The 72,089-nt window shown below is 46.3% G+C and overlaps 1 protein-coding gene and 1 long non-coding RNA gene across 5 annotated transcripts; both read left to right on the forward strand.

Moving 5' to 3' along the window:
* The first annotated feature begins 11,194 nt into the window (after positions 1 to 11,194).
* On the forward strand, positions 11,195 to 41,388 carry LOC138750255 (endophilin-B1-like). Of its 3 annotated transcripts, XM_069912372.1 has the most exons (3): positions 11,195 to 11,418; positions 34,097 to 34,237; positions 41,284 to 41,388. In XM_069912372.1, the coding sequence occupies exons 1-3, from the start codon at positions 11,395 to 11,397 to the stop codon at positions 41,371 to 41,373; spliced, it is 255 nt and encodes an 84-aa protein (XP_069768473.1). In that variant the 5' UTR covers positions 11,195 to 11,394; the 3' UTR covers positions 41,374 to 41,388. The 3 variants fall into 3 exon arrangements, 1 of the variants encoding a protein (XP_069768473.1); XR_011349202.1 differs by lacking the exon at positions 41,284 to 41,388 and having other exon boundaries at positions 11,195 to 11,574; positions 34,097 to 36,233; XR_011349203.1 differs by lacking the exons at positions 11,195 to 11,418; positions 41,284 to 41,388 and adding an exon at positions 31,326 to 31,567 and having other exon boundaries at positions 34,097 to 36,233.
* A 7,533-nt stretch (positions 41,389 to 48,921) lies between these two features.
* LOC138750257 (uncharacterized) lies at positions 48,922 to 54,764 on the forward strand. 2 transcript variants are annotated; one of them, XR_011349204.1, is made up of 3 exons: positions 48,922 to 49,058; positions 50,183 to 50,372; positions 51,056 to 53,408. It is a non-coding gene; the product is annotated as an uncharacterized lncRNA (long non-coding RNA). The 2 variants fall into 2 exon arrangements; XR_011349205.1 differs by lacking the exon at positions 48,922 to 49,058 and adding an exon at positions 54,277 to 54,764 and having other exon boundaries at positions 49,430 to 50,372; positions 51,056 to 51,136.
* Positions 54,765 to 72,089: the final 17,325 nt, after the last annotated feature.

The following is a 72,089-nucleotide window of genomic DNA, read 5'->3' on the forward strand; positions in this document are numbered from 1 at the left end:
CGCCCCTTCCCGCTGCAAGTAACCTCGCGGCCTCCAGCCTCGCCCTGTCGGCGGCATCAAGCCTCGTATCGACGCCTCGCCTCCACCCAAACACCCCGCCGGTACCGGCCGCTCCCGGGTGGGGCCCGGTGGGCTGCGGGTCGCCCGCTTACCCTGGACCGCGCGGCTGTGGAAGGTTCCGGCGCCTCCGCCAACTTACTCCCATTCGCGCCCGAGGCGACACGACAGACCCCGAGCAGACGACGCTGCCGCAAACGTCCCGCCTCCTCACAGCAAGAGCCAATCAACCCGCGAACCCGCCCATCAATCCAACCCGACTTCAGCGTCCAATCAAATAACGGCCTCACCGAATCAACCCGTTGCCTCGCGTAACTGAAGCAACCAATCAGCGAGCGAGCGAGCGAATACACAGGTGAACCCAATCAGCATCAGAAGACAAATCAAGCAGTCGAAGGATCAGAAGACCCTTCGGCCCTTCCACTTTTTACTAATCCAACAACAATCAAATCCTTGGGAAACACAGGATCACTTTTGCCTGGCTCCAGGATTCCTCTGATCTCAAGAAATACATTGTACCCCAACTGCAAGGGAGACTTTATTCTCAATCTTTCCTTCATATTTATTACCGCTTCCAATTTAATGTCTGCTACTTTTTTCAAAGTATCTACATCTAAGTTCAATGCATATGATCCCTCTACGAGTGGGTACGGCAATAAACTCATCACAAGTCCATGGATCCCAATTTCAAATGCACCTTCAAAAGCGGAGAGAATTCCAAGGATATTACATTTTCATTGAAGACATTTCTTAAAGTCTAAGCAGCTGATCGGTTATTGGGAAATTGTGACACTTGGTGTTCGGCTCCTTTGCATTATCCTCTCTCGATCCGTGCTGCTGTGTCCTCTCATAATGTTGTAAGGTCCTCTCCCTTTTTACCAACGACCAAGAGATCCACATTCAAACTTTCCTTCTATCACCTGCTTAAAACACCCCAGAAACAAATCTGACGATCTTTGTGCACTTCTCATGCTTCAGGTAAGGAAACTGTACACGTGACTCCCGATGTAAGATGAGCAAGACCATTCGATGTGAAATTGGAACGTGCGCGCTACTGTGATGGGTGGAAAGGCGGACACACGCCCAAAAAATCAAAGTCAAAGACTCCTTTATTACACTCGCAGCTCTGCTTCTATTCTCTCCCTGCTGCTGTCGACTGGAGTGATGTCACATCCATGCCGGCCTCCAATTGTTCGGTGTTCCGTTCTTTGTTGATTCCTGCCGTGCGAGTTGTCCCCTGGTATGAAAGTTGTTGGTCCTCGTGGACTCTGAACAGTTGCCACATTCGTCGGCCATCTTGTGTACAGGGTGGCATCCCAGTTAGCATGATGCCCCATCTCCCTAGAACCAGCACTGTTCGCTGCTTTCGGTCGCCTATATCTGGGTCGTGGGTGCTGAATTTGCTAATGTCCAGATGTGCTGGTTTGAGGTGGTCAATGGTGAAAGTCTCTTCCTTCGCACTGATATCCAGCACACTCACCATGATGTGTGGAATGAATGATACACACCCGTGAAGTCGAAGTCGAAGACTGGTTCGTTGAACTGGCAGCTCTGCTTATATACTCTCCCGCTACTGATGACAGGTCTTTCGAGACGGCAAAGCCAGCCTCGGATTGGTGGGTGTTCTCGCCATTGCTCATTGCTTCCCACTGTGCGGGATTTCACTTGGGACGAAGATGATTGGTTGCCGCAGGATCTGTGTAGTCACCGCGTTCGTCATGCATCTTGTGTACTGGCTTTCGTCCTGGTGAGCAGGCCGCCTCAACCATATATTTTGGAAGAATATGGGCCCATATTTACAAAGGGTGGCTCTAACATTCCCTTTCTGCTTAAGGCCTCAGTTTTTGAAAAGGAACGTTAAAGTAATTGGTTCTCCTGTTGGGGGTCCCTTGTCCTCATTTTTCTTCTTTTTCTTTTAGCAAGGGGATGGAGGGGAGATGGGGTGGTTTAATGGGGGGGGATTTCTTTATTCTTTCTTTTAACTATGACAAGTGTATTTATATTTTATTTGTGTTATTATTAATTGTGTGAATTCTTTGTGGATTTTATTTATAAATAATATTTTTTAAAAATGATCAGAGGTCAATCCACAGGACGTAAAGTGGCCTAGAGCAACACTGGGGACACCCTCCTGCCCCCCACCACCCCAAATATCAATGTGATCCACTATGATCATTGACAAAATCATCGAGGACCCCTTCACCCGGCCAACAGCATCATCCATCTATTCCCGTCGGGAAAGAGATCCAGGAATTTCAGAGCCAGTACCTCCAGGCCCAGGAACAGCCTCTTCCTCCAGGCAGGGAGAACGTGGAACGATTGATGAGCTGCTCATACAAATACTCCTCCACTCTGCTATTTATTCAACAATATGGAGTTATTTTTCTGGACGTGCTGGACATGTATCATTTGTCTGTTGTGTGAGGGCTTGGTTGTGTGTTTGCGTATGTTTACCCCAAGAACTCTGTTTTATCAGGTCGTACTTGTGCTATCCAAGGGTAATAAATTTGATCTTGTACTCTGGAGCGGGTGCAGAATAGATTTCCTGGATCGGAGAATGTATCTCATGAAGCAAAGGTGACTGAGTAGGGCTTTTCTCTTCCCCTCGCCCCAACCCCACAAACTTGACTTTATTTACAAATTATTTCCAAAGAGGAAGACCATTCCAAGTCTTTTCTCCTCCTCCTGTTGTATCCAGATATTCCCTTCACTGCACATTGCTGCATACGTCTCTGTTTACCTTCATTGCCACCACTTTGATACCGTGTGGTTACTGCCCCCCTCTGCTGTTGGAGGAGTTCCCCTTGGTCTCAGCCTCTCAATGCCCGGTTATGGAAGGATTATGATCCATCCCCATAGTGCCTTCGTGTTGGCTATGCCAAGCCTCCGTGCATCCCTCAGCATGTACCCCTGCAGCCTGGAATCTTCCAGTTGGCAGCGGTCCCTCCCCGACATATCCGCTTGCTGAAAGACTGGCAGGACACGTTTAACATAGAACATGAGAGCACAGTACAAGCACTTCAGCCCGCGATGTTGTGCCGACCGATGTATTCATACCAAAATAAAAATAACTAACCCCTTCCTCCCTCATAATCCTCCATTTTTCTTTCATCCATGTGACTCAGAGCCTCTTAAATGCCCCTAAGGTTTCAGCCTTCACCACCACCCCAGTTCTAGGGCTCGTCCCATGTCCATGACCTGGTACACATACACTGCATTCCCTCCCCTTGTCACCCTCCTGCTCCCCCCACCCCGAGCCAGTAGTGAAGGTGGTTTCTGTCCCAACAGGTGTTGCGGACCTCATCCAGGGAGCAGATCCGGGAGATGAACCCAAACTACAACGAATTCAGCTTGCCGCAGATCAAAGCACGTCCGTGGGCCAAGGTGAGTGACCCGAGGTGAACCATAGCTCCAGGGGTGGTTTTGTCCTCTGGGTCCTTCCCTAATACTGTCCCCTGTCACCCACCTGGCCCTTCCCCAAAGCCCTCATCTCCCACCAGGCCTGTCCCCAAACCCCTCCCTCTGCTGAGATCATCCCCAAAATACTGTCAGGCCTGTCAACAAAGCCCCTATTCCCCACTGGGCCCATCCCCAATGCTCCACCCATTGCTTGGACCATCTCCAGAGCTCCTGTCTCCCACCAGGGCTTTCAACAAGCCCCTGTCCCACAACATGCCCAGCCAAAAGTCCCTGTCCCCGTCCCCCACGCCAATTCGCCTGTATCCAAAGGCCCAACATCAGGTCTGTCCTCCCACCAGACCAGTACCCTCACTGGGACCCTCTCCAATCGATTACCCATCACAACTACCCCACCAAAGTTCTTTAAACTTCCCCTTCCCCCACCCACAGGCCTTGGTATCTGAGCTGCTTCTAGGACTCCTAGACAGTGGAGATGTGGGGAGGGCAGTGGTACATCTCCTTCCCGTTGACAGTGTCCCATACCTTCACAAAGCTGGGGAATCCCCTGACCCTTGGCACACAGATATCTATCCCATCTGAGCCAGTCCTCTCTCTCTCTCTCTCTCCCCCCACCATCCTGGAGAATGTGGCCCAGTTCAGCTAGCTGCTAAAGTACACACTGCCCTTCACCTCTTCCCCAGGACTCCTGCTCCCACTTGTCCTTCAACGAGCTGTGTGCCCACAGCCAGGAGCTTCCCCCTCCGAGTTAACCTTGGCCCTGTGGGTGAGTGGGTGGGACATGACAAGGGTTTGTAGGTGGTGGAATTGGGGTAAGAAAGTTTGGGTGAGACCTGGGAAAGAGAACGGTGATCATCCGGCCGGTGTGAGGCATTGAAGACGGAGTCAATGCCGGGTCCATCCCCCAGCATGTCTATCTCCAAAACTGACCCCGCCAAGTCCATCCTAAATATCATCCCCTGCCGGGTCCATCCACAATCCCGTCCCCTGCTGGGTCCAACCCCAAAACCGTCCCCCGCTGAATCTGTCCCCAATACCGTCCCCGGCCGGGTCCATCCCCAATTCTGTGCACGCCGGGTCCATCCAAAATCCCATCTCACTCCGAGTCCATCCCCAATCCCACCCCCCGCTGGGTCCATCCCCAATCTTGTCCCCCACTGGGTCCAAACCCAATACCGTCCCCCACCTGATCCATCCCAATACCATCCCCCACTGGATCCATTCCCAAACGCATCCCCGCCGGGTCCATCAACATCCCATCTCCTGCTGAGTCCAATCCCAATGCCATTCCCAACTTGGTCTGTCACTAATTCTTTTGCCCGACAGGTCCTCCCACAAACCCACTGGTCTCTCCCCAAAGCCCCTGACCCCCACAAGGTCCATTTCCAAAGCCATTGTCCCCCACCGGCTGGTCCCCAAAGCTCCTGCCTCCCCACGGGATCTGTCCTGTAGCCCCATCCCTCATGTCTGTCATGTCTGTCCTCCCACTGGACCGATCCTCTCGATCACCATTCAGAACTACCCCTCCCCAATTCCCGAAACTCCCCCTTCGACCACTGACAGGTCTTGGAACCTGAGCTGCTCCTGGGACCCCCAGATGGTGGAGATGTGGGGAGGGCAGTGTCCCAGACCTTCACCGAGCTGGGGAATTCCCTGACCCTTGGCACCAGGACATCTGTCCCATCTGAGCCAGTTCTCTCTCTCCCCCCACCCTGGAGGCTGTGACCCTGTGTAGCTGGCTGCTACAGTACACACTGCCCTTCACCTCTTGCCCCAAGACTCCTGCTCTCACTTGTCCTTCGACAAGCTTTGTGACTACAGGCTGGACCTTCCCCCACCTTGCTACCCTTGGCCCTGTGGGCGAGTGGGTGGGCCATGACGAGGGGGTTGTAGGTGGTGGAATTGGGTAAGAAAATTTGGGTGAGAGCCAGGAGAGACTGGTGATCATCTGGCCAGGGAGAGGCATTAGGGACAGAGTCACTGGGCAGGGGTCAGAGTCTCAGGGAAACAAGAGCACTGGAATTGGAAGCAATCACAGCTCATGGAAAGTAGGAGGAAGAACCCTGGGAATAATTGAGAGTGGCGAGGTTAGTGCCGCGGTTAGAAAAACGCTGATAAGGTGCCAGCGAGCCGGGTTCAAATTTGACACTGTCTCTGGGGAGTTGTACATTCTTCCTGTGTCTGCGTGCATTTCCACAAGTTGCTCCTGGTCCTTCCACCATTTAAAACGTACCGGGGTTTGTAGGTCATTGGTGTAATTGAGTGGTTGTGGCTCAGAGGCTGAAAGGGCCTGTTCCCGGGCTGCATGTGTCAATCTAAAATCTCCATCTAAAATGATAGTCCTGCCTGTCATGAATTATTTAAGGATTCAACTCAAAAGTGTGGACAAGATAGACAACTCCGAAACCATCCTTTTGGCCCTTCTTTTCTGATGGCCAAGCTGCTTGCAAACAGTCCATATCCCTCTCATCCTTTTCATTCCACGGACCCATTCAACTCGCATTGCATTGTCAATCTCACGGCCTGTTGGAAGAAGTTATTTCCCTGTCTGGCAGCCTGATTTTGTTCCTCCATATCTCCTTCCTGATGGTAGTGGGTCAAAGATGCTGTGTGCTGGATGTCTGCGGGTCTATTTACAGGCCCCATCCCTGGACAATCAGAGGCCCCTTGTCTCAAAGTCCCATCCATGTGGCCCCTCACTCATCAATCCCTCGTCGGAACACAACTACCCCCTCCTTACCTACCTCTACCAGCCCTTAGTATCCTCATGACAGTTCCAGGCACCTGTTATGTCGACCCTTGATGACCTGTGCCAGCTCTAATTTGGACCCTGGCCTCACCTAAACCATTGGAATAACCTGCGCCTTCTACCCTCGAGAGCCCGAGGGAATCTGCACCCTAAACAGTGTCCTGCTGGTGCACCATCGAATGCCCTCCATCCCCTTCCACGGGTTCCCTGCTGTTATCATGCTCCTGCATGGACCCCACCCTGGCAAAACTACCCATATTTTCACTGATCCTTCTGTACCTCTACATTCTGTCCAGGGGTCAGGATTGTGCTGTGGGACTGGTGGAGAATAAAACAACAATATCAGGAGACAGGGAGCAGTGTAGAGACCCCCAGATCTGCAAGATGGGGACAGTGCAGAGAACCCCAGCTCCAGGAGACAGGGAGCAGCACAGAGACCCCCTAGTTCTGGGAGACCGGCTGAGTTGTACACAAGTCTCGAAGTGGCTGGAGCAGGAAGTATACAAATCTATGTTCCAGGGTAAACTGGAACAAAAGCGAGGAATGCACTTTGGTAAATCAGTCCGCTGTCCTCTTCACAGTCAGATCTGACTACCTGAAGGTGTCGGGGATCTGGCTTGGAGAGGCCGAGTCATGCAACAAAAAAATGGTCAGAGCCGATTGTAAAGGTTCACCAGAAATTGGGTCTGTGGGAATGACATTCCCTCTCAGTAATGGGGAAGAACCTGGTCATCAGGTGCAAGGTGCTCTCGGTACTGCTGCGTGTGATGCAGGCGTGGCCCATCCCACACACCTCTGCCCTGGCTATTACCAGAGCAGTTTCCCTCTTCATGTGGGGGTCCAAAATGGATGGAGTGGGAAGGAGGTCCATGTACGTCACCAGACTGTGGTGTTGTGAGCCCAAAGGATCCCAAAACCCAGCAGCAATAGACATTCACCAGGACGAGTAGTTATATAAAGATAAGTTGTTTTTAATTATCTTTAAACATGAAAACAGAATCAAACTTTAACTTATCTCTATTAACTTAACTAACCTTAATCCCCTTCTAAGTCTAAGTGCACGTGTATGATGTGTGTGTAAATGTAAGAAAAGTTATTTGGTTCACAGTTCAATCTCACTTCTCATTCTTCTAAGTTCAATGGTTGTAGGCAATTCTAATACTGTGCATGGAATTGAACATGTATAAAGTTCATCAGGCTTTGCCACTCAGGAAAGTTCTGTAAGGTTTGCAGAGAGAGATTTGTTGTTCCAGGATTTTCACAACTGAGCTACCACCATTAGTCAGCTCAATGTGTCGCTGATAAAACTTGGCCCATCAGGGTTCTCCAGATGATAACTTCTTTCTTTCAGGCTAGCACTGTGTTCCTTCCTGTTTCATTTATTCCGAGAGTAACATCAGGCAGCTAGCACTTCCAGCGAGCACCTAGAATTAGGTGGAGGTTAAACATGTGGCTCAAGGGGTGGAGTCAGAGACTGGGTTTTAATTCTTGGACAACTGGGACCTTTTTTGGGGAAGCTGGGACCTATACCATAATGATGGGTGACATCTTAATCCCAGAGGGACCAGTCTCCTGGCGGGGGCATTTGCTAGGGCTGTCACGAGGGGTTTAAACTAGTATGGTTAGGGACAGGGTTTCAGGTTAGCCAGGACAGTAGGGTGAGGGTTAGTAGGGTAAGGAAAGAGACAAGTTTAAATAATTTGAGGGAGGAAAAGCAGGAAGTAGTAAACAGATACTGCAGTGAAAATTGTGAGAATGGTAGATAGGAAGATATGCAGAAGGTAGGATGTTGGAGATCCCTGAGTTGTATTTATTTTAAAGCGAGAATTAATGTGGATTGACATGTGGCATTATGATGTGTGGCCATTAGCGAGACATGGTTGAAAGAAGGTTGTGATTGGCAGTTGAATGTTCCACGATTTTGCTGCTTCAGATGTGACAGAGTTGGTGGATTAAGAGGGGGAGGTGGGCATTACATGTCAGGGAGGATATTACAGCAGTGCTGAGGCAAGATAGACTGGAGGGCTCGTCAAGAGAGGCAGTGTGGCTAGAGCTGAAAAATAAGAAGGGTGAGGTTATTATTATAGGTATTATTTAAGGCCTCCAAATGGGGAAAGGGAACCAGGAGAGCAAATGTGCAAGGAAATAGGTGGGATATGCAGGTAAAATAGGGTGGTGTTGGTTGGGGATTTCAATTTTCCAAATATTGATTGGGAAATGCAGTCAGTAAAAGGGCAGGATGGCTTAGTATTTATGCATTGTGTTCAGGATTGCTTTTTGCAGCAATATGTTGAGACGCCAACTAGAGTGGGAGCAGTGTTCGATCTGTTGTTTGGGAATGTAATGGGGCAGGTGACGGAGGTGAGCGTTAGGGAGAACTTCGGATCCAGTGATCATTTTGACATACTCTTAAGAACTTGAAGAGGGAAATTAGAAAGACAAAAAGAAGGGATGAGGTGTCCATCGCTAATAAGGCAAAGGTGAATCCTCAGGCTTTTTTCAGATATGTAAACAGTAAAAGGAGGGTTAAACATAGAATAGGTCGACTGGATGATGGGACCAGTGAACTGTGTCAGGAACCGTATGAGATGGAGAAATATTGAACAAATTTTTCTCGTCTGTATTCACGAGGGAAACGGACATTGGGCTATACAAGATAAGAGAGGCAAAGGGGTTAGTTATGGAAAGGATTAGATAAGGATTAGTAAAGTGAGAGGTTTGGAGCTTCTTGGGTCAATTCAAGTGGATAAGTCTCCTGGTCCTGATGGGATTTTTCCCAGGACTTTAAGGGAGGTCAGGGAACAAATAGCGGGGGCACTGACAGCGATTGTTCAAAGATCACTGGAGGAGGGTGTGGTGCCGTGGGATTGGAGGGTTGCAAATATAGTTCTGTTGTTCAAAAAAGGCAGTAGGTGGAGTCCAAGTAATTATCGGCCAGTAAGTTTGAATTCTGAGTGGGGAAGATTATGGATGGTATACTTCGAGATAGTATGTACAAATATCTGGATAGGCAGGGATAGATCAGGGGCACCCAGCATGGGTTTGTGAAAGGAAAGTCATGTTTGATGAATCTTGTTGAATTTTTTTGAAGAATTGACAAGAAAAGTGGATGAAGGTCGGATGGTTGATGAGATCTATTTGAATTTTAGTAAGGCTTTTGATAAGGTTCTGCATGTAAGGTTATTTAGGAAGGTTCAGTCATTAGGGATTAATAGATAGTGGGATGGGTTCAGAAGTGGCTGGGAGATAGACAGCAGAGAGTCATGGTGGACAACTATATGTCATGTTGGAAGCCTGTGACAAGTGAAGTGCCTCAGGGATCGATGCTGGGTCCCTTGTTGTTTATCATTAATATTAATGATTTAGAGGAGAGTGTGGTTAACTGGGTAAGCAAATATGCAGACTATACAAAAATAGGGGGAGTGGTGGACAGTGAGGTAGATTTTCTTGGAATAAAGGATTTGGTTTGTTTGGAAAAGATGGCAGATGGAATTTAATATTGACAAGTGTGAGGTGCTGCATTCTGGAAAAAAAAATACAAATAGAACATATGCAGTTAAGGGGAGGGGGTAGAGGAATGAAGAGGAACAGAGGGATCTTGGAGTTATGGTACAGAGTTCACTGAACGTGGGTTCCCAGGTAGACAGGGTGGTTAAGAAGGCATATGACATGCTGGCCTTCATAAATCATAGCATAGGCTAGAGTGCAGCTGTTTAAGGCACTGCTGAGGCCATGTTTGGAGAATTGTGTTCCGTTCTGGTCTCCAAATTATAGGAAGAATATAGAAAAGGTAGAGAAGGTGCAGAGATTTATAAGAATGTTGCCTGGCTTACAGTATCTGGATTACAGGGAGAGATTAAGGAGACTGGGACTTTATTCATTGGGACGTAGACGAATGAGAGGGGACAATATAGCTATTTAAAAGTATGAAAGGAATATATAGACGAGACATAGACAGACACTTTCCCGTGAGGGAAGGGAAGGTTGGAACAAGAGGCCATGAGTTAATGGTAAGGAGGCAAAACTTCTGGAGAAATTTTAGAGGATGCTTCTTCACTCAGAGAGTGGAGGCAGAATGGAATGATCTTCCGAATGAGATAGTTGCGGCAGGGTCCCTTCTGTCAATTAAGAGAAGGTTGGATGTGTACATGGAGGTGAGGGGGTTGGAGGGATATTGGCGGAAATCGGGAGGATTGAGCTAGTGGAGTTGTTCTAGTGAACCAGTGCGGTCTCAAAAGGCCGACATGGCCTCTTTCTGCTCTGTAAATGGTTATATGGTTACATGGTGACACAGTTTTCATTTCAATGTCACATCTCTCGTTACACAACTCTCTGCTCTCCACGTTCATGCTGCACATTTCTTCACTGCTGTTATGGCTGGACTCAGAAAATGTTTTTGATATTTATTCAACTTCAGTTTTGTATCTGCTTCATATCTCTGACCAAGCACAAATATTCTCACATCCTTTTGTATTTTAATCTTCATAATTTGCCTAATAATAGACTGAAATCCTTCCACTTTTACACAGGTCCAAACCGAATGGAAAGAAAAGTCTCAATCACCTGATTACATTGAAAACATTTCTTGGAATAATTGGAGATAAGTCCATTTAATTTATATGTAGTATAGCAGAATTGATGTGGAGATTTTTATTTTTATATCTGGCATTAATCATATTTGTAACACTCTTGACACAATCCTGACCCTATTTCTTCTTGAATTTGTATATTTCAATCTTCACACCACTCTGAACAGCTTCTTTCTGAAATCGTCACATCCAAGCCCGACTCCCATCTTTCTCCTGACCTCTGCTATCCTGGTTTTGGATTTTCTCTCTGGAGAGCATCGTACATTTCATTGATAACTTTGGGTGTATTTCCCATCCAACTCTTTGTTCCATTTCACTAATTTTAGGTGGAGTCAATGTTGGTCCCTATCTTTCTCTTAAGAATGATCTAAGTGGGAGAAAACAGAAGAAGGTCCCACTTGCCTCTCCGTATTTGTGTTTAATTGTTTGAAGAATTTCTTCCATGTAGCGTCTTCAAAATATCTTATACTCTGTCATAACATAAATTTAATATTCTATTGCCTCTGTTCATAGGCAATAACACATTTTGACATACTTTGCTTCCCCTCCTCCATTGTTGTCAGATTCGTGTGGGTCCCACAGATGAAGAACCAGACCAAAGCGGAGGTACAAAGCACACATTTATTTCGGGGATGGAAACAGGACAACAGGGTTGATATGTTAGGCAAGCCTCTACACTTCTAATTAGGAGGGAGAAACCGACAGAGACGGGGAAATTACATGAACTTACACATTCAACATTCAGGATCAAGGTGATAAAAGGTGAGGAGGAATGCAGTGGTCATTGGGGACTCCATTGTCAGAGGTACAGACAAGAGATTCTGTGAGCCAGATAGGTATACCCGCATGGCATGCTGCCTCCCTGGTGCAAGGGTACGGGAATATCTCAAATCGGGTCCAGAGTATTCTGAAAGGAGACTGTGAGCAGCCTGATGTCTTGGTATATGCCTCATTGGGTACCAATGACATAGATAAAAAGAGGGAGGAGGTACTAAAAAAGGATTACAGCGAGCTGGGACAGAAGCTAAGAAAAAGGACCGCCAGGGTGGTGATCTCTGGATTGCTACCTGTGCCAAGTGCAACTGAGGACAAAAATGGAAGGTTAAGACAAATGAATGTGTGGCTGAGGGGCTGGTGTAAAAGACAGGGTTTTGGCTTCTTGGATCATTGGGATCTCTTTTGGGGAAGTCATGACCTTTACAAGAAGGATGGGTTACACCTAGACCAAAAAGGGGTCAATATATTGGCAGCTAGGTTTGGTACAGCCGTCGGATGCGGTTTAAACTAATTTGATAGTGCAAAGGACAGGAAAGATAAAATAGGAAAAGTTAGGTTGGGCAGCGAAAGTAAAAAAATCAGATAGAGCAGGGAAGGTAAAAAAAGCACATTTGAAGGCTTTATATCTTAATGCAAGAAGCATTCGGAACAAGGTAGATAAATTGGCTGTGGAAATTGAGACAAACAAATATGATTTGATTGGGATTACAGAAACATGGCTGCAAGGTGGGCAAGCCTGGAAACTCAACATCCCAGGGTATACGATATTTAGGAGGGATCGGCAAGAAAGAAAAGGGGGTGGGGTAGCATTGATGGTGAGAGAAGGGACCGACACGATTGACAGAAAGGATATTAACTCGGAAGATACTGAATCTATATGGGTAGAACTGAGGAATAGCAAGGGGCGGAAAACGTTAGTGGGGGTGGTATATAGGCCTCCAAATAGTAATGTAGAGGTGAGGGAAGGCATAAAAAGAGAAATTAGATAAGGGAACAGCTGTCGGAGACTTTAATTTACATATTGATTGGACTAGCCAAATCTGTAAAAATACTGAGGAGGAGGAGTTCCTTGAATGTTTACGGGACAGTTATCTAGACCAATATGTCGAGGAACCAGCTCGGGAGCAGGCCATTTTAGACTGGGTATTACGCAATGAAAAGGGGCTAATCAGCAATCTTGTTGTACGAGGTCCTTTGGGTAGGAGCGATCACAATATGATCGAATTCACACTCGACATGGAGAGTGAAGAAATTAAAACCGAGACTAAGGTCCTGAATTTAAATAAAGGGGATTATGATGGTATGTGATGGGAGTTGAGTAAGATTGATTGGGTGGTGTTTATGGGGGGGGGGGGGTTGACGGTGGATAGACAATGGAAAGCATTCACAGATCTAATGGAAGAATTGCAGAAATCGTTTATACCAGTTTGGCATAAAAATATACCAAAAAAGGTGACTCAACCGTGTATAACAAGGGAAATTAGAGACAGCATTATGTCCAAAGAGAGAGCATATCAATTGGCCAAATAAGTACCAAATCCGAAGACTGGGAACAGTTCAAGATGCAGCAAAGGGGGACAAAGGGATTAATCAAGAGGGCAAAAATAAATTACGAGAGTAAGCTTGCGGCAAACATAAAAACCAACTGCAAAAGCTTTTATAGATATGTCAAGAGGAAAAGATTGGTGAAATCCAGAGTAGGTCCTGTTAGAAATAGAAGTACCTTTAAAGAAATTGCTCGAGACAAATATTGAGAACAAAGAACATTTATTCCAACAACAATGCAAAGTTGGGTGCTTCCCCTTACCCTGGGAATACACACATACACTGGGGCTCACCCAACTTTTATACAGTAAATTTCAGTATCAGAATACCCTCCCCCTTACATTCTTCTGCCCCCTGGATGGGTTTGGCAGAGGCAATCCTTCCTGCCTACGTGCAGTTTCAGTAGACTTGGAGGACCGGGGGTATCCTGTCGGTGTCTTCTTATGCCATTATTCCCATTGTCCTTATTCACATCCTAGCCCTTGTCCCCATTCACACCTTCCCGACTCTCAGGGCTACAGTCCCTTCATCTGCAGGGTTCGTTAATCTTGTCTAGGGTTTACTAGTTAAATATGCATACTTGAAAAATCTGTTGTATGGCTTACTAATTATAGATGTATAACTTGCTAATACTGTCTAAGGTCTTCTAATTATTTATGCAAGCCTTGCTAATTCTATCTGGGGCTTGGCGACCCTTATCTCGTTCAGACTAACTCTACTTCTATTCTCAGTTGTCTGTCCTTCTCTCCTTCATTCAGTGAACTTGCTGGTGTAGGAGATTCTTATCTTACTCAGACAGTGTCAGCTTCCTGCCTTCTAATATCCATGTCTCATGTTGTTTGCACTGGCTTCATTCATTTACTTATGTATCAATTTTATTTTCTTCATTTCTTCATGTTCATATTACAATGTCAGTTTTTCTCATCTCTCACAATCCTCACTTTTCTTTTAGATCAGTAATAGTGATCTCACACAATGATCAGTGTTACTGATCTCAGTGTTACTGGACTCTCACAATCCTCCGTTTTCTTTTAGATCTGTATTACTGATGCGGTAAAGTGGAACTTGTTGGTTTTCCCAGCTGGTCAATAAACGGATAGCAGTTTCCATGTCCTCAGAAAGATGTTGAGAATCGTACATCCTTTGGGTGTAAGTGTTCTGACGAAAGGGTTGATGAGTTAAACGATGTGTACAAGTCCGTATTTCAGCATGATGCTGAACCAAGCCATGAAAGACCCCAACAATGAAGACGCTGTTTACATCCGGTACCGCACGGATGGCAGTCTCTTCAATCTTAGGCGCCTGCAAGCTCACACCAAGACACAAGAGAAACTTGTCTGTGAACTACTCTTTGCAGACAATGCCGCTTTAGTTGCCCATTCAGAGCCAGCTCTTCAGCGCTTGACGTCCTGCTTTGCGGAAACTGCCAAAATGTTTGGCCTGGAAGTCAGCCTGAAGAAAACTGAGGTCCTCCATCAGCCAGCTCCCCACCATGACTACCAGCCCCCCCACATCTCCATCGGGCACACAAAACTCAAAACGGTCAACCAGTTTACCTATCTCGGCTGCACCATTTCATCAGATGCAAGGATCGACAATGAGATAGACAACAGACTCGCCAAGGCAAATAGCGCCTTTGGAAGACTACACAAAAGAGTCTGGAAAAACAACCAACTGAAAAACCTCACAAAGATAAGCGTATACAGAGCCGTTGTCATACCCACACTCCTGTTCGGCTCCGAATCATGGGTCCTCTACCGGCACCACCTACGGCTCCTAGAACCTTCCACCAGCGTTGTCTCCGCTCCATCCTCAACATCCATTGGAGCGCTTACACCCCTAACGTCGAAGTACTCGAGATGGCAGAGGTCGACAGCATTGAGTCCACGCTGCTGAAGATCCAGCTGCGCTGGATGGGTCACGTCTCCAGAATGGAGGACCATCGCCTTCCCAAGATCATGTTATATGGCGAGCTCTCCACTGGCCACCGTGACAGAGGTGCACCAAAGAAAAGGTACAAGGACTGCCTAAAGAAATCTCTTGGTGCCTGCCACATTGACCACCGCCAGTGGGCTGATAACGCCTCAAACCGTGCATCTTGGCGCCTCACAGTTTGGCGGGCAGCAACCTCCTTTGAAGAAGACCGCAGAGCCCACCTCACTGACAAAAGGCAAAGGAGGAAAAACCCAACACCCAACCCCAACCAACCAATTTTCCCCTGCAACCGCTGCAATCGTGTCTGCCTGTCCCGCATCGGACTTGTCAGCCACAAACGAGCCTGCAGCTGACGTGGACTTTTTTACCCCCTCCATAAATCTTCGTCCGCGAAGCCAAGCCAAAGAAAGAACAAGTCCGTATGTAGGGAAGCAGTAAGATGGTGAGAGTAATGAGTCCAGCTGTTAAAAGGGTTGCGAGTATCAGATTCCAGTAACCGGTGAAAAGTCCATTCCATCCCGCAGAGGACCGAGGTTGCAAAGTCTGTCCCTGGGCATGGAAAGTTTTTTGATGTCCTGAAGAAGTGTTCTTAACCGCCTTCCCGTTGTGAGTAGTGTCTTTAAGGAGTCTTTCACAAGTGCTGCGTTCAGCAGCGAAGCTGTAATCGAGAGGCAGGCGGTGTTGTTGAAGTGTGTCTGGTCAACGTTGTTTATCTTCAGCCCGTAACCTCAGGGCCATTGTGTTGTGTTGGATGATAATGCCCAAGGCTGCATGGAGTCTGATTAGATGTTTCAGATGGCAAGGAGCGATAGCGATCTGTAGCCGCTGTTGCAGTTTATAACTGGAACTTCCCTTAACGATGCAGTAGTAAGGATTGTAAATGCTGGCGGAACCCAAAGGATGTTTGAGAAAAGACCAGTCTGGGGAGAATTGTGCATTACGATTAGAGATGTATGTAACAGTCTGAGTAGAATTGAAGTTGTGAGTCGAAGCCTGTCTGTGTACATTAGCAAACGTCTTCTCTCTCTCTCTCTGACAGGTGCATTGGTTACTAACATTCAGTGTGTTTGTGTCATATCGCTCTCTTTGTGCTACAGGTTTAGAACTCATACCTTTAATATCTATGTGGCAAGTTAAGTGATGGTCTCTACAGCTGTTCTGGTCCCCTGGTCCGTATTGGAATCCCTTATTAAAACATATCTTACTATGGCTAAAAACTAAATCTACACCTTGTCTAAACTCTAAAGGAAAAAAATTGTGACCTCTGCTGCCCCTATTCCAGGAGGACTTAATACATTGCGAGTAATTAAGTGATGTCCCAGAAATGGAGAAGCAACAATTAAACAATACAATAAAGAATAAAAACAACATTACGGCACTTTTTCACAGCGTAGTGTAAGTTTCAGGTCAGAAGGATGAGGCACTGCACGCCAGGTGGAGGGTTGAGTTTGACTGTCTTGATCCTGTGGTTCGGTAGCTGGTTTAATCCGTTGGATGTGGGTCCAGCCTTTTTCTCCTGTTCGCACGGCAGCGTCTGAAATCAAAAGGACACAGTAGGGACCATCCCAGGCAGGTTTCAGTTGGTTATCTTGCCATGCTTTGACATAAACCCAATGACCAGGTTTAATAGAATGGATAGGAAATTCCAGGGGTGGAGTTTGGGCTAATAATCCCTTCTGTTTCAGGTCGTGTATAGAAGTAGAAAGACCCTGTAGAAATTTTGAAATGTATTGATCATTAGCCTCAGGGATAGGGGTATCAGTGTGGAATCCCATAAATGGAAGTCCAAACATTATTTCGTATGGTGAGACTGCAAGGTCTTTACGAGGGGCTGTGCGAATTCTAAGCAGGGCTAATGGTAAAGATTTAATCCAGGAGAGGCCAGTCTCTTCATGAAGTCGAGTGAGTTGATTTTTCAAAGTTTGATTCATTCTTTCAACTCGACCTGAACTTTGGGGGTGCCATGGGGTATGTAGTTGCCAGTCTATTCCCAGTTTCTTGCAGACACCCTGGAGAACCTGAGAGGTAAAATGTGTTCCTCGGTCTGAATCAATGGTTTGAATCAGACCATATCTTGGAATCACAGATTCAATAAGTATTCCGATTACAGTGATAGCTCGATCATTCGGGGTGGGGAAAGCTTCAACCCATCGTGTAAAATGATCTACCATGACTAGAAGGTATTTGTAAATACCACTTTTAGGAAGTTCTGTAAAATCAACTTGTATGCGTTGAAACGGGCTAACTGCGATGTCGCGACCGCCAGGCAGTACAGGGCACATAGATTTCTTTTTGATTCTCTGACAGATCGGACAACCGCGAGTAGTGAGTTTAGCAATTGTATATATGCCGGAGCAGTGTAAGGATCGTTGAAAGGCATCAACAAGCGCCTGAGTTCCCCAATGTGTCTGTTGGTGTAGCTGATCTACCACTTGGCGGGCTAATGCTTTGTTAAGGACTTGACGTCCGTCTGCTGTCCACCACAACCCGTCGGCAGTTTGGCGAAATCCCTGATCTTTCATTGAGACCTCCTCTTCCCGTAAAAAGATGGGGCTTTTTTTAATCTCTAGTGGTTTGGGCAGTAATAGGTGGATGTGAATCTTTTCCGCAAGTGCAGCCTGTCTGTTGCCGTGAGCTTCAGGACTGTCACCACTTTGATGTCCTCGGACATGTACTACGGCTATTTCAGTCGGGAGCGTCAGAGCATCTAGGGATTGGACAATTAAGTGTTCATGGGCTAACTTCTGTCCTTTACCAGTTATCATTCCCCGTTCTTTCCAGATCTTCCCAAAGGTGTGGACTACACCAAAAGCGTACTTAGAGTCAGTGTAGATAGTGTCTATTTTGTTCTCTAAACCGTGGAGTGCTCTACATAGGGCGTATAATTCACAGGATTGCGCTGACCAATGACCAGGGAGGCGACCGGCTTCAATCACTAGTCCTTGCTTCCCATCCACTACACTATACCCACTTTCGTGAGTTCCTGCAATGCATCGTGAAGAGCCGTCAATAAACCACCTTTCACCTTCTTTTAAAGGGACATCAGTTAGATCTTCCCTAATTTTGGTTTGTAGATCTATGACTTCTAAGCACTCATGTTCTAATTCATTTGTGGAATTGTCCAAATTTGGAGCAATGAGGAAGGCTGCTGGGTTAAGGGTTTTAGTCATGAGCAAGGTCAAATCATCCTTATCCATTAGGATCGTTTCATATTTTAAAATTCTAGGGTCCGTGAGCCATCTCCCAGCACGTTGTAAGAGAATATTGCGGACTGTGTGAGGGGTGTGAACTATCATAAGGGCGCCGAAAGTAATTTTCCATCCTTCCTCAACTAAAACAGCAGTGGCTGCGATGGCTTGTACACATTCTGGCCAGCCACGACAAAAGGGGTCTAAAATCTTTGATAGAAAAGCCACTGGTTGTCTATAGCCTGCCCTGTCCTGGGTTAGTACTCCGGTGGCTACACCTCCTTTGGCATTAGTATATAAATCAAAAGGCTTATTTAAGTTGTGTAGTGCCAAGACTGGGGCACGCGTAAGGCTATGTTTAACGAAGTCAAAATCTTTAATCTCATCGTCTGTCCAGACTAGAGCTTCGGTTTCTATAATCGTGAGTTTATCGTAAAGAAATTTGACAAGGCTAGAATAATTTTCCATCCAGATTCTACAGAATCCCACTAAGCCAAGGAATTTCCTAAATTCCTTGGCATTTTTGGGAGGGGGAATCTGCAGAATACCACGTATCCTCTCTGGACTTATTTTCCTAGTTCCCTGACTTACCAGATGACCTAAGTATTTAAATTCTGATTGAACAAATTGTAATTTGGATTCGCTCACTCTAAGACCTTTTTTTTCTAAAAAATTTAAAAGTGCAACAGTAAATTCTTTAGCCAATTCGTATGTTCTTCCAATAATTAACAAGTCGTCTACGTATTGTATTAGCTGACAATTGTCTCTCCGAGGAGCCTCATCTAGTATCTGTTCCAGGACCTGACCGAATAAATTTGGAGATTCTGTAAAGCCCTGAGGAAGGACAGTCCACTGGTATTGATTTTTACGTCCAGTAAAAGGGTTTTCCCATTCAAAGGCAAACATGTCTCTGCTTTCTGTTGCTAACGGACAGGTCCAGAAAGCAACTTTGAGGTCAATCACACTAAACCATTTACTATGGGGATCGATTTTACTCATGATCGTATAGGGATTAGGTACAACAGGGTGACGGGTAAGAATGATTTTGTTCAACTCCCTTAAGTCCTGTACTAATCGATAGGTACCGTCTGGTTTCTGGACAGGTAAAATCGGGGTATTAAAGGGTGACATACAAGGGTCGAGTATACCATCCTTAAGCACCTGGTCAATTACGGGCTGCAGACCTTTGCAGCCAGCCATAGGAATTGGGTACTGTTTTCTTCTAATTGTTTGTTGCAAGTCTTTTAAAGTAACTTGGAGGGGAGGAATGTCTAAAACTCCTCTATTGCCTTTTTCTGCCCATACTCTTGGATTGATAAGTTCTCGATCTTCCTCGCTTAAAATATAAAATTGAATCCCGATGCCTGATTCTAATGGTCTGGTACCGATAGCCAATTGGTCCTGTAAGTCTCGTCCTAATAAGCATACTCCAGCCTGGGGAAGTAGTAGAAGATCCTCTACTATTACCTTATTTCCCATTTGGATTCTGACCTCTCTTAATACAGGGACTGTGAAGTCTCTTCCTCCCACCCCCGAAACTATCATTGTCCCTTCTATTTTAACCCCCTTTGGTTGGTGTAAAATACTAGATCGGGCTGCTCCAGAATCAACTAAAAATATCATGTTGTCACTGTGGGGTCCTATGCATAAATTAACTAATGGTTCTCCGTGCAGCCCCACAGTGTGTATTGACTGAGAACCGTGACCCCCCCTATTCATAATCTGCTTCCATCAGGGCATAGGATCGTGTGTCCCTGGCTCGCAGTGGGCAATCCTTTTTAAAGTGTCCTTCCTTTTTACAATGGAAACAGACAAATGTTCCCGTTTCCCAATCTCTACCTGGGTTTCTAAGGTGCCCCGGGAAGGGTCTTCGTCCCCGGAATCCTCCTCTACTCCTCCATCCACTGGGGTCCGCACTTCCCCACCCGTGGCTTCCCTCACCGCATACAGGAGCTGGCACACAGTCCCTATCCTTTTTATGTCGCTCATCTACTACCTCTCTGACTGCTTGGATTAATGTTTTTGCCTTCCCTATTTGCTTATCTTCAGACCTCTGGACAAATGCTTTCTGTGCAATCTGTAGTAGCTGGGTAATTCCTTGCTCATGCCAATTTTCTGTTTTTTGTAATTTTCTTCTAATGTCGGGGGCTGAGTTGGTAACAAAACCAGTTAGTACCAATTGTTGCCCTGCTGGGGATACTATGTCGAGACTCCCATATTGCTGTATTGCCGTGCGCAATCTATTCAGAAATGCGGAGGGTGTCTCGTCGGGACCTTGGGAAACTCAAAGGCTTTCTTGAAATTTTGTCCCTTTGGGACAGATTCCTTGATTCCTCTTATCAAATTAACCCTGTACTCTTCCATCAATACCCGACCGTCATTGGTATTTTTATCCCAATTAGGTCTTGCCAAGGGGAATTTACTTTCTCCTATCCCAGACTTTAATCCCTGCCTGGCGGATCATTCCACGCTCATCCAAAGTAAACAGGGTCCTAAAGATAGATGTTAATTCCTCCCAAGTATATAGATTTGGTCCCAAAAATTGGTCTAACTGTTCGGCACATCCCTGGGGATCTTCTATCAGGGAGGTGAGTTCTTTCTTAAAGTTACGCACTTCAGTACTGGTCAGGGGCACATTTATGAAACCGAGACCCTCTCCTACGGGAACTTCCCGCAGGGGTCGCATCCAGTTGGTTTCTGGCTTATTAGGTCTGGGTTCCTGCCCCCTGGGAGATGGATTGGGGGGCTCTGCCCTTTCTTCCTGAAGAGTCTCACACTGTTCTGAATTAAAGTTTCCTCTCTCTCCTGTCAACGGGGGTGGTAATCGAGTGCTTTGTGAGCGAGTCATCATACCACTCCTGCTCTCTTCTCTAGTGGTGGGGGAGGTGGGGAAGGTGCAGAAGGGTAGGTTATAGGAGGGGGAGGAAAGATAGGAGCCGGCATAGGAGGAACATAAGGTGGAGGGAGGGAATGTAGCACATCCCACCCTTGTGGTTCAGGGACAAAAGGTTCCTCATCTCTCTTGTCCCTGTACTCTTTTTCTTTCAAAACCAATTGATCACACGATCCCCTAAGCCAGCAGGCTGCATATTCCTTGCTCTCTAGGTTCTCTCTCTGGTTTTGATAGAGCCAGATGTTCAAAGCATGACACATCCAGACATCCTCGGATCCAAGTTTTGGCCAGTACACGGAGCTCCCTTTTATCGGGTATTTAACCCAGTCCCTACAACAATACCTGACCATGGTCAGTTTGTCCTTTCCACGGGTCCTTCCCGTGCCCCAGTCAGATAACATCAACCCAAGCGGGCTGTGTGTAGTTATCTGATCCTCACATCCTTTACCAGAACTCTCTTCCTTGCTACCCATATTTCCCATACTGATAGGCAAGTAAAATTCCTCTTTCCGGGTTCCAGTAGCAAGGCTCTAGCACGCTTCCTTAACGTTCTTCCGTTGTTTGTTCTCAATGCCTCTTCTCGGATATTACTCGCTTCTTCCACTGACCAGCCACCCGTCGTCCATGAGTCCAGCTGAATCAGCTGGGATGCACCTACTCTCGTCGTCGGGCACTCTGTCAGTGGAGGGAGTGTGATCCTGGACGAGTCCCCATTTGTTAGAAATAGAAGTACCTTTAAAGAAATTGCTTGAGACAAAAATTGAGAACAAAGAACATTTATTACAACAACAATGCAAAGTTGGGTGCTTCCCCTTACCCTGGAAATACACACATACACTGGGGCTCACCCAAATTTTATACAGTAAATTTCAGTATCAGAATACCCTCCCCCTTTCATTCTTCTGCCCCCTGGATGGGTTTGGCAGAGGCAATCCTTCCTGCCTAAGTGCAGTTTCAGTATACTTGGAGGACCAGGGGGTATCCTGTCGGTGTCTTCTTATGCCATTATTCCCATTGTCCTTATTCACATCCTAGCCCTTGTCCCCATTCACACCTTCCCGACTCTCAGGGCTACAGTCCCTTCATCTGCAGGGTTCATTAATCTTGTCTAGGGTTTACTAGTTAAATATGCATACTTGAAAAATCTGTTGTATGGCTTACTAATTATATATGTATAACTTGCTAATACTGTCTAAGGTCTTCTAATTATTTATGCAAGCCTTGCTAATTCTATCCGGGGCTTGGCGACCCTTATCTCGTTCAGACTAACTCTACTTCTATTCTCAATTGTCTGTCCTTCTCTCCTTCATTCAGTGAACTTGCTGGTGTAGGAGATTCTTATCTTACTGAGACAGTGTCAGCTTCCTGCCTTCTAATATCCATGTCTCATGTTGTTTGCACTGGCTTCATTCATTTACTTATCTATCAATTTTATTTTCTTCATTTCTTCATGTTCATATTGCAATGTCAGCTTTTCTCATCTCTCACAGTCCCTTGGAGTCAGAATCAGGGGAATATATAATGGGGAATAAGGAAATGGCAGACCAATTAAATTCTTACTTTAGTTCTGTTTTCACAAGAGACGATACAAATAACCTCCCAAGGATGTTGGGAAACATAGAGACTAATGTAAGGGAGGAGGTGAAAAAAATCAGTATCTCTAAGGACATGGTCTTGGGGAAATTGAAGGGATTGAAGGCCGATAAATCCCAAGGGCCTGATAATCTACATCCTAGTGTACTTAAGGAAGTGGACATTCTGAATTATTTTCCAGAACTCAATAGACTCAGGATCAGTGCCCATGGATTGGAGGGTAGCTAATGTTACCCCACTATTTAAAAAGGGGGGTAGAGAAAAAGCAGGGAATTATAGGCCGGTGAGGCTTATATCAGTAGTGGGCAAAATGATGGAATCCATTATTAAGGATGTAATAGCGGAGCCTATGACTAGCAGAGAAGGGATCGGACAGAGTCAACATGGATTTACAAAAGGAAAATCGTGCTTGACAAATCTATTGGAATTCTTTGAGATGGTGACAGGTAATATAGATGGGAGAGAGCCAGTCGATGTGGTGTACCTGGACTTCCAAAAGGCCTTCGATAAGGTCCCACATAAATGTCTGGCATGCAAAATCAAGGCTCATGGGATTAGGGGCAAGGTATTGATGTGGATTTAGAACTGGCTGGCAGATAGAAGACAGAGAGTTGGGATAAATGGCTCATTTTCTGAGTGGCAGGTGGTGACCAGTGGGGTGCCACAGGGATCTGTATTGGGACCAACTGTTTACAATTTACTTTAATGATCTAGATGAGGGGATTGGATGTAATATCTCCAAATTTGCAGACGACTCTAAGCTAGTGTGCACTGAAGATCGGGTCAGGAAGCTCCAGTGTGATTTGGATAAATTGGGGGACTGGGCAGATACATGGCAAATGCACTACAATGTGGATAAATGTCAGGTTATCCACTTTGGTAATACAAACCGGAGGGCAGATTACTATTTGAATGGCAATAGATTGGGAGATGGGGAAGTGCAGAGAGACCTAGGGGGTTCTTGAGCACCAGTCACTGAAGGTGAGCATGCAGGTACAGCAGGCGGTTAAAAAGGCAAATGGTATGTTGGCCTTCATATCAAGAGGGTTTGAGTATAGGAATAAGGATACCTTACTGCAGCTGTACAGAGCCTTGGTGAGACCCCACCTGAAATATTGTGTGCAGTTTTGGTCACCTTATCTGAGGAAGAATGTTCTTGCAATGGAGGGAGTGCAAAAGTGATTCACGAGGCTGATACCTGGAATGGCAGGAATAACTTATGAGGAAAGATTGCGCAATTTGGGATTGTACTCGCTGGAGTTTAGAAGATTGAGAGGGGATCTCATAGAGACATATAAAATTCTGGCAGGACTGGACAGAATGGATGCGGAAGGGATGTTTCAAATGGTGGGGGAGTCCAGAACCCAGGGCCATGGTTCGAGGATAATAGGCAAACCATTTATGACTGAGATGAGGAGGAATTTATTTACCAAGAGGGTGGTGAATCTGTGGAATTCATTGCCACAGAGGGCAGTAGAGGCAGGTTCATTGAATATATTTAAGAGGGATTTAGATATATTTCTTCAGTATAAGGGAATTAGGGGTTACGGAGAGAAGGCGGGGACGGGGTACTGCACTTTAAGATCAGCCATGATCTCATTGAATGGCGGAGCATGCTCGAAGGGCCAAATGACCTCCTCCTTCTCCTATCTTCTATGTATCTATGTAAGCTATATGGGGAAAACACCACTGTCAAGTCTTCTGCCTTAAAGGAGTAATTATATTCAAATGGGCAGTAGATCAAGAGATGGAAACAGTGAAATCAGACAGAGGTGAGTGGCTGCTTAAATTAGAAACATTCGTGTTCATGCTATAGAGTTTAAGGCTGCCCAGGAGGAATATAATGTGTTTTCTTTAAGATTGTTTGCCCTCACCTTGGCGAAGGATGGGGCCAACAGACATGTTGCTGGAAGGGTTCGAGAATTGATATGGTAGGTCACAGGAAGCTCAAGTTTAGATCCACAGAGCGCATGTGTTTAGCAAAATGGCCACCCAGTCTGTATTTGGTCTTGCTGATATTGAGGTCAACTGAGTCGACCAAATGTATTAGATTAGGTTGGATGGGGTGCATGTGAAACTCTGCCTCACCTGGAAGGCCTGATTGTGGCCTTGGATGGAGGTGAGAGGAGATGTAGGGACAAGTTTGGCAATTTCTGCAGTTCCAATGGGGAGTGCGTCAGGTGGAGGTGGGTGGAGAGGGAAGTGCCGTCGAGGGAGTCACAGAAAGACGTGCACCTATGAAAAAAGGATATGAGTGGAGCGGTTTAGATGTAGCAGGTTAGAGGATGGTGCTGAAGTTGGAAGTGTCCAAGGATAACGTGTCAGATGTGGCAGCTGATGGGTGGTAAGTGAGAAATCTGCGGGATTCTGTTCGTGTTCTGCCGGAAAGGAGGTGGGGTAAAGGCAAAAAGATAATTGGAGATATGGGTGCAGGGTTTATCAATGGGGGTCGGCAATTATTGAAGAAATAAGACATTTTGGGTACCCTGGTATGAGGACCTAAACTTGGGATTGTTACAGGTCCAGAGGACCCCAAAACCTAGCAGCAATAGAAAATCACCAAGACAAACAGATACTTCAACAAATGTCTTTTTAATTTCCTTGAAACAAAAAAACAGGATGAAACTTTAAACTATCACTATTAATGTAACTGCCTAACATTAACCCTTTCTAATTCTAAGCACAGGTGTATTTAATGTGTATAAAGTTCTTTGACACTCCTACAAGTTCACCGGTATCTATCAATTCTTATACTGTGCACAGCATTCAACATTTATGACTTTTCACCAAGCTCTGGTGCTTAAAAGTAAATGTTTACCCTCCAGGAAGGCTCTTGTTGGTTTCAGAGAGGGATTTCTTGCTCATTGGACACACAAAAACTGATTCCCTCTGATCAGCCACTTTGGTGTCTTGCCAAAGAAACTTTCACCATCAGAGTTTTCCAAATGATAACCTCTTCTGCAGGTCACCATTGAGTTCCTTTTGTTTCCCTTATTTCAGGTGAAACACCATTTCTAGCCAGCCATTTCCTCTTGTATGTAGAACAAGGTTTTTCAACAGGCTGAACTGAGAACTCACAACCCGTCTTCAAAATGGGGTTTCAACAAGATGCCAGCTTGCCATCTCTCTCTCTTTTAGCAAAAAGCCTATTTGGTGTCTCCTCTCTGCTTGCAAAAGCACATGACCTTCTTAGAACAGTTAACTTCTGAGTCCAATAATATGTTGTTTTAAAAACAATATTCCATTTTGCACCTGCTTTTGAAATTATTTAGCTAAACAGTCTTTGCAAAGGCTCTCGGCGGCTCTCAGCGCCTGCATGACTCTCTCTCGGCAAAGCTCTTGCATTTTACGTAAGAGCTGTTTTGCAAAGTGTTTGTATTTGTTTGTGACCTACACGACTCCTACAATCTATCCTTCAAAAACATATCTACATACAATATAAAATATAGATAATCTGTCACAGGACAGATGCAGCAGAGGAGTTGTGATAAAATAAATGGTGTCCTTGCAAAAAAATAAGTGGGAAGAGGTATAATCCAGGTAGCTCTGGTGAGTGGAGTTTATAATAGTTTGAAACTTGAACCTCTCTCTCTATTTCAGGAGACAATTTACTCTCATGTATTTAAAATGTATCATAACACACAAAATTGTTTTTTTCTTGCTGAAAGACAGACAGATTCGCCATTGGCAGAAATTGCCTGAAATGCCTCTTGCAGCCAGAGAAGGAAGGAAATGAGAGTCACTCTCCCCCACCCCCACCATCCCGAATCCTGGGCCAAGTCACTGAGGGTCTGTGGATTCTCTTTCAGTGCTCACAGATCAATCCAAGCCATTGGTAATGCGAGCGGCAGTTTTGAACCTCTGACACGATTAGGAATCCTTCAGCACCCACTCATATCCCAGGTCTGACACCCTTTTAGCCAGTCTTCAACCAGTCTCTAGGAATCCATGACCTGGTGTGAGTTCCTTGACTGCTTCTTTACACAGCCTGCGTGGGTTCCTCTCCTCAAGTCACCAACAGCCTGTCACCTGTGTGGGTCCTTCAGCTGCAGAACCCCTCACTGGTCTGCTTCCATTGTCACTGACCTGTGGATTGAATCCTCTGCTTCTAGATGTTGATGGGGTTTGGTCTTCTTGTTTTCTGGTGCCCTGCGCTAGTCCTGCGCTTCCCTAGAGTTCGCGGTGCCGAGGAAATTTAACACATCTAAATTAAAATTTTACAACTTAGAGGAGAATCTCCCATGTCTAGAGGGATGGAAAGGGCATTATTACAAATTGAAGCCTAATATTGGAATTTTCATGTGCCAAATTTGGAAAAGCATAGAGTATATATTTCTCAAGCTATATGTAATTTTTTCCAAAAGAATACAACTTTGAATGTTTGCATGTCATCTTGGCATCCCTAAAAATATATCTGATTTCCAACTAATGAAATACATTTCCTCATCACCACTAAGGCTAATTTAACAAATTTCAATTGATATATTAATAGTTTTAATTTGGGCCTTGTTCATTCAATATTTCCTAATAAAAATAAAGTTTGATTTTGCGGAAAAACATCTCCTGTAGCTTGTTCCAAAAAATTTATAATTCTCCCTAAAAAGATCTTACTTTAGGACAAAGATAAGTTGAATGCAAGAAAGTTGCTACATCTTCACCACACTTAAAACATTGATCTGATAATTCTGATTTTATTCTAATCAATTTCTCTAGTGTAAGAAGTAACTGTAGAAGAAAAACTAGTTGTGAATTCCTTCCTCACTGCTGTAGTGTGGAACTCTGGTCAATAGTTCCAGACTGCTGAGTTGAAGTGAATTAATACATCTCCCCTGGATCACGTGATCCCTATTGCCAAATCAGCTTCCTGCAGTGCTTTTCATATCCAACTGCGTGACTCACCTGATTCTTGGTGTAGCTTTCAGATAAAATCCTTGCTGACATCTGGTACATGACTAATGTAAAAACAATTATACTGAACTAATTTATATCATACATTACTACAACATTCAAATCCATTTCCCACATTTGTCTAGACTTATGAACTCCTCATTTAAAAATTCCTACTAGTAATAAAGAATACATTATCAAAGTAAACATTTTAACAATACCTCTTTATAACGAATTTCTATTTCAGTACAACATGGTTGGTCCTAACATATCCTTCAAATATGTCCTTAGTTGGAAAGTGCAAAAAAGATTGCAATGAGTTATACAATATTTATTTCTCAGTTGCTCAAATGACATTATTTTACCCCTTTCATCACAATCTTCAAAATTTATAATCCCCTTACGAAACCAGCTATTCAGAAATTGATGATCCTTCGAAAAAGAGACGAGGATTTGTATATCCACTTACACCAATTTCATAATTTATTTTATTCCATATATTAATCAAATGTTTCAACAGTGGTTTATCTTTATCACCAACCATTAATTTCAATTCACACTTGGATATAAATTCTTCTGCTTTTCCTCTCTCCTATTTTATTTGATTCAAATTTAACCCATGCTGCTCTCCCTGTGCCCGGACTGGGGCCGCCGTCTCCCCCTTGCTCCTGCCCGTATCGGGGCCGCCGCCGTCTACCCTTCGCCCGGACCGGGGCCGGGGCCGCTGCTGCTCTCCCTGCTCTCCACAAAATGATCTCACATTTGGACAAAGATAAGATGAATGCAAGAAAGTTGCGACATCTTCACCACACCTCAAACATTCATCTGATAATTCTGATTTTATTCTATTCAATTTCACTGGTGTAAGAAGTAACTATAGAAGAAAAACTAGTTGTGAATTCCTTCCTCACTGCTGTAGTGTGGAACTCTGGTCAATAGATCCAAAATGCTGCATTGAAGTGAATTATTACAACTCCCCTGGATCACGTGATCAAGAGAGCAAAAATAAATTACCAAAGTAATCTTGCGGCAAATATAAAAACCTGCAAAAGCTTTTATAAATATGTCAAGAGGAAAAGATTGGTGAAATCCAGAGTAGGTTCCTTGCAGTCAGAATCAGGGGAATATATAATGGGGAATAAGGAAATGGCAGACCAATTAAATTCTTACTTTCGTTCTGTTTTCACAAGAGAGAATACAAATAACCTCCCAAGGATGTTGGGAAACATAGAGACTAATGCAAGGGAGGAACTGAAAGAAATCAGTATCTCTAAGGACATGGTCTTGGGGAAATTGATGGGATTGAAGGCAGATAAATCCCAAGGGCCTGATAATCTACATCCTAGGGTTCTTAAGGAAGTGGACATTCAGATAGCAGATGCTTTAAGAATTATTTTCCAGAACTCGATAGACTCAGGATCAGTAGCCATGGATTGGAGGGTAGCTAATGTTACCCCACTATTTAAAAAGAGGGGTAGAGAAAAAGCGGGGAATTATAGGCCGGTGAGCCTTACATCTGTAGTGGGCAAAATGATGGAATCCATTATTAAGGATGTAATAGTGGAGCATATGACTAGCAGAGAAGGGATCGGACAGAATCAACATGGATTTACAAAAGGTAAATCGTGCTTGACAAATCTATTGGAATTCTTTGAGATGGTGACAGGTAAAATAGATGGGGGAGAGCCAGTGGATGTGGTGTCCCTGGACTTCAAAAAGGCCTTCGATAAGGTCCCGCATAATTGACTGGCTTCCAAAATCAAGGCTCATGGGATTGGGGGAAAAGTATTAATGTGGATTGAGAACTGGCTGGCAGGTAGAAGACAGAGAGTTGGGATAAATGGCTCATTTTCTAAGTGGCAGGCGGTGACCAGTGGGGGCGGTGACCAGTGGGGTGCCACAGGGATCTGTACTGGGACCCCAGCTGTTCACAATTTACATTAATGATCTGGATGAGGGGATTGGATGTAATATCTCCAAATTTGCAGATGACACAACCTAGGAGGGGTTGTGTGCATGGAAGAGGGGTTCAGGAAGCTCTAGTGTGATTTGGATAAATTGAGGGACTGGGCAGATACATGGCAAATGCATTACAATCTGGATAAATGTGAGGTTATCCACTTTGGTAATACAATCTGGAGGAGAGATTACTATTTGAATGGCAATAGATTAAGAGATGGGGAAGTGCAGAGAGACCAGGGGTACTTGTACACCTTTCTCCGAAGGCGAGCATACAGGTACAGCAGGCGGTTAAAAAGGCAAATGGTATGTTGGCCTTCATATCAAGAGGGTTTGAGTATAGGAACAAGGATACTTTACTTCAGCTGTACAGGGCCTTGGTGAGACTACACCTGGAGCATTGTGTGCAGTTTTGGGCACCTTATCTAAGGAAGAATGTTCTTGCAATGGAGGGAGTGCAGAGGCGATTCACCAGGCTGATACCTGGAATGGCAGGAATGACTTATGAGGAAAGATTGCAGAAATTGGGATTGTACTCGCTGGAGTTTAGAAGATTGAGAGGGGATCTCATAGAGACATATAAAATTCTGGCAGGACCGGACAGAATGGATGCAGATGGGATGTTTCCAATGGTGGGAAAATCCAGAACCCGGGGCCATGGTTTGAGGATAATAGGCAAACCATTTAGGACCGAGATGAGGAGGAATTTCTTGACCCAGAGGGTAGTGAATCTGTGGAATTCATTGCCACAGAGGGCAGTAGAGACAGGTCCATTAAATGTATTTAAGAGGGAATTAGATCTATTTCTTCAGTATAAGGGTATTAAAGGTTACGGAGAGAAGGCGGGGACGGGGTACTGAACTTTAAGATCAGCCATGATCTCGTTGAATGGTGGAGCAGGCTCGAAGGGTCGAATGACCTACTCCTTCTCCTATCTTCTATGTTTCTATTGCCAAATCAGCTTCCTGAGGAGGTTTTCAAATCCAATAGCCTGAGTCACCTGACTCCAGGTGCAGCTTTCAGATAAAATCCTTGCTGACATCTGCTACATGACTGATGTCAAAACAATGATACTGAACTAATTTATATCTTTCATTGAGTTCCTTATATGGATCTCCCATATTTGCCAATCAATTACAATATTCAGATCCATTTCCCACCTTTGTCTCAACTTATGAACTCCTCACTTAAAAGTTCCTACTTGTAATAAAGTGGACATCATCAAATAATTTTTTAACAATTCCTCTTATAAGGAATTTCTATTTCAGTACAACATGGTTGGTGCTAACTTATCCTTCAAATATGCTCTTAGTTGGAAATAGCAAAAAAGATTGCGATGAGTTGTACGATATTTATTTCTCAGTTGGTCAAATGACATTAATTGACCCCTTTCATAACAATCTTCAACATTTATAAATCCCTTACGAAACCCGCTATCCAGAAATTGATGATCCTTTGAAAAAGAGACTAGGATTTTGAATCAAAGCCATTCTGGGTGATGTACATCCACTTACACCAATTTCATCATTTATTTTATTCAATATATTAATCAAATGTTTCAACAATTGTGTATCTTTATCACCAACCATTAATTTTGATTCCCACTTGTACATAATTCTTCTGCTTTTCCCTCTCCTATTTTATTTGATTCTATTTTATCCCTTTCAAATAAAGAAGCAAGAAATCTCATTTGAGCTGCTCTATAACAATTTTTAAAAAGAGGAAGCTGCAGTCCTCTCAATGCAGAATTTGTATTGGGTTATTTGTAACATGGGATTCAATCGGAAATGGGTTCATGTGACATAAAACCACGATGCAGAATGTTTTCTAAGAATGGAATACAAGAGGAGGGTTGTCTTGGTCTCCAGCAGGATATAGATCACAAGATATGGGGATAGTGCCGGAGGATTGGCGCATTGCGCATGTGGTTCCGTAATTTAAAAAGGGTTCAAGGAGGAAGCCTGGCAACTATCAGCCTGTAAGTTTGACGTCTGTGGTAGGTAAATTAATGGAGAAAATTCTTAGAGATAGTACTTATAAACATCTGGATAGACAGGGTCTGATCAGGAGCACTCAACATGGATTTGTGGGAGGAAGGTCATGTTTGACCAATCTGATTGAATTTTTTGAAGAGGTGACGAGGAATGTGGATGAGGGTAGCGCAGTGGATGTTGTCTATATGGACTTCAGTAAGGCCTTCGATAAGGTACCACATGGAAGGTTAGTTAGGAAGGTGTAGTCTTTAGGTATAAATTTTAAGATAGTCAAATGGATTGAACATTGGCTGAAAGGGAGAGGCCAGAGAGTGGTAGTGGATAATTGTCTGTCAGGTTGGAGGCCGGTGACCAGTGGTGTGCCTCAAGGATCTGTATTGGGCCCATTGTTGTTCGTTATATACATTAATGATCTAGATGATGGGGTGGTGAATTGGATTAGTAAATATGCAGACGATACTAAGATAGGTGGAATAGTGGATAATGAAGAAGGTTTTCAAGGATTGCAGAGGGATTTGGGCTGCTTAGAAAAGTGGGCTGAAAAATGGCAGATGGAATTTAATGCTGATAAGTGTGAGGTGCTTCATTTTGGTAAGAAGAATCAGAATAGGACATATGTGGTAAATGGGAGAGCATTGAGGAATACAGAAGAGCAGAAAGATTTAGGAGTAACGGTACATCGTTCCCTGAAGGTAGAAACTCACGTGAATAGGGTGGTGAAGAAGGCTTTTAGTATGCTGGCCTTTATCAATCATTGCATGGAATATAGGAGTTGGGAGGTGATGTTGAGATTGTATAAGACGTTGGTGCGGCCTAATTTGGAGTTCTGTGTGCAGTTCTGGTCGCCTAATTATAGGAAGGATATAAACAGAGTGGAGAGAGTGCAGAGAAGGTTTACCAGAATGTTACCTGGGTTTAAGCATCTAGAGTATAGGGAGAGATTGGACAGATTAGGTCTTTATTCTTTGGAGCGTAGAAGGTTGAGAGGGGATTTGATAGAAGTATTTAAGATTATGAAAGGGATAGACAGAGTGCATGTGGATAGACTATTTCCATTAAGAGGAGGAAAGATTAAAACAAGAGGACATGAGTTAAGAATTAAGGGGCAGAGGTTTAGAGGTAACATGAGGGGGAACTTCTTTACTCAGAGAGTGGTAGCCGTGTGGAATGATCTTCCGGGAGAAATAGTGGCGGCGGAGTCAATTGTATTATTTAAGAAAAGGTTGGACAGGTATATGGTTGAGAAGAAGATGGAGGGTTATGGGCATTGTGCAGGGAGGTGGGACTAGAAAGGGGTGTTTGGTTCGGTGCGGACGAGAAGGGCCTAATGGTCTGTTTCCGTGCTGTAATTGTTATGTTATGTTATATATGAGCAGAAGTTGGCCTGTCGAGTCTGTTCCACCATTCTTCCACTCATCCCCACTGTCCAGCTCTCTCCCCATTACCCTTAATTCCTTGAAGTATCAAATACCTGTTAAGCTCTGCCTTAAATACACCCAATGACCTCACGTGGGTTTCACGACCCATTGACAAAATCAATTTTTTCACATTTGTTTTAAATTGACACCCTTTTATCCTGAAATTATGCTCTCCTGTCCTAGAATCCCCTACCATGGGAAACATCTTTGCCATATGTACTCTGTCCAAGCCTTTCAGCCATTGAAATGCCTCTGAGGTCCCCCTTATCCTTCTGTACTCCAACTAGTACAGTCGAAAAATTGGCAATTGTTCCTCATACACTAACCCTTTCATTCCTGATATCATTCCAGTAAATCATCTCTGACCTTCTCCAACACCAGCACATCTTTTCTCAAATACGGCACCCAAAACTCTAATTCTGATTGAATGGAAAGGCAATTCTCCAACAACACAAACACAACAGTTACATGATATTATGTCTTGTTGATATTTACCACTCGGGAAGGTTCTTGTTGGTTTTCAGATAGAGGTGTGTTTTTCAGGGAAGCATTAGTGTTTTTGTGACTCAATGTACCAGCATCTGAAGTCTGTTATCTCTTCAGAAAAGCTTGATAAATTTGGCATGGAGCAGAGCTGAGCCACGATTTTGCAGGTACTTAAGGGAGTGTGTGGGCAGGGTTTGTTCTGGACCAACAATCTCACCAAATGACTCTGCTTGAAATCAAGATTCAAACCATTTTGAGGAATACAACAGAAATTGTTCAACAAGAGCCTGGTGTTCCCTGAGGAGTTTTCTTTCAATAGTGGAAAAGATTTTTTTTAAAAGCCCGTTAATATTCCTGATACAGATCTTTGTGTTTAACTTTCAGGTTGCTATCTGTTGTTAACTTGGAGGCCTTTAATGACGTGACTGGGTGGAATTTTTGCATTAACCAAGCAGTGCTCTTGCATTTTTCCAGCTGTTGGATGCGATTCAGTTGCTTGCAAGTTTAGCAAGTGGGATTTTGATGTGAAACTGCAAGTCACAGCGTCAGTTTTGTGTTTGAAAATGCCAATGTGAAAATTTTAACTTTGGTCTCCTTGGTTTGCTTAAGTTTACAGAGGAGACGTTGGGTCAGGCTGAGAAGACAGAGTTGGATGCCCATTTGGCGAATAAGCTGGGCAAAGCAGAAAGCACAAAACGAGGGGCTGAAAAAATAATGAAGCAGACTGAAGTGCCGTTGAACCAAACCCAGGTCAAGAATTTAATTTTGTGCAGTGTACTTAAGAGACCAAACGATTTGGTCTTTTAGTGGTGACCTATTTAAATGAACAAAATATGATTAGAATTGAAGTTTATGGAATGTTTGGAAGTTGCCACAAAAAAATGGAGCACATAAATTAGATGTTGTAAATAAGATAAATGAACAATTCAATGAGCCTGGTGTCACAGTATCTGCCTCCCTCTACTGTACATCACCGTAAAACCTTCTCCCCAATATGAACCTGATGTCAAAGTATCTGACATTGTTAATCGTACATCCATGTTAAACCTTCTCACGAATGTGAATCCTGTCTCAAAGTTTCTGCCTCAGTCTATCATACATCACCGTTAAACCTTCTCCCCACTGTGAACCTGGTGTCACAGAATATATCTCAATTTACAGTATTTCACCATTAAACCTTCTCCCCCCTGTGAACCGGGTGTAATAGTATCTGCCTCAGTCTACCGTCCATCACCGTTAAACATTCTCCCCACTGTGAACCTGGTGTCACGGTATATATCTCAATTTACAGTATATCACCATTAAACCTTCTCCCCAACGTGAACCTGGTGTCACAGTATCTGACTCAGTCGACCGTACATCACCGTTAAACCTTCTCACTACTGTGAACTTGGTGTCACAGTATTGATCTCAGTCTATCGTACATCACTGATAAACCTCTTCCCCACTATGCACCCCGTGTCACAGTATCCATCTCAATTTACCGTACATCACTGTTAAACATTATCCCCAATGTGAAGATGATGTCACAGTACCTGACACAGTTTATAGTAAATCACTGTTAAACCTTCTTACTACTGTGGAATCCATCTCACATTTTCTGCCTCATCTACCATTCATAAACATTAAACGTTTTCCTCGTAGGTTACTGTTAAATCTTTTCACTGCTGTGAACCCAGCGTCACAGTAACTGTCTCAGTCTACCGGACATCATCGTTGAACCTTATCCACACTGTGCACCTGGTGTCACATTATCTACCTCAACATACCGTATATCACCGTTAAACCTTCACCCCATGTGAACCTGGTGTCACAGTATCTGACACAGTTTATCGGACATTACTTTTCAATTTTCTCACTGCTGTGAACCCAGTGTCAGTAACTGTCTCAGTCTACCGTACATCATTGTTGATCATTCTCCAACTGTGAACCTGGTGGCACAGATTCTGCCTCAGTCTCCCGTATATCACCATTAAACCTCCTCCCCACTGTGAACCTGGTGTCACTGTATCTGCCTCAGTCTACAGTACATCACAGTTAAACCTGATCTCCACTTTATTCCTGGTATCAAATTATCTGCCTCAACATACCGTACATCACTGTTAAAACGTCTCCCTCTGTGAACCTGGTGTCACAGAATCCCCACCTATTTTAAAAATTCCAAAAAAAAGATAAAAATCAATCCCAAAACAAGCTACTCAAAAGTAGTAGCCGCCTAAAAATCTGGGTGTGGTAAAGTCCACAAGTGGCAGGTGACTAAAGGACTCAGTGTCACCCAACCCCAGTCAGACTTTCACAAAGTACTGAAACAAACACATTCAACCCATTGATTCCAGTCCCACTGATTGTTCCGGATCTTCAATATCGAGAAGACTTTGCATCAATTCAACTTTTTTCCCATTCTTTCCATATTTTCCAATCTTCCCATTTCCATTCCCATTGACTCTTCTCTTCGGTGACAATGGTGACGATCGCCCATTTCCTCGTCCATCTGGCAATGAATTAGCAAATATTAAAGCATCTTGGTCATTCTCAAAAAACTGAGATTGAAAATTCCCATAAAAAGCTTTCAATACTGCTGCATAACGTAAAGCAAATTTATATCCCTTTCGCCACAATACTTCTTAGGCTGAATTAAATTCTCGGTCTCTTCTGATAATTTCTTGACTCAGATCTGCATTATAAAAACCCTATTATTTTGAACCATCAGTGGAGCCTGATTTTGCCGTGTTTTCTGCACCACCAATCGGAGGATCATCTCTCTGTCTTGATATTTAAAACAGCGAATCAAAACTGCTCGTGGTAATTGGCCCGGAAATGGTTTCTTCCTTAATGCTCTGTTCGCTCGATCTAATTCCAGTCCATCTGGAATGAATTACCTGCCCTACACTTCTGGGATCCATTTCTTCAAAACCTTCACCGGATCCAAACCTTGCATATCTTCCAGAAGACCTACTATCTTAACATTATTTCTACGACTTTGGTTTTCTAATGAGTCAAACTTCTTCAATAATTCCTTCTTCTGAATCCCCCAATCTACAAAAGGATCTTCCACTTTTGCCATTTTTTCTCTATTACGCTCCACTTGACTCTTGCATTCAAGAAAGCCTCCTCAATCTTTTTAAAATGATCTTGCGCAGTATCCACTGATCGTGTCCATCTCGTAATATCACTCTTAACGACATTAATATCTTGCTTCATAAAAGTTATTTCTTCACACACAGTGTTCATTTTAGTTTTCATTTCTGAAAATCCTTGAGTCATCTGATGAGTCATCTGCATTGATATATTTGCCATATCTTCCATGAGCTGAGCAATCCCTTCCAGAATTGGAAACACAGAATCCAGTCCAGGATCCATCATCTCCCTTTGAGGCCGACCTTCTTTTGCCGCAGTCCCCAGTTCTTCAAATTCTAATGAAGTTGAGCATCCTCTTCCTCCATAGCAATAGATCCTCTTCCGGTGCTGCTGCGGGTCTGGACACCCGACAACAGTGTGCCGACCTCGTCAGTTCACCGTCGCTCAGACTCCTCCACAGCCCACACCTTCTCCAAAGGTTTGTGGACCCTCGACACACTGTGCATGCCCGGTAGGGCCACCGACTGCGCAGGTGCGTCTTCTGATGCTACACTGTACCTCCCCTGACCACCAGGCAATGCTGCAGGCTCACGGGCCTGTCCTCGCTCAGCTGGCCCGCCCTCACGCCTGTGATCATGAGTGCACGAGTCAAAACCGCTGAACTCATCGCTGAGCTGGTGCCATCTTGCGATAGCGCAAGTGGTGCTGACGAAATACTTCGCCGGGCAGGAGTCCTCTGAGGCTTGGAGACGCCAGTCGACAACTCCGTTGCTTCAAGTTGAACTCGGCCATAATTCTTCAACACTTTTGAAAGGTAATTTCTTCTGGAACTGAGTTTTCGATTTTTTCACATTTGTAGCTATTTTGATCCTCCACAATTCCAAAGTCTATAAACAGTATTTTTAATCACTTTTACAACTTTTAAAATGGAGCATTTAATAGTCTAACTGGGGAAGGGTGGAACCACACGTCTACCCTCTGCACCATCTTGTCACAGTATCTGACACAGTTTATAGTAAATCACTGTTAAACCTTCACATTACTGTGAATGCTGACTCTCAGTTTCTGCCTCAATCTACCGTTCATCAACGTTAAACCTTCTCCCCCTGTTAACTTGGTGTTAAAGTATCAGCCTAAGTTTACCACACATCACCATTAAACCTTCTCCCCATTGGGAGACTGGTTTTACTGTATCTGCCACAGTTTATTGTACATCACTATTATACCTTCTCACTACTGTGAACTCGGTTTTACAGAGCCTGCCACTCTACTGTACATCACCAGTAAACCTTCTCCTCAATGTGAGCCTGGTGTTACTGTATCTGCCACAGTTTAGTGTACATCATCATTAAAAATTCTCCCCAATATGAAGCTGGTGTCACTTTATTTGCCAAAGGTTATCGTACAGGTCTGTTAAACATTTTCCCCACTATGAACCCGGTGTCACAGTAACTGCCTCAGTTTCTCAAACAACACCAATAAAGCTTTTTTTCCCCACTCTGAGCCCAGTATCAATGTATCTACGTAGTCTCCTCTACATCACCATTAACCTCCTCCCCACACTGAACCAGATTTCATAGTATCTGCCTCAGTTTATTGTACATCATTTTAAAACCTTCTTACTACTGTAAACCTGGAGTCACAGATTCTGCCTTATTCTACCATACTTCTCTGTTAAACCTTCTCAGTACTGTGAACACAGTGTCACAGTATCTGCCAAAGTCGTCGACTGTACATCACCGTTAATTATTCTCCCAACTGTGAACCTGGGGTCACAGTGTCTGATACAATTTATCGTACATTACTGTTAAACCCGCCAGATAAGCTCCAGATAACGAAAGAGGAGTTCTCGCATCTGCAGGAACTGGGGATCATTCGTCGCTCTGACAGCCCTGGGGCTCACCGCTCCACCTGGTCCCAAAAGCCTCCGATGGCTGGCACCCCTGCGGAGATTATTGACGGCTTAATAACATGACAGTATCTGACCGTTACCCCATCCCTCACATTCAGGACTTTATGGCCAATCTGCATGATATGAGAGTATTCTCCAAGGTCAATCTGGTGTGCGTGTATCATCAAATCCCATTGCACCCCGAGGACATCCCCAAAACGGCCATCATCACCCCCTTCGGTTTGTTCGAATTTTTATGCATGCCTTTCAGGCTCAAGAACACCGCCCAGACCTTCCAGCACCTCATGGATACAGTGCGCAGAGATTTGAAATTTGTGTTCATTTATCTGGATGACATTCTTGTTGCCAGCAGAGACTGGGCACAACACAAGTCTCACCTGCACACCCTCTTCTCCCGACTGGCCGAATTCAGCCTAATGATCAGCCCGGCCAAATACCAGTTTTGTGCAGAAGAACATTTGGATGGGATGAAACTAATCCAGAATCCATTGCACAAGATTGGAAAAATTAGATTGAGCGTCTTCAAATACTTGGAAGTTTTGACGTCAACAGACTTTGGAGTGGCCACATTTGCTAAGTTACACCATTTTTCTGATTTAAGTGAAGGTGGTTTTGATCCTGTCAGTTACTGAATCCTGTGAAATAACCAAGTGCGAGTAGATGGTGGATTTGTAATGGGAAAAGCCAGAGTGGCTCCATTAAAGTCAGTCACCAGACCTTGAATGGAATTGACTGCTGCTACTATGGCGAGCAAAATGGACGCTATGTTAAGAAGAGAATTACAGATGGAGTTAGCAGATCCTGTGTTTTGGACTGATAGAACATCAGTGCTTAAATATATTAATAATGAAATCATGAGGTGTCATCTCTTTGTGATTAACAGAGAGAATGAAAACCTGGACAACAACAAATGGCAGATTTACCACAGGACAGAGTTTCACCTGATGAATTCCCATTTACATCCGTGGAAGTTGATTATTTTGGTCCTTTGCAAGTAAAGTGAGGACGAAGTGTTGAAAAACGATATGGAGTTATTTTCACTTGTTTGACTATGAGAGCAATTCATATTGAAGCAGCGTCATTGCTTGATACAGACTCTTTTATTAATGTTCTTTGGCGTTTTATTCCTAGACATGGTCAAGTAAAAGAATTATGTTCTGATAATGGATCTAACTTTAAAGGAGCTGAGCGAGAATTATGAAAAGTTATTCAAAATGGGAATCAACATCATATTCCTGATGCATTACTTCACAAAGAAGTTAATTGGATATTGAATCCACCCATAGTTATGGGTGTGGTACGGGTAAGGGTTAGTTGGTTGTGGAGAACGTTTATAAAGGTCTGTACTGGGCAGTACTGGGCAGCAATGCTTAATGTTGTAATGGATGCGGAAGCTCTGGGAAGGGGTAAGGGAGGGACTGGCCAGGAAGTCTGCAGATGCTGGGGCCGAGGGCAATGCACAAACATGCTGGGGAAACTCATGGATAGTTTTGTGAGGAGCAGGTCCTGCATCACGAGTCAAATTGAGTATTTCGAGGAGGTGTCAAAGGAAATCGATGAAGGTCAAGGTCTGTATGTGCTGCACGTGGATTTTAGTAAGGTGCTTGACAAGGTTCCCACGGTGGCCTCATTCAGAACGTCGGGAGGCATGGGATCCATGGAGCCTTGGCTGTGTGGATTCAGAATTGGCTTGTCTGCAGTAAACAGAGGGTAGTAGTGGATGGAACAATGACTAGTCGCGCTCCAAATGGATCTGCTCTGGGACCCCTGCTCTTTCTGATTTTTATGCATGATGATGGGAGTGGAAGGGTGGGTAGACAGTGTAGAAGGTTGTCATAGGTCATCCAGTTTGCAGAGAAGTGACAGATGGAGTTGAATCCTGTAAATCAGATGTACTTAAACAAGCAACTGGTACAGGTTAATTTCCAGAGTCATTTTCAAGGGCACGAATAAAAGTTATTCCAAAGAAGGTTGGAGACCCATTAAAATTAGCTTCATATAGACCAATATCATTATTGAATGCGGATTACAAGAACGTGAGGGCAGAGCACTAGGTTAATGGCAGGATTATGAACAGTGTGCAGGACTGAGATATATTTAGATCCTGCGCCATAAATCGCTCAAGGTTGCTGTGCAAATTGAGAGGGAGTTTAAGATGGTGTATTGTGTGCTGGCCTTCAGGAGTCAGGGGATTGAGTTCAAGAACTGAGAGGTAACGTTGCAGATGTACAGAATTCTCGTCAGACCACACTTGGAATATTGTGTGCATTCCTGGGGCAAGAATACCAGTGGACGTCTAAATAAGGTGAGATGAGGGAGCTTTAGACAAGATGTGAGGGGCATATTTTATTCACACAGAATGTAGTGGGTGGCTGGAATACATTGCCAGGGATAGTACTGGAGGCTCATCCAAAAAAGGCATGAAAAAGATTTTAATATAGGGACAGGAATAAAAGAAAAATAGAAGGTACTGGTGAGAGGGAGGGAAGAGTAATATTGTTGTGGGGTAGGTTCAGATGGGTCAGCTGAAGGGACTCGACTGATCCATCCATGATTTGTCCAGCATCTTGCTGCCATGTCGTGGTGAACCAGGGTGTTGCCTGATGGAGACACGGTACTCTGAGCTCTGCAGATATAGATTGTGGTTTCCTCCATAACACACTTCCTCAGGTAAAGCAGAGGAAGGGAAAGGCCCTAGTGTGCAGGGGTAGGGAGGGGGGTGATGGGGGAAGAGTTGGGGCCCTCCAAAGTCATCGTGATCAGGCCTCGGAGACGGCATCTCTCTCACTCGTATTTCTCTTCCCAGAAGAAGGAGCGATCTCAGAGACAAGACAAGAGTCCAGAAGAACATTGCATCCCAGCTGAACAGAGGACGGACAACATCATGATGGCCTGAACCCCTCCCCTTCTCCCTCTGGCCCTGCCAACTCCATTCACCAACTCTTCCATATCCCTTCACCCACTTCCCCTCCCATTTCTCCCCTACCTCTCCTCCATTCCAACCCCCTCCCACTCACCTTCCCCTTCACCTACCCTTACACCTATGCCCTAAAATTAGCCCTCCTCCCTTCACCTCCCCTTCCCCTCTCCTTTCCCCCTCCCCTTTGCCTCCTACCCTTCCCCTCCTCCCCTTCCCCTCCCCTTCCCTTCCTACCCCTAACTTAGGGAAAGGAAGGATAGGGGAAGGGGGTAGGAGAAAGGGGGGTAGTGAGAGGGTAGGGGTAGGTAATGGGGTAGTGGTAGGGGGTGCAGGAATGGGGTAGGGTTAGGGGAAGGGGGTAGGTATAGAGGATAGGGGTAGGGTTTAGCTTAGTGTTGGGGAAGGTGGGTAGATTTAAGATAAGGGTCAGGGACGGGTAGAGGTACAGTTAGGTTTAGGGTTAGGAGATGTGGGCTCGGGTTAGGTCGAGGTTTAGGGTTAGGTTTAGAGTTCGGGGAAGTGGGCTTGTGTTAAGTTTAGGGGAAGGGGGTAGGAGTAGGAGGTAGAGGTGGGGTGTGAGTTGGGGTTAGGGAAAGGTGGGTAAGATTAGGGTTGGGTTTAGGGGACAGCGTAGGTATAGGGTTAGAGGACAGGGTGGAAATAAGAGTTAGGGTTGGGGATGTGGTGTAGTGTTTAAAGGTATCGGTAGTGTTAACGTTAAGGTTAGGGTTTGTTTGGGGTTAGGGTTAGGTTGGGGAGGGGAGCGTGGGCGGCGAGCGGGGCACAGGAAATGTGGAGGTGATGAGGGAGGGGAATGGGCAGGGAAATGAGGAGGGGTACGGTGTAGAGGAAATGGGAGGTGAATGTAGGAAGGCACCCCTTCCCCCACATTATCCCTGCCTCCTCTCCTCCTTCCAGAGGAAGCCGGACCTCATTCGGGCCAGAAACTCCCTGTCGTTTCAGAGCCTCCGTTTCAGGAAGTCCCTTCGACGCTTGCCGCTGGACAGACATCTTGTCTCTTGATTCATTCTATACCGTTGATGTTAAATTTAAAAATGGTTTGGTCTTTTAAAGTTTGAACTGAAAAGGCTGGTCCAGATAGACAACACAGAAACAGGCCCTTCGGCCCCACTCTCCTGCTGGCTGTGCTGTTGTAATCAGTTCATATTCCTCACCACCTTTTCATTCTTAGCTCCCATCAAGCTCATGTTGCCTTGTCAATCTCACGGCCTGTGGGAAGAAGCTATTTCCCTCCCTGGCTTCTCTGCTTTTATTCCTCCATATCTCCTTCCTGATGGCAGGGGGACAAAGATGCTCTTTGCTGGATATCTGGGAGTCTATTTACAGAGCCCATCCCTGCAAAAAATTCAGGGGTCCCTTGCCTTGAGGTTCCACTCATGTTGCCTCTCCCTCAGCACTCTCTCGTCAGAACACAATTGCACCGTCCTTCCCCTCCTCTCCCAGGTCTCAGTATCCCCCTGACAATTCCAGTCAGCTGCCATGTCTACACCCTGCCCCACCTGCTATCGAATGCCCTGCATCCTCCTTCCCCATTGGTTTCCTCCTGTTATCAGGCATCAGAATGGACCCCACCCTGTTGAAACTACCCGTATTCTCACTGATCTCTCTGCGCCTCTGCCCTCCATCCAGGGGTCTTGGTTGTCTTGTGGTGATGGTGGAGAACAAAGTACCAACTCAAGGAGATGGGGAGCTGTAAGGAGACCCCCAGTTCCAGGAGACAGGGAGAACCACAGAGATGCCCAACTCTGTCAATCCGGTAGAACCCGGTCATCAGGTGCAAGGAGCTCTTGGTACTGCTGCAAGTGAGGCAGGTGTGGCCCATCCCCACACCTCCACCCTGTCAATTCCCAAAACACATTTCCTATTCATGTGGGGGTCCAAAATGGATAGAGTCTGGAGGACCATGTACGTCGTCAATCAATGGGGGAATAACCCTAACCAGCATGGCTATTGTGTATGGCTGTGCTTGGAAACAAAGTGCAAGGGCACCAAAAGCCGCCATGTACTGAGGTTCTACCTGGCTCAGGTGTTGTGAAAGATTGGTCTGGCCCTGATGCCACACAATGTCCCAGTCAGCAGGACTTTGCCCCATCACCTTCATGGGAATGGTTGCATAGACAAACACTATTGACCACAGGGCCATCAGGCAGTGGTCAGCATGGAATTCCTGCTGACACAGAGACTAGGACTTGATAAGATACTGTGGGGTGGTCCCCTGAGCAGAGCATCCAGAGACAGACATCCAGAACTGCTGGAAGACCAGAATCTCAGTGAAAGATGCCCTTTGGTCTGCCTGAAACCCAGATAAGAGAAGCAAACACTAGAAGCCCAAAGCAAAGGGAGGAAGGTTTAGGGGCAATATCAGGGGTACTTGTTTTTACACAGAGTTGTGGGTGCCAGGAATGCCTTGCCAGGAGTGGTGATGAAGGCTGAAATATTAGCGGCATTTAAGGGCTTCTTGGACACATGAATGAAGGAAACATAGAAGATAGGAGCAGGAGTAGGTCATTCGACACTTTGAGCCTGCTCCGCCATTCAACAAGATCATGGCTGATCTTAAAGTTCAGTACCCCGTCCCCACCTTCTCTCCATAACCTTTAATACCCTAATACTGAAGAAATATATCTAATTCCCTCTTAAATATATTTAATGAACCTGCCTCTACTGCCCTCTGTGGCAATGAATTCTACAGATTCACCACTCTCTGGGTAAAGAAATTTCTCCTCATCTCGGTCCTAAATGGTTTGCCTATTATCCTCAAACCATGGCCCCGGGTCTGGATTTTCCCATCCTTGGAAACATCCCATCTGCATCCATTCTGTCCAGTACTGCCAGAATTTTATATGTCTCTATGAGATCCCCTCTCAATCTTCTAAACTCCAGCGAGTACAATCCCAATTTGCGCAATCTTTCCTCATAAGTCATTCCTGCCATTCCAGGTATCACGCTAGTGAATTGCCTCTGCACTCCCTCCATTGCAAGAATGGAGGGTTATGAAGGAGGAAGGGTCAAGTTTTTATTTTGCTTGGAATTGATAGGTTAGCGCAACATCGAGGTCCGAAGGGCACAACTGTTCGACGTTAACCTGCTGGTCATTTAGCACATGGAGATGTGGGTGAGGGAACGCTGCCCACCGGCCTATTCCAGGTTGCTGAGAGATGCACTGAGGCTTGGCGCAGCCAACACGAGGGCGCTGTGGGGAAGGACTCTAATCCTCCGGGTCTTGAGGGGTGGAGACTAAGGGGAACCCCTTCAACCACAGAGTGCAGGGAGTAACCACAAGGTGTCAAAGTGGTGGAATGATGTTAAACAGAGAACGTGTGCAGTGAAGGGAATATAGGCATGCAACACGAGGATGAGAAAAGACATGGAACAGTTGTCCTCTTGGTCAATAATTTTAGAATAAAGTTAATTTTGGTGTGAAAAAGAGAAAAGCCCGAACTCAGTCACCTTTGTTTCATGAGATACATTCTCCTATCCAGGAAAGCTCCTCTGTACCCGTTCAAATTTAACCCGAGGAAACTGTATTCATGGTGGAAACCTCTGCAAACACACAACGGGACCTACGCACAGAGAGACAAATGATACACGTGCAGTCCCTCCCAAAAAAGAAATAAATTCTGTTGAATCAATAGCAGAGTCATGGAGTCTTTGACTGAGCCGGTCATCCATCATTCTCCATTCTCACTGCTCGCAGGAAGAATCTGTTTCTGGGACTGGTGCTACTGGCTCCGATATTCCTCGACCTCTTTCCTGATGAGAAGAGCTGCCAAATGCTGTGGGCACGTGGAAGGGATCCTCGACGACATTGACAATGAACCCGGTTTATCCCATTGATATTTGGGGTGGATGGGTTGGGGGGAGAGGGTCCCCATGATCCTATCTGCCACTCGTGGTCCTGCCGATCATTTTAAAAAAATATTTATAAACTTAAAACCACAACAAATTCACACAATTAATAATAATGCTCATCTAATGTGTGGCATCTATAAAAGAAAGAATAAAGAAACCACCCCCCACCCCCATCCCCAATATCCTACCCTCTCCCACTTCTCTCCTCAACAGAAGTGTCTGCTACAGTGGTGACCTCAGCAGGACCCAGCCCTTCAGTTGGACGTGAAGATCACGGTCCAGGCGGCTCTTCACATGGTTTGGTTGAAGCTGTCAATGTTCTGGATGTCGCAGCCACACGTGGGGTTCAAACAGGCCAAGGACCAGTTCCACCTCCAAGAGATCACCGCTGATGACATCCATTACTCTTCCATGATGTTCTTGCTCATCAGGACATGGCAGCAAGGCTCATCGACTTCTGACATCAGCCTCCCGAGCAAGGCAAATAGGATGCCCTCAAGGAGCTCTTTACCCACACCTTCAGGCCACGCCTTCATCCTCCACCTCATTCTGTTCCTGCTCTCACTGTCACATGGCCCAGACAGTCATCCCAACATGACTCCCCTCATGCTATTTCTTTTCAGCTCTCACCAAACGCCCTGGACCCACTTTTCAGGAACTCTTCCCTCTTCCTCCCTATGTCATTGGTATTTCCATGTACCGCAACCTCTGGACCACTTTAAGATGTCTTGGACACCAGCAGCAACACCCCAGATACTGGCACCAGGGAGGCACCACCTGGAAAAGGTCTAGGGTCCTAGTCCAACAGTCTTTTTCCTGAGCATCCAGGCAGCAGAGAAATATCAATGGTTGCTCAAAGCAAAATCCTCATTGCGGTGCCCACCAACAAGTTGAGGCACAAAGTTTTGTGGGTCTTTTGGGTTACTGGTGCCAACATATTCCCCATCTCACCCTGTCCCTCCATCTACTGTACAATGTTGCCCAGAAAAAAAACTCTCCGCTTCATTGACGACCTGAACAACAAGTGGCTTCTTAAATGGTAAAACACGCTGTTGAACACCACTGCCACTGACCACAAGCACCCCCCAACCCCTCAAAACTGGAAGACCCTTTGAATGACTTGTCTCTGCAATGAAGACAATGGCCTAGTGGAGCCTCGAGCAAAAGAGGCAAGGTCGCCGAGTCCCACACAGCTTCTGGTTCAATTCCCTCCTGGAAGCTGCCTCCCGCGACTCCCCATCTGAGTGTCAGATGCTCGCCTGCTCACCACAGAGAACCAGATGGCAGCAGAGACAGTCACACTCCAGCCACACCTCCCCAACATGTGATGGGTTAAATCTGCGGATGCCACTCACAGCGGACCGAAGAAGTGGTACATGGCAGACCGCACAGAGGCCGGGCCCGAAGGGCTGAGCCACTTGCAAGAACAGATCATGTCCTGTCCGAAAGTAACAGCCTCCCACTTGAATGACCCCGAGAAGAGCTTGGCACCATGGCCTGGGGCAAACTGTTCAACATCCTCAATGCTGGACAGCAGGAAAAAGCTTGGTTTACTGACGGCTCCGGCTGGTGGATGTGCAAAAAACAACGGTGTAAAGTTGGAGCGCTCCAGCCCACCACAGATAAAGTATTGACACAAGAGGGTGAGGTGGAGGGGAGAGCCAACTGTCCAAGCTGGCAGCTGTGGCACTGATCCGAAAAGGGACAACCAGGCGGGCCCAGGAGCCTCTTTTCCGATCAGTGCAACAGGATTTCTGGGCTGTGCCAAACAGAACGTCAGTGTGGATGGGTCGGCGTCAGGAGACAGGGAGGCAGATCCATGGCTGCCTGCTCTGAGGACAACAGCACTGGCAGATCTTCTGAGAGGTGGAACAACAAAAGAATAGTCAGGGTCCACCACGTGGATGGACACACCTCCAGGAAAACCGCTGAAGCTGACGCGATGCCACTGTGGACTGAGCTGCTCAAATATGCTCTGCCACTATTTTCCCCAAGCAGAGAGACCCCGGAGCCTTGACAGCATTGGTGCATCATAAATGTGGGCATATGGGGGCACTATGATGGACAGAGGATCTGGGGGTCTCATGATGTTGCAAGAACTGTGATGGCCAAATGCCCTATTTGTCAGCAATTAAAACCAAGGGCCACATTCGCTGGGGTTCGGGAGCTGGCCAAGTCTGATAAATTGACCATATCAGGCCTCTCCCTTGCCAAAATAAAAAGTGATATGTTCTCACGATGGTCAGCACATACTCGGATGTCCTGCCAGCGGGCCGACCAAGCACCATTTAAGCGTGCTCCATATGTGGAATACCCTATCGGGTAATGTCTGACCAGCAATGGGTGGTGATGCCAAGTATTTGGGGCCACCTGCATATCCCCTACCACCCACAGGCATCCAAGATCAATGAGTGAATGAATGACCTGTTCAAGGTATCGTATGTGAAAAGTTAATTGTCAAGTCTTCTATCCATGAGTGGGTGCAAGTGTATCGATTAATCCGCCGAGGTTGTGTCTGTGTGTGTCTTTTACGCCTCGTGCAACTTCACTACATGTGTCAATAAAAGACAACTGTGTTCAAATTCGCCACCCTTGGGAACCCTCGAATCAGTTTCACACACATAATAATTGGTGCAGTGAGCAGGGTCCTTCGAGTTCCGACTGAAAACAGCTGCAGTGGAGATGCTTTGGAATCGGGACAGGAAATCTAGTGCAGGCAGGGAGAACAAGATCTGCGGGTGGACTGACGAGAGTGCAGGGTTGGGGAGCTTGGCAAGCATGCTGGCGGACCACGGCAAACTGGTAGACTGGTCCAAGCTCCTGGATCCACATCTTGAGAAAATAGATCACCACGTGTTGTCCCACTTCAAGAAGTTGGGGTTCCCAAAATCTAAGGGGAATCAGAGGGTGCCTTTTGGCTGCCAGTGTTTCTCCTGAGAAACCAATGTGAGATCATAGAAAGGAAAGATTTGGAGAGGGCCCAGGAAAATAAGGAGATAAAGGTGGTCCAGCAGTGCTGCTGTGCACTGCAGGAGGCAGCACAGACTCCCCCAACCTGAGCCACAGTTGTCGAGATGAGAGGGACAGAGGTAGCCAACAGGCATGCCAATCAAGGTCTGACTCCCCCCCACTCCCCCAGTGAGTGAGTTTGTACTGGCCATGGAGCGATTAGCTGAGGCCATTTGCCAGGATTCAGGCATTAAAGGTTTCAGAACAGGCCAGGAAGAGCATGAAATCAATTTATTTGCAGAAGTTGTTCTGATATATCTGACAGACCCAACACACTCATTGCCCAAGTTGTGCACCACCCTGGAGGACTATGGGGAGATCACTGGGTATAAGTTCTTTTGGGATATGTGCAAAATCATGTCACTTAGGAAGGGGGATTAGAGCCAATGTCAAGAAAATAGTCAACAAATGTGGAGGCAAAATGGGATCAAATATCTAGGAGTTAGAATAGATAACAACGAGTAATTTAGACCAGCTGAATTATTCTCCCCTTGCTTGCGGAAATTGAGGAGGATTTAAATGGTTGGATGTCCCTGCCCATTACACTAGTGGTGTCACAGAGAGGGGAGGTGTCACAGAGGGGGGAGATGATGACACAGAGGGGGTGATGATGTCACTGCATGGGGCAGCCATAGCTGAGTTGTGCCATGGCACAGCAACACGAGAAAGATGCATCTCCTGGAAGGGGATTCTGGCCCGCATGTCGGAGTAGAACACTGTCTCATCCCAGGGACCCTCTGATCAACAGGGTTGTGTTTGGAAGCACCCTGCACCCATGGGTGAGATAAAGAGCCTGTTACAGGCTCCCCGACTGGGACAGAGCCTCCTCTGGCACCATCCTTCACCCAGTGTGGGCAGAGAGAATGGAGGCTGCATTTAATTTCCCCTCTCCCCATCCTGAGTGCAGGGCACTTTATGAGGCAGCTGGGGGGACTGGGGAGGGGAGAACAATGGCATGTGAGGGAATACAGGGGTAGGGTCTGTAGGAGTGGAGGGGAGAACGAAGGAACGGGGTTGCACCACAGGCTAATGTCAAGGGAGATTGGATCAGAGGTAGGGGACATAGGGTTCAGCTGGGAGGATGGGGTGCGAGGGGACGGAAGGCACTGGGGAAACCATGGGGGTGGTGTTGGGTGGGGGATGAGATTGTGGTAGAGGAATCGGGGAAGGGGAGAGTGTGAGGTGTCTGAGGGAGAAGAGAAGTTGCGAGGGGGATGGAAGGTAGACCTTTCAACAGATATGGGACAGAGCTCCCCCTCCACCTGGAATGGGATCTGTCCACTGAGAGACAGGACTGCTCCTCCACCCACCCCCCCCCCCCGGGTTACAAGATCCCTTCCACCCTTGCATACACCCCCACACCCCCCCAACCGGGATAGGATTCTTTCCCCCAGTGGACCTGGATCAAGGTGTTAGAAAGTGTTTCTGCTGCGGCGGACCCAGCAGAGTTGAGCGATGAAGCGTGGGGGTCTCTCCGCACCACCTGCTCCCTCAGGCGACGGGGTCTCGCTTGCATCATGGAAGATCACGGTGTTGCTGAGCTTCTGGGAATGTGGAGGGCTTCTGCTAAACCTGTGGTAGCGTTCAGAGTGGTTCATCTCCCCGGGACGTGCTGAAGGTCAAGGATGACCCGATCCTCTCAGGGAGGGAGGGTTGTAGACAAAGTGAACGTCTGCGGAACTGGCTTCAGTCTGAGGAGAGTGATCAAAGAGGGACCTGGGGTGGCAATATTTCTACTGAGAGGCTGGAACGAACCACCAGAGGATCAATTCTGACATTTAGGTGACCCTTGGAAGGGAGTTAGAGGGAGGGGTAGAGACTAACTTGGACAGCAAGGCTGTGATGGGATAAATGACCTGTTGTGTACCCTCTGGGTGTGTAAATGCTGCTGCTTCTGCCCCAGAGGACATGGCAATAAGGTCACAACAGAGGTGGCCACACCGTGTCATGGACCCAACGTCTCCAAGGTGGTGTCGTGCACAGATGATAAAATCATCGACAATGGATCTTTCGGTGTGGTGCACCAGGCAAGGCTGGTGGACTCCGGAGAGCTGATTGCCATCAAGAAGATCTTGTAGGACAAGAGATTCAAGGTGAGGGGCAGGAGCAGTTGTGTGGAAATGGAACACCCTGATATTTAACTTTAGGCCTACAGCATGTTCACAGGCCCTTGCGACACATGACCCGTTTCACACAATTACACCCAATTGACAAACAACACCCCAAACACATTTTTGAAGGGTGGGTGGAAAGAGGAGCATCTGACAGAGACCAAGGCAGCCATGGGGTTTGGAAACAGAGAAAGTCACACAAACCAACAACAGTCCCCCCATCCCCACACACAACCCCCCACCCCACACACACACACACACACACACACACACACACACACACACACACACACACATACACACACACACACACACACACACACACACACACATACACACACACACACGCACACACACACACACACACACACCCCTGGCAAATATCAGAGATTTTCTGCAAATTCATTGTTTAGTAGAAGCTGGGAAAACAATCATAAAAACTGAAATGATACTTCATTGAACCCCCTGACGAGTCCCCGCTCCAGCGACACGAAAAGTCCCCCCCAACGACTCTCGACGAGTCCCCCACTACGGCCTCCCTAGGAGTTCCCCATCTCTGACCACTTGACGAATCTCCTCCCCGCCTCCCCCCTCAACTTGGACAAGTCGTCCCTCAGGGCCCCGACCCATCGCCCAGCCTTGCTGATGTTCCTCTCTCGCCATAGAACCGCAAATTGCAGATCGTGCGAAAGTTGGATGACACCATCATCGTCCCTCTTCTCAACTTCTACTCCTCTGTAGTCAAGGTAAGATCCACATGCACCCACCCCACCCCCACTCTGATACATTTCATTTGCTGCTACCTTCCCCATTCCTTCAATCGATCTGTCTTGCTGCAGCCTCTCTGTTGCCTCCATCCTGCCCCTCTGACCAGTGCCGACTCCTTGACGCTGGCTGCCCTGCTCCTCACCCATTAACTCATGACCTCTTGCCATTTCAACTTCAGACCGCAGCAGCCGAGACCACAAGACAAGGTCGCCAAATTCGGCCACTCAGCCCCTCCAGACTGTTTCCCCAAATCATTTCACGAATGTATTTTCCCCCATAACTCATTTCCCCAGAACCTTTTGGTGCCCTTCCCAATCAACGCCTGCTCTGAATCGTCCCAACAACTCAGCCTCCACATGTACGACCCCAGCCAACACCTGGCTGCAAACTTTTCTCATCTTGAAACGTCAATGGTTTTTCTCTCCCGGTGAATCCTTGCCTCACGAGGGAGGGCGGTCAGAGCTGCACATTTTGTGCAGTCTCACCAGAAGCCGAATAATCGGGCAGCGGATGGGTCCACTACGGCCTGTTGACGCTCTGCTCGCTGAGCCGTTGGATTCATGCCATGTTGTGTTGAACAGTGGGGGCATCAGGCCTACAGAGAGCAGGAGGGGCTGGCACTCCAGTTGGGAGAGGCACAGGGTGTTGAAGGGTAAATCAAGCTGACATGTTTGTATTGTGTCCAAGAGAAAGAGGAGGTTTATTTGAATCTGGGTCTGGACTATGTTCCCGAGACGGTTCACTGCATGGTCCAGCACTTAAACAAGGCCAAGCAGCCCATTCCCATGATCTACATCAAGGTGGTTGTGGGTCTGGGTGGTCAAGTTGTCCACTGGGGCAAGCTTGGATGGTGGGGTTGGAGGATATGAAGGAGTTTACTGGCTGAGTCTCGCTGGGGACTGGATATCGATGAAGGGAGCATGAGGGTCTCAATGGGTATTGGTGAGGAGAGAAAGGGTAGTGAGGGGAGAGGGGTGGAGAGGATGATGAGGATGGATGTTGATTGGCAGGGAGGGGCCCGTCACCCACCTCCCCTTACCCTCAGGATATAGACCCGGCCAGTGTGGAGGCAGAGTGGGTCATGTTATATCGTTGTGTTGCCAGATGTTCATGTACCAGCTGTAGCAGAGCATGGCCTACTTCCATCCTCAGGGGGTTTTCCATTGAGACATCAAGCCCCAGAAGATGCTGGTAGATTCCGAGATGGCCTTCTTATTGCTCCTTTATTTCGGCAGGTAGATCCACCCCTGTCTGTCCGTTCACCACCTCAATGCGGTCCTGATCCCTCTCCCCAACACGGCCTTGTCCCCTCCCCACCAGCTCTCACCCCTCCCCCACCAGCTCTCTCCCCTCCTCCCTCTCCCAACTTGCCCCTTCCACAGCTTAATAACTTATTCTAAATAAGATTGTGGGGGGCTTAGATGGAATGAACAGCCAGAAACCTTTCCTAAAGTGTCAGGTGCAAATCTCAGAGAGCATCCGCTTCAGGTGAGGGGAGATTTTTTTTATGCAGACAGTTGTGAGAGCTTTGAATGCGTCACCGGAGAAAGTGGTAGCGGTTGGTAGAATAGGTACATATAAAAGTCTCTGAGACGAGCATGTGGATGTAAGGGAACAGAATTTTTACATGATAGAGGAATTTGGGGATATGGCGAGAAGGCAGGGTAGGTCGAGTTTGGTCATAAATTAGATCAGCCATGATCGTATTGAATGGCGGAGTAGGCTCGATAGGCCATTTTTGTCCTACTCCTGTTCCCACTTCCTATGTTCCTATGGGTGTGGTACAGGTAAAGGTTGTGGAGAACATTTACAAAGGTCAGTACAGCCTTTATGGGCCAAAGGGCCTGTACAAGGCAGCAATGCTTGATGTTCTAATGGATGCGGAAGCTCAGGGAAGAGGTAAGGGAGGGACTGGCCAGGAAGTCTGCAGATTCTTGGGCCGAGAGCAATGCCCAAACATGCTGGGCAAACTCATGGATAGTTTTGTGAGGAGCAGGTCCTGCTTCACGAGTCAAATTGAGTTTTTCGAGGAGGTGTCAAAGGAAATAGATGAAGGTCAAGGTCTGTATGTGCTGCACGAGGATTTTAGTAAGGTGCTTGACAAGGTCCCCACGGAGGCCTCATTCACAATGTCTGGAGGCATGGGATCCATGGAGCCTTGGCTGTGTAGATTCAGAATTGGCTTGTCTGCAGAAAACAGAGGGTAGTAGTAGATGGAACAATGACTAGTGGCGCTCCAAAGGGATCTGCTCTGGGACCCCTGCTCTTTGTGATTTTTATGAATGATGATGGGAGTGGAAGGGTGGGTACGTCAGGGGATGACACAGAGGTAGAGATGTTGTAGACAGTGTAGAAGGTTGTCATAGGTCATCCAGTTTGCAGAGAAGTGACAGATGGAGTTCAATCCTGTAAATCAGATGTACTTAAATAAGCAACTGGTCCAGGTTTATTTCCAGAGTAATTTTCAAGGGCACGAATAACAGTTATTCCAAAGAAGGTTGGAGACCCATTAAAAGTAGCTTCATATAGACCAATATCTTCATTGAATGCGGATTACAAGAATGTGTAGGCAGAGCACTTGGTAAATGGCAGGATTATGAACAGTGTGCAGGACAGAGAAATATTTAGATCCTGCTCCATATATTACTCAAGGTTGCTGTGCAAATTGAGAGGGAGTTTAAGATGGTGTATTGTGTGCTGGCCTTCAGGAGTCAGGGGATTGAGTTCAAAAACCGAGAGGTATCGTTGCAGATGTATAAAATTCTCGTCAGACCACACTTGGAATATTGTGTGCATTCCTGGGGCGAGAATACCAGAGGACGTCTAAATAAGGTGAGCTGAGGGAAATTTAGGCAAGACGTGAGGGGTACATTTTATTCACACAGAATGTAGTGGGTGGCTGGAATGCATTGTCGGGGTAGTAGCGGAGGCTTGTCCAAAAAAGGCATGAAAAGGATTTTAATATGGACAGGAATTCAAGAAAAATGGAGAGGACTGGTGTGAGGGAGGGGAGGGTTCAGGGGTAGGGGGGATGATGGGGGAAGTGTTGGGACCCTCCAAAGTCATTGTGTTCAGGCCTCAGAGACAGTATCTCTATCACTCGTATTTCTCTTCCCAGGAGAAGGAGCGATCTCAGAGACAAGACACGAGTCCAGAAGAACCTCGCATCCCAGCTGATCAGAGGACGGACAACATCATGATGGCCTGAACCCCTCCCCGTCGTATCCCTCTGGCCCTGCCAACCCCATTCCCTGCCTCTTCCATGTCCCTTCACCCACTTCCCCTCTTCTCCTCTACCCCTCCTCCATCCCAACCCCCTCCCGCTCATCTTCCCCTTCCCCTGCCCTCACACCTATGCCCTAACCCCAGCCCTCTACTCTTCACCTCCCTCTTCCCCTCCGCCCTTCCCTTCCCCTTTCCCCCTCCCCTTCCCCTCCCCCATCCCCTCCCCTAACCCTCCCCCTTCCCCTCCCTTTCTCCTCCTCCCCTTCCCCTCCCCCTTCCCTTTCCCCTTCCTACCCCTAACCTAGGGGAAGGAGGGGGAGGGGAAGGGGGTAGGAGAAAGGGGGTAGTGGAAGGGGGTAAGGGTAGGGGTTGTGGTAAGGGGTAGGGTAGGGGGTAGTGGTAGGGGGTGCGGGGATGGGGAAGGGGTAGGAGGTAGGGTTAGGGGAAGTGGGTAGGTTGTAAGGGATAGGGTAGGGATAGTGGTAGGGGGTGCGGGTATGGGGAAGGGGTAGGGTTAGGGGAAGGGGGTAGGTTGTAAGGGATAGGGTAGGGGGTAGTTGTAGGGGGTGTGGGTATGGGGAAGGTGTAGGAGGTATGGTTAGGGGAAGGGGATAGTTGTAGGGGGTGCGGGTATGGGGAAGGCGTAGGAGGTAGGGTTAGGGGAAGGAGGTAGGTTGTAAGGGATAGGGATAGGGTTTAGTTTAGGGTTGGGTAAGTTGGGTAGAGTTAGGGTTAGTGTTAGGAGACATGGGGTAGGGTTATATCTTGGTTTATGGTTAGGTCTATAGTTCGGGGAAGTGGGCTGTGTTAGGTATAGGGGAAGGGTGTAGGAGCAGGGGGGTAGAGGAGGAGTGAGGTTTGGGGTTAGGGGATGGTGGGTAGCATTAGGGTTGGGGTTAGGGGGTGGCATAGGCATAGGAATAAAGTTAGGGTTAGTGGACGGGGTGGGGGTAGAGTTAGGGGACGTGGAGTGGTGGTAGGGGGTATCGGTAGTGTTAAGGTTAGGTTTAGGATTTTGTTAGGGGTTAGGGTTAGGAGTAGGAGGAAGGGAAGGGGGAGGGGAATGGGGGAGGCGAGCGGGGGACGGGAAATGGGGACTGGAAGGGGGAGGGGATGTGGGAGGGGAACGGGCAGTGGAAAGGGGAGGGGAACGGGGTAGAGGAAAGGGGAGGTGAATGGTGGACGGCATCTCTAGCCCCTCCCCTCCCCTTCCCTTCCCCCGCATTTCCCCTGCCTCTCCTCTCCTCCTTCCAGAAGAAGCTGGGCCTCTTTCCGTCCAGAACCTCCCTGTGGTTTCAGAGCCTCCGTTTCAGGAAGTGCCCTCGACGCTTGCTGCTGGACAGACATCTTGTCTCTTGATTCATTCTGTACCATTGATATTAAATTTAAAAATGATTGGGTTTTTTAAAGCTTGAACTCAAAAGCTGGTCCAGATAGAGAAAACATAAACAGGCCCTTCAGCCCCTCTCTCCTGCTAGCTGAGCTGTTGTAATCAGTCCATATTCCTCTCACCCTTTTCATTCTTAGCTCCCATCCAGCTCATGTTGCCTTGTTAATCTCATGGCCTGTGGGAAGATGCTATTTCCCTCCCTGGCTGCTCTGCTTTTATTCCTCCATATCTCCTTCCTGATGGCAGGGCGACAAAGATGCTCTGTGCTGGATATCTATGAGTCTATTTACAGAGCCCATCCCTGCAATCAATCAGGGGACCGTTGCCTTGAGGTGGCACCCATGTTGCCTCTCCCTCAGCACTCTCAGAACACTACTGCACCCTCCTTCCCCTCCTTTCCCAGGTCTCAGTAACCTGCTGACAATTCCAGTCAGCTGCCATGTCTATACCCTGCCCCACCTAAACTGATGGATCGACCAGCGCCTTCTCCCCTGAAGAGTTCGAGGAATCCACGCTCTTGCAATGTCCTGCTATCGAATGCCCTGCATCCTCCTTCCCACTTGGTTCCTCCTGTTATCAGGCGCCTGGATGGACCCCACCCTGTTGAAACTACCCGTGTTCTCACTGATCTCTCTGCGCCTCTGCCCTCCATCCAGGGGTCTTGGATTTCTTGTGGGGGTGGTGGAGAACAAAGCACCAACTTAAGGAGATGGGGAGCAGTACAAAGACCCCCATGTCCAGGAGACAGGGAGAACCACACAGATACCAATCTCTGTCATTCGGGTAAAACCTGATTATCAGGTGCAATGTGCAAGGAACTTTCGGTCCTGCTGCACGTGGGCCAGGTTTGGCCCATCCCCACACCACCACCCTGTCAATTCCCAAAACAAATTTCCTATTCATGTGGGGGTCCAAAATGGATATAGTCTGGAGAAGGACCGTGTACATCATCAATCAATGGGGACAAGGGTGTAACCAGCATGACCATAATTGTGTGTGGCTGTGCTTGTAACCAAAGTGCAAGGGCACCAAATGCTGCTCTGTGCTGAGGTTCTACCTGGCTCAGGTGTTGCGAAAGATTGGCCTGGCCATGGTGCTGCACAATGTTCCAGTCAGCAGGACTTTGCCCCTTTACCTTCCTGGGAACGGTTTCATAGACAAACACATTTGACCACAAAGCCATCAGGCAGTGGTCAGCAGAGCATTGCTGACACAGAGACTCCAGGACTAGATGGGATACTGCGGGGTGGTCCACGGAGCAGAGCATCCAGAGACAGACATCCAGAACTGCTGGAAAACCAGAAACTCGGTGAAAGATGCCCTTCAGTTTGCCTGAAACCCAGATGGGAGTAGCAAACACTAGAAGACATCTGTCTAAAGCAAAGGGAGGAAGATTTAGGGGAGATATCAGGGGTATTTTCTTTTACCCAGAGTTGTGGGTGTCAAGAATGCCTTGCCAGGAGTAGTGATGAAGGCCAAAACATTAGGGACATTTTAGGGGTTCTTAGTTACATTGAGGGGCTGAGATCAAGGAGGATATTCTCCAACAGCAGAGGGTGGCAGTAACCACAAGATGTCAAAGTGGTGGCAATGAAGCTAAACAGAGACCGTCTAATGTGACTGTGCGCCTGGCTGCGGGAATTTGGACTTACGATATAAACCTTGCTAAGTGCTAGTTCAGGTTGGAAACGTTCGACTTCCTTGGGGGTCAAATAAACAGGCACGGAACTAAACCCTGCTTGAAAAGGTAGAGTTTGTTAAGTGCTTCCTCAAACCCCACATAATGAAGGGGCTGCAAGAATTCACTGGTACGATTAATTTTTATCACTGATTCATACCGGTTGTGGCCGACATCATTTTTTTGTTTTTAAACTTTATTTAAGATTTTATAACATGAATAACATATAGAATTACATTTAAAAATTAAGAACAAAATAATAAAATTACAATACAGTATCAGTAATCTAAATAAACTATACCCTCCCCAATAATTATTACACATTAATAACCCAACTCAAATTAGTACAACCCCCCCTTCCCCCCCAAAATAAAGAGTGAAGAATTAATAAAGTTAATAATATATGTGAGAAAAAAACCCACTTACAAAAAAAACAAAAACATAACCAATTAAAATACTAACAAAAAGGAAAGTAATTAATACTAAGATATCAGACTTAAAAAACATATTTAAATCAAACTTAAATGCATATATTTAACAGAGTTAAGATGAAACATATAATTAACAAACTTAATATAAAAAATTAGTAAAATCAGTAACATTGTCTATCAAAAATTCTGAAACAATAATCAATTCTTTAAAAAAAATTGTAGCATGAGAAAAAAAAGATGAAAAATAAAACTTTCTCAATAGAGATAAACCTTCACCAAATATCAACTAACTTCACATCTAACATCATATTAGTCACATAAACTGCCATCTTAAAACAAAATTCCAACCTCATTAAACATTGTACAATTCAAATTTGGTACTCTTCCACCATTTTTCCCTTTTAACCTTGAATAATTACCCAATAAAAGCTCCAAAACCACATTTAAATATCCCCAATCATTACGTTAAAATTCAGATATCCAAATATAAAAATACATCTGCAACGAAATCTATATCTTCAACAAATGGAGCATAAGCCAAAAACAAAATTCAAGCCTCATTAAAATTGTACAATTCAATTTATAACTTTCACCATTATTCCCTTCGTTCTATAACTAAAATAGCAAAATAATATACACCAGAATTACCACTCCTTTCACCTTAAAGTTAAAGAAAAAATATTAAAAAAAAACTTATCCATCCCATTCACATTTAAATTTCAAATATTCCTTATCTACTGAATAAACTTTACAAAAAAAACCACATGAATTTTTAGTTTTTTGAACAATCAAATACTTTCTCATGCTTTTTTTTATAAACACAAAAGAAAACCCTTAACTCTTTAATCTAATAATACAAAAAAAGGAAAAAAAAACAGGTAGGAGGTTAAAAATACCCCCTCCCGTCTAAACCGCGCAATGCGGTAACTCCCAAAAAAATGGGTGTGAGATAACACACGTAGCAGATGACTTTCAGGAAATAGTGCCCATCCAGTTCTCTCCCCCAACTCTCACTTCATCTTAAACTAACATCATCATTATTTAATATTTAAAAAAAAATTAAAAAAAAAGAACAACTCTTCTTTTAATCAGCTCCAACTGCCGAGTCACCATTACAACCATTCCTTCTTGTAGCACGGCTCTTTTCTTCCATCTCTTGTCTTCTTAGAGATCGCGGCGGACTACGTCTCTGTTGAAACCGAGTAATTGGCAGCTCTTGAGCAAATGCTATAGCTTCCTTTGGAGAATCAAAGAACTTTGGTTGGCAACCATCTTGAAAAACCTTCAAAACAGCTGGATATCTAAAGGTTGCCTTATAACCTTTCTTCCACAACAACTCTTTAGCAGAATTGAATTCCCGTCATTGGAACATAACTTCTTGACTCAAATCCGCATAGAAGAAAACTCGATTATTTTGAATCATCAAGGGTGATTTTCTCTGTTGTGCATTTCTAATAGCCACTCGTAAAATTATTTCTTGTCGTAATAATTCAAGCAACGAACCAAAACAGGTCTTGGACTTTGACCTGAAATAGGTCTTCTACGCAAGCCTCTGTGAGCACGTTCCAGTATTATACCTTCCAGGAAATGTTCTTGACCCAGCACCTGCAGAATCCATTCAGTAAAATATTTTCTTGGGTGTGGTCCCTCCATTCCTTCCGGCAAACCAATAATCTTTATATTGTTCCGTCTGGATTGGTTTTCCAAATAATCAATCTTTTTCACCAAATTTTTATTTTGAGTTTGTAAGTCTTTGACCATTTTGGTCACATCTGAAACATGATCTCGTATTTCGTCTATATCTTCTTCACACAAATTAAATTTATCTCTCACTTCAAGCTTAAAAGCTCCAAACTCAGCCATCTGTTGAGAATGTATTTTCACCACAGAGTATTAAACCTAGTACCAAGTTCAGTCATAATCTTGGATAATCCCTGCATTGTATAAGATCATTTAGATTCAAGATTCACAAGAATCTTTTCAATTGGAAGAGATTCTGGCTCAACAGATTCCTGCTTCTTCTGCATAACCAAAGGGTCTTCTTTTGCTTCCTTCATTCTGGTTGCCTTCCTTGTAGTATAGCTGCGTGTGGAAACCCCAGCCACAGCCTCTCCAGCAATGACTGGAGGACGCTGGCCGGGGTTTTCCCCAGTCCATCAAGTTGTATAGGTTCTTTTATCTCAAAAGGTGCAGTTTGCAGTGCCACCGCTACAGTTGACAAATGCCTTTCCCCAGCCGGTACTTCAACTGATGTTACTACAAGTGGTTCATTCATAACATTGCCGTCAGATGGTACTGCACATGTGCGAACCTGAGTAACTCTTTGTTCTAAAGGCTGTTTGGCGCCCACTTTAGAGGGCTCTACCGATGTAATATTGAACTCTACATCCGAAAGCTGTACCTTTCTCCTGGGATCCATTTCAGGCTGAGTCTCGATGTCTTTCCTGTAGGTAGGCTCCAAAACTTGAACTTTTGGAAAATGTAGTTTTTTGATAATCTGTTGTCGTTTTTTTTTGCTCTTTTCCACCAATTTTACCATCATAAGTTAAATTAACATCACTGAAGTTATCTAAACTTTTAAAGAATTTTAACGGGCATTTCTAGACAAAACATTAAGATAGAGTCAGGAGAGGACTGGAAGGCACGTCTGATCCTTACACCATCTTGCCACGCCCCCCCGTGGCCCACATCATGCGGAGAAAGGTAAAGACATTACCTGGGACAAAAGGATTTGGAGGCGTTCCAGAAGGCCAAGGACGCACTGGCCAACACAACCCTTGTGGTACACGCCAGGCCAGAGACACCCACCACTCTCACAGTAGATGCTTCCTGCACAGCAGTAGGGGGTGCACTGGAGCAATTCATCAAAGGGGAATGGCAGCCCCTGTCCTTCTTTAGCAGACATCTCTGGCCACCTGAACTCAAATACAGCGTCTTTGACTGAGAGCAATTGGTGCTGTACCTGGCAGTCAGGCACTTAAGGTATTTTTGGAAGGTAGACAATTCAGTGTCTTCATGGACCAGAAGCCATTAACTTTTGCCTTCCATAAAGTGTTGGACCTGTGGTCGGCCAAGCAGCAGCGACTCCTCTCATATGAGTCTGAGTTCACTACCGACATTCAACACATCATGGGTGACGCACTGCCCCATCCCCGCAATCAAGTCTATCCAGGCCCTGTCCCAGTGAATAGACTACTTAGCCCTCGGCAGGGGACAGCAGGATGACCCTGAGATCCTTGCAAGCAAGAGAGCAGTGTCCAGGCTCAGGCTGGAGGATGTTAACATCGATCCTGGTAAGTAGACGCTCCTCTGCGACATTCCAATGGCAAACCCCACCTCATCGTGCCGACAGCATTGAGATGGCAGTTTTATGATGAGGTGCACAATCTGACGCACCCGGCCATCAGTACTGTCAAAATGGTGGTCAATAGGTTGGTCTTGCTGAGCCTCCAGAAACAGGTTGTCAGTGGGCCAAGGCCTGCACACTCTGCCAGATGACCAAAATGCAGACACACGTGAAGGCACCATGCCAGACATTCGAGCCAGCACCACATAGGTTCAGCCACATCTACAATGACATTGTAGGGTCACTACCGGCCTCCCGCGGGATGAGTTACCTTCTCACCAAGATTGCCTGCTCCATGAGGTTCCCCGAGGCGGTCCAGCTGGCTGACACAACCACTTGTGTCCTCCATTAAATTGGAAGCAGTAATAAATATAAAGGAAAGTTTGATAATAAATAGTCTCCCTTGCAGTTGGGGTACAATGTATTTCTTGAGATCAGAGGAATCCTGGAGCCAAGACAAAGTGATCCTGTGTTTCCCAAGGATTAGATTGAGTTGTTGGGGTAGTTGTAAGTGGAAGGGCCGAAAGGTCTCCTGCTCCTTCCACTGCCTTTGATTTCTGTCTTGCGATGCTGATTGGGTTCACCTGTGTGTTCGCTCGCTCGCTGATTGGTTGCTTCAGTTGCGCGAGCCAATGGTTGATTGGGTGAGGCCGCTATGGGATTGGACGCTAAAGTCGGGTTGGATTGATGGGCGGTTTCGCGGGCTGATTGGCTCTTGCTGTGAGGAGGCGGGACGTTGGTGGCGGCGTCGTCTGCTCGGGGTCCGTCGCGTCGCCGCGGGCGCGAATGGGATGAAGTTGGCGGCAGCGCCGGGACCTTCCTCAGCCGCGCAAGCGGGCGACCCGCAGCCCGCCGGGCCCCACCCAGGAGTGGCCGGTACCAGCGGGGTGTTTGGGTGGAGCCGAGGGGTCGGTGCAGGGTGCGGGGAGGGGATGGGGATGAGGGAGAGGGAGGGTGATGGGAGGGGCGGGAGCCCGGAGGGGGCGGGGCAGGTGAATGAGGGGAGGGGGCGGGGGCGGTGAATGAGGGGAGGGGGCGGCGCCAGGCAGGGGTAAGGGGGAGGGTGAAGGGGGAGTTGTAGGGCGAGGGGGAGGCTGGGCATCCAGAGAACTTGGAAGAAGGAGAAGTGAGATTGAACCTTGAACCAAAGAACTTTTCTTAAATTTATACACATTACAAACATGTGTGCTTAGAATTAGAAGGTGGTTCATTTGGATTAGTTAAGTATAGAGTTAATTTAAAGTTTCATTCTAATTTCATGTTTAAATTTGATTAAAAATAACTTCTGTTTTAAAAACCACTTGTCTTGGTGAATGTCTCTTGCTGCTGGGTTTTGGGATCCTATGGGCTCTTAACAATATGTGCTTGGATATTGACATTGGGCCTGTTCAAAGTAGGAAATGGCTTCTACCAGCAGCAGTTTCTGTTTGACAAAAAATATTGATAGGTGGCTGGCCACATACGTTTCCTAAAAATTAATAGCCTCACCCTCCCTAAACCACATTCAGCCCCGTGACATCTTTCTACGTTGCATTACTGGGACCACCAAGGACCTGACCCATTTCCCATCTCTCCTTGCAATGCCAATATGGCAGCTGCCATTAAGAACTGACAAATCACATTTTAATTCAGCAAGTAACATGAAGGTTATCCTGACATCCTGCTTAAAAACAAGGGTCAACAAACCTTCCAAATTTTGTCACTTCATTTTTATTTCGATTCCCATGGGGCATTAGTAAAAATGTCCCATCCATTTGCTCACCAAATTATGAGTAAAATCATGATCCCTGTTCATGAAAACCCATAACATTCAATGTTACACAGATAATCTAGGAAGAATTCTGTAATAAAAGTGAATGAAACATTGAAAGAATTTCCCCCTTATAAATGCTGAGATTATGGTGCGTCAAGAGACCAGGTGAGCAAAAAGAGGCCAAATCGCTGCAACACTTGGATAATCCAAGATGGCACAGACTCCCCTTCACTGCCGTGAAGGAGCCCACTCCTAGCACCATGTATGGGCTGAGGAGCCCTACACTTCCACATAGCGGCAGCCAGCTGGAGAGTGACTCCACGACACAATGACGTAAAGATGGAAGTCAGGGATTACGTCACCAGAAGTGGGTTGGCCAGCGAGCACACGTGGGGAATTTAAAACAGTATGTGGTAGCGCTGCCACAGCGGATGCTACAAGGCGATAACTTCTTACTTGCTGCAACCAAACAGGTCTGCAAGATACACCAACCTAAATAGAAAACTTGACGAGAAATCCCAGAGATCATAAATTCAAAAGGATTAGTGAAATATTGACTCTGTATTGTTAACACCAAAGTCCCTATATTTTTAAGGCATTTGGACAAGTAACTGAGAAACATTGCATTTTAAACACTTGGGACATCAGGATCAGAAGGATTGGAGCATTATTGTTCAAGTGACACTACTTTAAAAAATAACATCTAACTTTATGAAGAATGTGATGCTACAACAGGAACAACGGATGGAATCAGACACATTCTATGAGCACTGGGAAGCAAAGAAAAATGGATTTGTGAGAAGTGGCTTCACGTTCACAAAATCTGCTCGAGACAAAAGTTGAGAACAAAGAACATTTATTTACATTTACAACATTGCAAGGTTGGGAACTCTCCCCCTACCTCGGGAAAGTACACCGAGGGCGGGAAGCTTCTTTGTTTTTATACATTTTTCAATTCACCTCCCCTTACATTGTTCCTACATTTATCCTTCTTGGATTGGTTTGGCACTTTTCCCTATTCGCCTGACTCTTGACTGAGTCCGACTTTCTCCTATCCCGTACTCACACCTCCTTTCCCCACCCCCTATTAAACAAGCTCTTTGTGTGTGTACGTGCATATTTCTTAAATTCCTCTGTTATCTTGTTTACTCTGTTCTGCTGTTTTTCATGCGCCATTTTACACAAAGAACATTTTAGCTTTTTTCTTGCTTTTTCTTTCTACCTTCTATAACTGTTTCAGAACTCCTGACATTAAAATAATAACTGTTTCTAAACTCCTGCAATTAAAATAATAACTATCTCTAAACTCCTTCAGATTTGTTTTCCATCCCTTCCTAAGCGACCCAATGACCCCCGACAGGTCCTCCCCGACTTGCGACCGCAATGAAACCCGAAAGGTCCCACAATGGACGCAAGTCGGAGATTTGCCACTGTGCGAGGAGCCCTGAAGTCTTAGAGACTATTTTTAAAATCAAACGAGAACAGAGAACAGACAAAATGTACGACCCAAAATATGCAGATTGATTTTGTGACTCAGTTTCTCAGGGTCCATCGGCTGGGGGCAGCCATCTTAATTTCAGTGCGCATGCGCAACATGTTAGTTGGCGCTTTCACAAAGACTTTGCTGAGTGGCCCTCAGTCGGCACGTGCGTATCAGCCGCACATGCGCGAACCCAACTTCAAGTCGCAAATCCACAGCGCATGCGCCAACCAGACTTCCAAAACTTCACCAGTATGGAGGAACATAATCAGGTTGCCAGGCAGGGAAATAACTTATTCCCACAGGCCCACAGGTTGACAATGTAATGTCAGTTGAATGGGTCCATCGAATGAAAAGGTTGAGAGGGATATGGTTTGTTTGCAAGCAGCTTGGCCAGCAGAAAAGAAGGAGCGAAAGGACTGTTTCAGAGTTGTCTATTTGGACCAGTCATTTGAGTTGAATCTTTAAAAAATTCATGACAGGCTGGATTATCATTTTAGATGGAGATTTTAGATTGACACCTGCAGCCCAGGAACAGGCCCTTTCAGCCTATGAGCCACAACCACTCAATTACACCAATGACCTACAATCCCCGGTACGTTTTAAATGGTGGAAGGATGAGGAGCAACTGGTGGACACCCATGCAGACATGGGAAAAACGTACAACTCCCCACTGACAGTGTCAAATTTGAATCCGGCTCGCTGGCCCCTTAACAGCGTTGTTCTAACCGCGACGCTAACCTTGCCAATGGTTCCCAGGGTTCTTCCTCCGACTTTCCATGAGCTGTGATTGCTTCAAATTCCAGTGCCCTTGTTTCCCTGAGGCTCTGACCCCTGCCCAGTGACTCTGTCCCCAATGCCTCTCCCTGGCCGGATAATCATCGCTCTCTTTCCCGGTTCTCACCCAAACTTTCTTACCCCATTTCCACCACCTACAACCCCCCTGTCATGTCCCACCCACTCACCCACAGGGCCAAGGGTAATGAGGTGGGGGAAGGTCCAGGCTGTAGTCACACAGCTTGTCGAAGGACAAGTGAGAGCAGGAGTCCTGGGGCAAATGGTGAAGGGTAGTGTGTACTGTAGCAGCCAGCTACAGGGGCACAGCTTCCAGTGTGGGGGGATGAAGAGAGAGGACTGGCTCAGATGGGACAGAAGTCCCAGTGCCAAGGGTCAGGGAATTCCCCAGCTCAGTGAAGGTCTGGGATGCTGCCACCGGCAAGGAGACGGGACCACTGCTCTCCCCACATCTCCACCGTCTGGGGGTCCCTGGAGCAGCAGGTTCCAAGTCCTGTCAGTGGGGGAAGGGGCAGGTTCAGTAACTGGGGTGGGGCAGTTCCAATGCATGATCGATTGGAGATGGGCCTAGTGAGAGGATCGGTCCAGTGGGAGGTCAGACATGATGGGGAATGGGCCTTTGGGGCAGTCCCAGTGGTGGGCTGGGGCTTCAGGATGGGTCTAGTGGGGAGGCGGGGGCTTTGGACACCAGCCAGTGGGGGACAATGGCTTTGGGAATGGACCTGGTGGGGGTCAGGGACTTTGGGGAGGGACCAGTGGGGTATTGTGTTTGTGGGATGACCTGTCGGGCAAAATAATTAGTGACAGGCCGAGTTGGGAACTATATTGGGAACTGAATCGGTAGGAGTTGGGAGGTCCCGGTGGGGACGCAATTGGGAATGGATCCAGTGGGGGATGGTATTGGGGTCTGATCTGGCGAGGGATGGTATTGGGGTTGGATGCAGTGGGGGAATGGATTGGGGATGGACGCAGCGGGGGACGGGATTGGGGATGGATTCGTCTGGAGACGGGATTTTGGATGGAATCAGCGGGGACAGGATTGGGGATGGACCCGGCGGGGTTGGGATTGGGGATGGATCCGGTAGGGGACGGTATTGGGGTTGGACCCAGTAGGGATGTGATTGGAGATGGACCTGGCGAGGGATAATATTGAGGATGGACCTCGTGGAGGAGAATTTTGGAGATGGACCCGGTGGGGGATGGACCCAGCAGGGGACTGTCCATTAACTCACTCTTCAATGCCTCACACCATCTTTGCCGAATGATCACAGCCGCATGATCACCGCTCTCTTTCCCAGGTCTCACCCAAAATTTCCTACCCCAATTCCACCACCTACAACCCCGTCGTCATGTCCCACCCACTCACCCACAGGGTAATGAGGAGGGGACAGCTCCTGGCTGTGTTCACATAGCTCGTTGAAGGACAAGTGGGAGCAGGAGTCCTGGGGCAAGAGGTGAAGGGCAGCTTGTACTGTAGCAGCCAGCTGAACTGGGCCACATTCTCCAAGGTGGAGGGAGAGAAAGGTCTATCTCAGATGGGACAGATATCCCTGTGCAAAGGTTCAGGGGATTCCCCAGCTTGGTGAAGGTATGGGACGCTGCCACCGGGAAGGAGATGGACCACTGCCCTCCCCACATCTCCATTGTCTGGGGGTCCCAGGAACAGCTCATATTCCAAGGCCTGTGGGTGGCAGAAGGGGGAGGTTCAAGAACTGGGGTGGGGAAGTTGTGATGGGTGATTGATTGGAGAGGGTTCCAGTGAGGGAATGGGTCTGGTGGGTGGACAGACCGGATGGGGATGGGCTTTTGGGTACAGGCAAATAGGTGAGGGGGGATGGGATGGGGACTTTAGGCTGGGCATGTTGGGGGACAGGGGCTGGGTGAAGGCCCTGGTGGGAGTCAGGAGCTCTGGGAACAGTCCAAGCAATGGGTGGAGCATTGGGGACGGGCCCAGTGGGGGACAGAGGCTTTGGGGACGATCTCAGCAGGTGTAGGGGTTTGGGGACGGGCCTGGTGGGAGATGGGGGCTTTGGGGATGGGCCTGGTGGGTGACAGGGGACAGTATTGGGGATGGAGCCAGAGGAAGGAGACAACCCCTGGAGCTCCAGTTCACCATTGGGTCACTCACCTTGGCCCACGGACGTACTTTGATCTGCGAGAACATGAATTCGGTGCACTTGGGGTTCATCTCTCAGATCTGCTCCCTGGTTGAGGTCCCCAACACCTATTGGAACAGAAACCACCTTTACTACTGGCTCAAGGTGAGGGGAGCAGGAGGGTGACAAGGGGAGGGGATGCAGTGTATGCGTACCAGGTCAGGGACATGGGATGAGCCCAAGAACTGGGGTGGTGGTGAAGGCTGAAATCTTAGGGGCATTTAAGAGGCTCTGAGTCACATGGATGAAAGAAGAATGGAGGGTTATGAGGGAGGAAGGGGTTAGTTATTTTTATTTTGGTAGGAAAACATCAGTTGGCACAACATCGAGGGCTGAACTGCTTGTACTGTGCTCTCGTGTTCTATGTTAAAACCTGTCAGTCTTTCAGCAAGCGGAGATGTTGGGGAGGGAACGCTGCCAACTGGCACATTCCAGGCTGCAGGAGTACATGATGAGGAATGGACGGAGACTTGGCGCTGCCAACACGAAGGCACTATAGGGATGGATCATAACCCTCCCATTACTGGGCACTGAGAGGCTGAGACCAAGGGGAACTCCTCCAACAGCAGAGGGGGGCAGTAACCACACGGTATCAAAATGGTGGCAATGAAGATAAACAGAGACGTATACAGCAATGTGCAGTGAAGGGAATATCTGGATTCAACAGGAGGAGGAGAAAGGACTTGCAACGGATTTCCTCTTTGGAAATAATTTCTGAATAATGTCAATTTTGTGGGGTGGGGGGGTTAGGGAAGAGAAAAGCCCTACTTAGTCAACTTTACTTCATGAAATACATTCTCCGATCCAGGAAATCTCTTCTGTACCTGCTCCAAAGTACAAGGTCAAATTTATTACCATTGGATAACACAAGTACGACCTGATGAAACAGCGTTCTTGGGGTAAACACATGTAAACACACAACCAAGCCCTCACACAACAGACAAATGATACATGTGGAGCACGTCCAGAAAAATAACTCCATATTGTTGAATAAATAGCAGAGTTGAGGAGTATTTGTATGAGCAGCTCATGAATCATTCCACATTCTCCCTGCTTGGAGGAAGAGGCTGTTCCTGGGACTGGAGGTACCGGCTCTGAAATTCCTGGATCTCTTTCCTGACGGGAATAGCTGGATGATGCTGTTGGCCGGGTGAAGAGGTCCTCGATGATTTTGTCAATGATCGTAGTGGATCACATTGATATTTGGGGTGGGGGGGGGGCAGGAGGGTGTCCCCAGTGTTGCTCTAGGCCACTTTAGGTCCCGTGGAATGACCTCTGATCATTTAAAAAATATATTATTTATAAATTAAATACACAAAAAATTAACACAATTAATAATAATACAAATGAAATACAAATATATGTGGTATATATAAAAGAAAGAATAAAGAAATCCCCCCATAAACCACCTCATCCCCCCTCCATCTGGACATTAGCAATCTGGCCTCTACTCAGCTCCCACGACACAGATATAGGCGACTGAAAGCAGCGAACAGTGGTTCTGGGGAGGTGGGGGATCATGCTAACTGGGAATCCACCCTATACACAAGATGGCTGACATACGTGGTGACCACACAGAGTCCACGGGGACCAACTACTTTCATCCCAGGGGACAACCCGCACGGAAGGAATCAACAAGGACAGGAATACTGACCAATCGGAGGCCGGCGCGGATGTGACATCACTCCTGTCGACAGCAGCGGGGAGAGAATAGAAGTAGAGCTGCCAGTGTAATGAAGCATCTTTAACTTTGATTGCTTGAGTGTGTATCCTCCTTTCCACCTTTCACAGTAGCGCGAACACTCCAATTTCACATCGGGACTCACGTGTCCAGTTTCCTGATATGAAGAATGAGAAGTGCACACATATTGTCAAATTTGTTTCTGGGATGTTTTAACCGGGTGATAGGTGAAAGTTTGAATATGGATCTCTTTGAAATTGGAAAAAAAGGGAGATGACCTTACAACATTATGAGAGGACACAGCAGCAGGGATCAAGAGACGATAATGCAAAGGAGCCGAACACCAAGTGTCACAATTTCCCAATAACCGATCGGCTGCTTAGACTTTAAGAAATGTCTTAAATGAAAATGAAATATCCTTGGAATTCTCTACCCTATTGAAGGTTCATTTGAAATTGGGATCCATGGACTTGTGATGAGTTTATTGGTGGACACATTCGTAGAGGAATCATATGCATTTAACTTAGATGCAGATACTTTGAAAAAATTAACAGACATTAAATTGGAAGCGGTAATAAATTTGGAGGAAAGATTGAGAATAAATAGTCTCCCTTGTAGTTGGGGTACAATATATTTCTTGAGATCAGAGGAATCTTGGAGCCAAGACAAAGTGATCCAATGAAATCTAAGGATTTGATTGAGTTGTTGGGGTAGCTGGAAATGGAAGGGCCGAAGGGTCTCCTGCTCCTTCGAATGCCTGTCTTCCGTCTTGCGATGCTGATTGGGTGCGCTGTGTGTTCGATCGCTCGCTGATTGGTTGCTTCAGTTGCCCGAGCCAATGGGCTGATTCGGTAAGACCGCTATTTGATTGGACGCTGAACTCGGGTTGGATTGACAGGCGGCTTCGCGGGCTGATTGGCTCGTGCTGTGAGGAGGCGGGACGTTTGCGGCGGCATCGTCTGCTGAGGGTCTGTCGCGTCCCCGCTGGCCCAACGGGAAGAAATTGGCGGCGGCGCCGGGATCCTCAGCCGCGCGGTCCAGGGAAAACGGGCGACCAGCAGCCCGGTGGGACCAACCCGGGAGCGGCCGGTACCGGCGGGGTGTTTGGGTGGAGCTCAGGCGTCGGTGCGAGGCCTGATGGCGCCGACAGGGCGAGGCTGGAGGCCGCGGGGTTACTTGCGGCGGGAGGTGGCGGGGGCAGGTGATTGGCAAGTCTGGTTGGCGCATGCGTGGTGAGTTCGCGAATATGTTGCAGATACGCATGTGCCGATTGAGGGCCACGAAGCATTTGCGCAAGCGCCAAGTGATGACTGGCGCATGCGCACCGAAATTAAGATGGCTGCCCCCATCCAATGGATCCTGAGTCACAAAGTCAATCCGGACATTTTGGGTCTTTTGTGCCCTGTGTCTCTGTTCTCCTTTGTCAAATCATTTTATTTTAAAAATAGGCTCTAAGGCTTCAGGGCTCTTCGCACGTGGTCAAAACCTCGACTTGCGACCATCGTGGACACCCACCCCGAAGCGACCATTGTGGGACCTTTGGACTCCACTACGGTCGCAGGTCGGGGAGGACCTGTCAGTGTCATTGGGTCGCTTCGGAAGGGATGGAAAACCAATCCATTTTTCTTTGCTTCCCAATGCTCATAGAATGTGTCTGATTCCATCCGTTTTTCCTGTTGTAGTATCACATTCTTCATAAACTTAGATGTTATTTTTTTAAAGTTGACATACCATGTGTTTAAAATGCAATGTTTCTCAGTTACTTGTCCGAATGCCTTAAAAATATAGGGACTTTGGTGTTAACAATACAGAGTCAATATTTCACCAATCCTTTTGAATTTATGATCTCTGGGATTTCTGGTCATGTTTTCTATTTTGGTTGGTGTATCTTGCAGACCTGTTTGGTTGCAGCAAGTAAGAAGTTATCGATTTGTAGCATCCGCTGCAGCAGCGCAACCAAATAAAGAGACGTCCCCACAAGGTGAGTGTAAAACAAAGACTGGCTTTACTGGTTTAAATTCCCCAAGTGTGCTCACTGGCCCACCCACTTCTGGTGACGTGCCCCTGACTTCCAGCAGTGACGTCATTGCATTGTGGCATCACTTTCCAGCTGGCTGGTCGCTACGCGGAAGTCAAGGGCATCTCAGCCCGCACATGGTGCTAGGCCCAGGCTCCTTCTCAGTGGTAAAGGGGACTCTGTGCCATCTTGGACTGTCCAAGTGTTGCAGTGATTTGGCCTTTTATGCTTGCCCGGTCACCTGGTGCGCTACAATCTCAGCATTGATAAGGGGAAAATTCTTTCAATGTTTTATTCACTTTTATTACAGAATTATTCCTAGTATATCTGTGTAACATTGAAAGTAATGGGTTTTTATGAACAGGGATCATGATTTTACTCATAATTTGGTTAGCCAATGGATGGGACATTTTTTGCTCATGCCCCATGGGAATCGAAATAAAAATGAAGTGACAAAATTAGGAAGGTTTTTGACCCTTCCTTTTAAGCAGGATGTCAGGATAACCTTCATGTTACTTGCTGAATTAAAATGTGATTTTAATTCTTATGGAAGCTGCCATATTGGCATTGCAAGGAGAGATGGGAAATGGGTCAGGTCCTTGGTGGTCCCAGTAATGCAACGTAGAAAGATGTCACAGGGCTGAATGTGGTTTAGGGAGGGAGAGGGTATTAATTTTTAGGAAACGTATGTGGCCAGCCACCTATCAATATTTTTTTTATCAAATAGAAATTCCTGCTGGTAGAAGCCATTTCCTACTTTGAACAGGCCCAATATCATTATCCAAACAGATATTGTTAAGAGCCCAAAGGATCCCAAAACCCAGCAGCAAGAGACATTCACCAAGACAAGTGGTTTTTTAAACAGAAGTTATTTTTAATCAAATTTAATCATGAAAATAGAATCAAACTTTAACTTAACTCTATACTTAACAAATCCCAATTAACCCCCTTTTAATTCTAAGTGCACATGTTTGTAATG

The sequence above is a fragment of the Narcine bancroftii genome, unplaced genomic scaffold (genome assembly GCF_036971445.1).
Source record: "Narcine bancroftii isolate sNarBan1 unplaced genomic scaffold, sNarBan1.hap1 Scaffold_110, whole genome shotgun sequence".
Lineage (NCBI taxonomy): Eukaryota > Metazoa > Chordata > Chondrichthyes > Torpediniformes > Narcinidae > Narcine > Narcine bancroftii.

Coding starts and splice junctions, on each gene's coding strand:
- LOC138750255 (XM_069912372.1), top strand. CDS start 11,395: ATGAAGAACCAGACCAAAGCGGAG. Junction 11,419..34,096: donor AGAACCAGACCAAAGCGGAG/GTACAAAGCACA, acceptor GGTTTGCTTAAG/TTTACAGAGGAGACGTTGGG. Junction 34,238..41,283: donor TGCCGTTGAACCAAACCCAG/GTCAAGAATTTA, acceptor TTCTCTTCCCAG/AAGAAGGAGCGATCTCAGAG.